At 43.4% G+C, this 72,089-nt stretch overlaps 1 protein-coding gene across 1 annotated transcript; it reads left to right on the plus strand.

The window, feature by feature from the left end:
• The first annotated feature begins 36,341 nt into the window (after positions 1–36,341).
• On the plus strand, positions 36,342–37,413 carry FOXB1 (forkhead box B1). The gene has a single exon (XM_040969674.1). It carries the CDS (start codon positions 36,399–36,401, stop codon positions 37,374–37,376), a length of 978 nt encoding a protein of 325 aa, XP_040825608.1. The 5' UTR covers positions 36,342–36,398; the 3' UTR covers positions 37,377–37,413.
• The last annotated feature ends 34,676 nt before the right edge of the window (positions 37,414–72,089 follow it).

The raw sequence follows: 72,089 nt of genomic DNA on the forward strand, positions 1-72,089 counted from the left end.
ATAAACAACAGGAAAAGTTTATGTAGCTTACAATGATAGAATCTGGGAAGTTCAAGAATGAAGGGTAACATCCAGTAAGAGCTTTCTTGCTGCATCCTGCTTTGGTGGCAGGCAAAAAAACCCAAACAAGGCACAGAGGAAAAACTCAGCTGGTCTCAGCCTTAATAGGGAAAATCCAGTCCATGACAACTAGCCACTCCAGGAATAACACCATGAATCCATTCACAAGCTCTGGGCCCTCCTGACCTAATGGCTTCTCCAAGGATCTGCCTGTTAATATCACCACAACAGCAACTGGATTTCAATGCAACTTTTAAAGGAACACACAAACTATAGTGTGCCCAGTGTGGACTCTGAAAGTGACATTAAAATTGTGATGAATCAATTTGGAGGAATCTACTATGATTTGAACAGATGAGCTCCAGTATCACTTCACAATGGGCTAAACTGCCATTTGTGGTGCTGTTATCCCATATCAGGGCACTGTTGATTCCTTGCTACTACACTCCCAGTCCAGCTCACTACTTAGGTGCATGGGCGGCAGCAGCAGACAAAGTACTTAGGATTGGATAGAACTCCTGGCTTCTGGCTTTTACCAGAATTAGTCTGCCATTCCAAAACCCATAACAAGCTAGAAACAGTTTGATCATTAATCTTCAACAACAAAACTTGGTTTCATTGGAATTCATTTCAAGGGGAAGCGTGCCCTCAACAGAATGAGACCATGAAAGATAGTTCTTAGTCCATTTACACTGAGCACTCATATTATACTGAGGAAACCATTATGTCTTTGATTACAGTGTGTTGCCTCTGCAGGCCCCAAGGAGTTTTAAATACTAACTGTTAAGAGAATAAGTATGAAAGGATGAGAGAGAACATATCTTTGCATATTAACTCTACTGAAACAGATTCGTCAGAAATCATCTAAGAAATTGTCCTAAAATTCAATAAAATTTTTATTTGGGGGACCCCAAAAACAGAATCTCTCCAGCATAGTAAGTAAACTGTCAAGAGTGAATTATCTTATGTGACCTGTGATTACATTTGCCTATATTTAATGGAGTCTTAATTTTTTGAGAGCTGATCCATGTTCTAAAGACATGAACATAATGTGAATTGAGGTCTCTGTCTTAGAGACCTTTGTCTTTCAGATGGAGACCCCAGCCCTGTAAAGTACACATGTTGATATAACCTTACCAGTTCTATCAACTACTGGAAAGCAGGAAGAATTCATCCTCCAGTCCAGTGTGTCCCTTGGCCATTCTACGACAAAGTATCTGGTATATAGAACACTAACCACAGAAGCAGAAAGCCTGGTTTCTGAGTCCTTAGTATTGCTGAGCAGAAGGAAAATCCATTGTGCTATAGAATCAAAAAGACTTACATTTACAAATTTACTATACTGTGAAGAGATACTCAAAGTCATCAGGAGGATGGGCAAGTCAGAATAACAAAGAGCTGGGCCTGGTGCCGTGGGATGGGGTTCCAATCCCGGCCGCTTCCCATCCAGCTCCCTGCTTGTGGCCTGGGAAAACAGTAAAGGACAGCCCAAAGCTTTGGGACCCTGCACCCGTGTGGCAGACCTGGAGGAAGTTCCTGGCTCCTGGCTTCGGATTGGCGCAGCACCAGTCATTGCTGGTGCACAATTCATCAGATGGAAGATCTTCCTCTCTGTCTCTCCTCCTCTCTGTATATCTGACTTTGCGATTAAAAATAAAATATATCCACAAAACAAAGAACACATCTGTTAAAAAAAAAAGAATAACAAAGAGCAGGCTTTTTATATACATTGTGTGGGTGGACATTGAAGTTTTGTAATGCCTTGTGCTCTGGGTAGTGTGTATCCTCATAGTGGAAAGATGGCTAGACAGGCCATTCTGGAAAGAGCATGGCAGTAAGTCTCAACAGACTACAATCACTGGGTTTTGGTTGGGGAAGGAGCAGAAGGAAGTGGCCTTGTATGCTCCAACAACAATTAGGCCAAGAGCACTCCTGAATCAAAAACTTTAGAAAAGAAGCAAAACATACAGAGTCAGAAGATTCAGGAAGCTGTCTTCATTTGTAAATTCAGAAGACTCAGAATATAAGCAAAGTGATGAAATAGTACAATCATTAGATACAGATGCTTCACTTGACTGGATTGATAAGAAAAGGAAAAATAACAACAAATACTACTCATATGAACTGGATTATCATTCTTAACTTCGAAAATGATCAATTCCTAAGCATAACAGTCCCAAAGGACTTAGAAAAGGGTATTTTGTAACTTTTTATTTCAAGTCAATGTAAAAAAAAAAAATAGCTTTTTAAAATTGTACTTTAAAAAAGGATCTATTGGGCCCGGCGCGGTGGCGCAAGTGGTTAAGGTCCTCGCCTTGCACGCCCGGGATCCCATATGGGCACCGGTTCCAATCCTGGCAGCTCCACTTCCCATCCAGCTCCCTGCTTGTGGCCTGGGAAAGCAGGATGGCCCAAAGCTTTGGGACCTTGCACTCACATGGGAGACCCAGAAGTTCCTGGATCCTGGCTCCGGATTGGCATTGCATCGGCCGTTGCGCTCACTTGGGGAGTGAATCATCGGACGGAAGATCTTCCTCTCTGTCTTTCCTCCTCTCTGTATATCCGCCTTTCCAATACATAAACAAATCTTAAAAAAACAAAAGTATTCAAGAATTGAAAGACACTGTTAAAAGGCCAAATATGAGTTATGGGAGTCCAAGAAGGTGCAGAAAGAAAAGCTGGATTTGCAAATGAATTTAATGAAATAATAAGGGAAATTCCCAGATCTAGAGAAAGAATTGGGAAACAACATCTAGAAGGGGCACAGAACTCCCAACAGAGTTGACCAAAAATGATCTTTTCCATGACACGTGATAATCAAGCTCTCTTCAATTGAACATAAGGAAAAGATCCTTAAATATGCACATGAAAATAAAATCAAATGACAATTGAATTCACAGAAGACCTCTCACAGGAAACTCCACAGGCAAGAAGAGAATGGAACGACATATTCCAGATTCTAAAAGCATAAAATTGTTGGCCCAGGATAACATACCCAGCAAAGCTTTTCTTTGTCTGTGAAAATTAAATAAAATTCTTCCACAGTAAAGTTAAAAGAATATGCCTCTTCCAAACCTGCCCTACAAATGATACTTAAGGATGTTCTCTTGGACCCGTCACAGTAGCCTAGCAGCTAAAGTCCTTGATTGCACCAGGATTCCATATGGGCACCAGTTCTAATCCTGGCGGCCCTGCTTTCCATGCAGCTCCCTGCTTGTAGCCTGAGAAAGAAGTTAGGGAATTCCCAAAGCCTTGGGATCCTGCACCCATGTGGGAAACCCAGAGGAAGCTCTTGGATTCTGGCTTCTGATTGGCACAGCTCTGGCCGTCATGGTTACTTGGGGAATGAACCAGCAGATCGAAGATCTTCCTCTCTGTCACTCCTCTTCTCTGTATATCTGACTTTCCAATAAAGATAAATAAATCTTAAAAAAAAAAAAATGTACTCTTGACAGAGAAGAGGAATAGCACCCACCAAAATCAAAGGCAAATGTGGGGAGCATCCCAGTAAAATAACAACAGAAGACTAAATAATGAATTACCCCTTTGATAAAATGACAGGACCAAATTAGCACCCATTTATATTAATCCTGAATGTAACTGGCTTAAACTCATCAATCAAATGCCATAGCGTAGTTGGCTGAATTAACAAATCCATTTGCAGGAGACATATCTTACCAACAAAGATCAGTGGAAACTGTATCTCATGGATTTTAATTTTTTTTGGTAGCTTCATCTCTTCAAAACACTTTCTCATTAAATTCACTGACTCAGATCATTCAGTAGCATCATTTTCTTCAAGAGATTTCTTGATTTTCTTTTTCATTTCTTCAGCGATACATTCAATAGAATGTTATTTAACTTCATGGAGTTTTTAGTTTCGTTTTCTTCCTGTTCATTTTGTTTTGTGGCTTTTCATTTAAGGGGATGTACAGTAACTGTGTAATGAAGATTATCATATCCAGTAGTATGTTATTTAACTTCATGACATTGTTAATTTCTGACTTTTTTCCTGTTGTTGATTTTGTATTGTGACTTTTCATTTAAGGGGATGTATATTTTATGTATACTGGAGACTATCATATCCAGATGTGAGGATATAATGCAGTACGCATCTCTACTTCCAGAACAAAGATGGACTTACAATGAAACTTTTTACTGTATCTTGACACTAGAACGCTGGAGTCTTTGCCATTGTCTATGCCCACAATGATGGACATATGACTGTCTGTGAAGAACTACACTATGGTAATGATATAGGGGAACTCAGGGGTGGGAGAGGGGACCTGGGAAAGAACTAAGGGAAATCCCAGGGCCTATGGAACTGTATCATAAAATGATAACAATAATTTTAAAAAGAAGTAAAATTTTAAAATTAAATTTTTAGAAGACAGGGAAAGAAGTAAATCAATTCAATTAAAAAAAATCATAATACAAAGGAAAATAACAAGAACAAAAAGACAGACAAAAGCATGGTAACATTAACAGCAAACAATTAACAAAGTAACAGCAGTAAATTAGTCCCTATCACTAATTTAAATGTAAATGGGCTAACCTCTACAATCAAAGAATACAGAATGACTAACTGAATTTAAAAATCCAGTTACAGGCTATCTTCAAGTTCCTCAGTTGAAATTATAGACTTGACACACAAGGAGATTTTTTTTTTAATTTTTATTTTTTTTAAAAGAAGATTTATTTTTATTATTGGAAAGGCGGATATACAGAGAGGAGAGACAGAGAGGAAGATCTTCCGTCTGATGATTCACTCCCCAAGTGAGCACAATGGCCCATGCTATGCCGATCCGAAGCCAGGAGCCTCTTCCGGGTCTCCCATGCGAGTGCAGGGTCCCAAAGCTTTGGGCCGTCCTTGACTGCTTTCCCGGGCCACAGGCAGGGAGCTGGAAGGGAAGCAGGGCTGCCGGGATTAGAACCGGCACCCATATGGGATCCCGGGCGTGCAAGGTGAGGACCCTTAACCACTTGCGCCACCACGCCGGGCCCAAGGAGATGTTTTATACAAATAAGCAAAAAAGCAGGGTTAGCTATACTTACATCAGATAAAATAGTTTTTAACTGAAGTTTTTTGTATGAGACAAGAAAGGACAAATGGTTAAAGCCACCACCTGCAGAAGTTCATTCCACCTTATGAACAAACAAATAAATGTTTAAATCAATAAAAGAAAAGGGAATAATGAATCACACGCGAGTGGTCTTATTGTATGTGATGTTAGAAATCAACAAGTTGCTTCACAGGACTCCACTGAACTTCTAATAAACTCTTTCCCTTCTTTACAAATCAATTCAACAAGTAAGAATTACTAGAAAACAAATGATATGTTTTAACTTAGCATTAAACATAAACCCAGTGCTGTATTATGTACTGTAGGATATATAAAAACAGCAGAAAAAGACTGAGTCTGAACCATAGGAAACCTACCACCTACTTGGGGACAAATGACTTAACACAAACAACAATAAATCTATATTAAAGGTTAGGGTCAGGATGATGGTTCAACTGACTCATCCTCCACCTTCAGACACATGAGTGCTGGTTCATGTCCCAGCTGCTCCACTTTCAGTTCAGTTCCTTGCTTGTGGCCTGGAAAAGCAGCAGAGGATGGCCCTAGGACCCTGCACCTGCCAGGGAGTTGGACTGACAATGCCAGTGTTGCGGCCATTTAGGGAGCAAACTGGCAGACAGGAGATTTTTCTCTCTGTCTCTTATACTCTCTAAATTTGCCTTTTCAAGAAAATAAACCTTTAAAAAACAAACTATACTAAAGAATACCTAATGAATAGCATCACTTGGTACACCCACACACCACATCAGGGAGCCCTGTGATCAAGTGTTCCCTCCACTTCCAATTCTTGCTAATGTATGCTCTGAGAGACGGCTGATGATGGCCCAAGGACCAGGGTCCCTGTCACCCATGTGGAGTTCCAGATGAAGTTTCTGGTCCCTGGCTTTGTCCTGATTCATCTACTGGCTGTTTTGGACATTTGAGGAATGAACCAGTAGATGAAAGGTCTCTTTATCCCTAAGTCTCTCAGCTGCTCTGTCTTTTCAATTAAAAAAAAAAAAAAAACTGAAAAAAAAGGAATACCCAATGGAATCCAAAAACTACTCTGGTGCTTCATTTTCTTCCTGTAAAAATAAATATGGCAATTCTGCAAAAATGACATTCAACCTGTTTACAAGTGTGAAAACTCATTAACTGATACTCATTTTCTAGCTTGAATCTATTTTATTAATTTGTGTGATAAAAATATACCAACTGCAGATATTGCTCAGGACATGACTAAGACACTCCCATTGATTTGTCTGCCTTATGCAATAGGCTATCTCACTGGAGATGTGACTACTCAGAAATCTAGGTTGAAAATAGAAGATTGGGCCCAGCGCGGTGGCGCAGTGGTTAAGGTCCTTGCCTTGAACGCCCGGGATCCCATATGGGCGCCAGTTCTAATCCTGGCAGCCCTGCTTCCCATCCAGCTCCCTGCCTGTGGCCTGGGAAAGCAGTTGAGGACAGCCCAAAACCTTTGGGACCCTGCACCCGCGCGGGAGACCTGGAAGTGGCTCTGGATCAGCATAGTATCGGCCCGTTGTGCTCACTTGGGGAGTGAATCATTGGATGGAAGATCTTCCTCTCTGTCTCTCCTCTCTGTATGTCTGCCTTTCCAATAAAAATAAAATAAATCTTTTTTAAAAAAAAGAAAAGAAAATAGAAGATTGCAGGGCCAGCATTGTGGTACAGTGGATAAAGCCATTGTCTGCTTCATCAACACCCCAAATAAGTGCTGGTTTGAGTCTCAGCTGCTCTACTTCCAATCCAGCTTCTTGCTAGTGTATTTGGAAAAGCAGCAGATGACCCAAATCTTTGAGCTGCTATATTCACACGGGAGACCAGGAAGAAGTTCTTGGCTGCTTTGTAGTCATTTGGGAAATGAACCAACAGATGGAAGACCTCTTCTCTTCTCTTCTCTTCTCTTCTCTTCTCTTCTCTTCTCTTCTCTTCTCTTCTCTTCTCTTCTCTTCTCTTCTCTTCTCTTTTCTCTTCTCTTCTCTTTATCTTCTTCCTCCTCCCCTCTCTCTTTCCCTTCATCTCTGTTTCTTCAACTCTGCTTTTCAAATAAATAAATGTTTAAAAATGGAAACAGAAGATTGCTTGGTAAACACTAACTCAGTCCCTACAAGTTATGTGCATGATGTAAAAGTTAAATGGTGTCAACCAAAACAATCTGCTGTGGTTTGCCTCAGTTTGGGTGTCCCTCAAAGAGTCATGTGTTGAAAACTTAGCCCCCAGGGTCTTAATGTTAATGGTTAATTGATTAATATCAACCATTACTAGATAAAAATGGAAATTATGGGCTGAAAGTGGGGCCTTTGGGAAGAGTTTAGACTTTGGGTCATTAGTATGGAGCCCTAAGAGTGGATGACAGAGACATAGCTGACAAGGAGTTTGCTGTCTCTCTCTACTTCCTAGGTCTCCATGCAATCTTTCCCTTGCATATGTTCCTCTATTGCCACTCTCCTGCCTCACTAGACATTTGAACCTACAAGAGTTGCTGGATCTTGGACTGTGAACCTCCAAAACTGGGAACCAAAATGAATCTCCCATCCTTCACATACAGTTTGTCTTGGGTATTTTTGTTTAGCAACAGTAAAAGCTGATGCTGTGTGGATGGTTTCCCTATAATCACATAACCAACAAAAATCACCTTTGTTCAAGCAGCACTCACTGCTAAAATCTGAGGAGCACATTTAAATCTGTACAGTATTGTCCTCTCAAGCCTCACTCAACATTTGCTAGCCATAGGCCATTATCCAATTGGAGTAGGTGCTGTCAAGATTCCACCTAAAATAGGCCACCCCCTACAATGTGATCTCACACTGCAGCTCCACAAAGAGGCATATTTGCTTATGACAATACCGGTCAGAAATAATTTTGTCAAGAAGCCTCTTCACTCTAGGCCTAAGTCAACTTCGCACCTAGCTTGTTGCCAGGACACTGAGCCTTCAAGGTGCAGGGCAATATGTATTTCTCGAGAACATGGCATTATTTATTGACCATGTGTCTCACTCCCATCTGTGAGACATGGAAACTCACCAATGGTTCACAAGACCATCAGTCTGAAACACCACCATCTATCACAAAGTGGGAAGGAGTGATCAACCTTCGCTCAGCTGCAATGTTTTCTACAAGGGTCAGCAAATGAAAGTCACAGTTGGTCAAACAGCGGCTGGCCTCAGGTAGCAAATGCATGTTTCCAGCTGTTATGATCCATATGTCTCCAATGAACTGTAGAGAGTGCAGGCCGCTTCCTGTTGCCAATATCTGCTGTAACTCCCTCATCTAAACCCCATCATACAACAACTGTAAGGTAAGTGAAGGCCATTTATCTAAACTTCATCTGGTAGCCAAGTGCTGACACAGGGAAACATGCACATTAGAGAACAGACAGATGTGATGAGGGAAATTAAGGTGTTCTTATCTTGAAGACACCAAAAGGTATAAACTGCAGGAAAAAGTAAATTATTGAGTCATTGAGCCAAAGCCAGATGGAAAGCCAGAAATATGGTTTAACCTGCTAAGTAAATTCTAGGGCTGTCCCCAGAGCCCCAGGGGCCCCAATATTCAATTTTTTACAACATTCAGTTATTAAAGTAATACCATGACCTTTCTATTAGCAAAATAGAGATTTTCCACTTTTTGTTGCCCCAGGAATTGATATTTGAATCACTGAAACATTCTGTTGATACATGACTTAAAGTCTCTTACAAACCATGAAGTTAAAGACAATGTGGCAGAAATCACTGCCGGTTTCCCTTAAGAGCCCTCATCTTCATTTTCTCCACCTTTAAAACGGGAATGACAATCACTGCATTCCCCTTCACATGGAGGTTTACCCCATGGGTGATTTCAGAGACATTTTTGGTTATCAGCCCTAGAGTGGGGGAGGTGAGTGCTACTGGCATCCAGAACACGAAGACTCAGATACTACTAAGCAACCTACAGCACAGTCATAGCCTATAACAAAGCACTGTCTAATGCAAACATCAGCAGGTGCTGAGGGGAAGAAATCCTGCCTAGACATGATGGCTGTGTCAAGACCAAAGCAGTTGCACTTGTAAAACATGGAATGAATAGCAGTAATACTGTTACAAATAGCAACATCTCAATTAGTAGCTCATCATTATTTTGCAACAAACTCTCACTGAGAATTATAAAATCTGAAGGACAAATAGTTACAAAAAAATACAAAAGGTGAAAAATTGTTAGCATAGACAGTGGAGGCCCAGAGGCTACCCTCACCACACCTCTGAAAGCTTGCAAGGTGGCGCAGGCCCAGTATCACAATGCTCTCTCCACTAAATTCAAGCAGATCATCCATCTGTTCTTGGTGGAGGATGAATTCTAGAGCAAGGTTCCAGTGGATTCACCTCTACCAGGCTGTGTCAGCAGCAAGCAACATATGCAAAGGCTGCCTGATTGCCTCACAAAAGGGTCTCTTAGGAACAAAAGATGCCAGGGAAGTCACACTGGAGTGGCAGAACTAGGCAGGGCAGTTGGCACGGAGGGACAAATTAGAGACAGAATACACAGAATCGGCATCATCCCAAATCATCTCCCTTGGTGGTGCATCAGATGGCAGCCTGGTTGCTCTTTGATGTAGTCCTTGTTCTTCCTTTCTCAGTTGGTATTGTTGGTGAGCCAGGGGACCACAGCTGCTTTCTCTATGAATCTCTGTCAGTGGGTGCATGGCAGGGTTTGGCCAAAGAGTGATCACAGGACAGAGGGAGAGAAGCTGCAGTGCTGCATCCCTCCTTCTCTGCCTTGCATTGCCCCTTGGCATCAGTGTGTATCATATATGCCCTCTGTGTTTCAGCTTCTATCAGACGCTCCCTGTCCCTGAGCTACAGTAAAGTCCCTTCTTCCTTTTGTTCCCCCCAGTCAAGGGGTGGGGCTCCCTGCTTGGCTAATAATCTTTAAGCAGCCACTCTAGCCTCTATCTTCTCGGCTCTTGTTTGCATTGTTTTGCCCTTTGAATTAAACAGACTGGTTTCTTCTTTCTGACTCAACCTTTATTAATATTTTTCAGAGTCAAAAGTGAGAAGTATAACAGTGTGACACCTGGAACTCACATAGATTCCCAGCTAGAACAAGGAAACAGCAGCAAAGGAATGCAGAGGCAGCTCATACTTCACAAGTGCTTGTTGAATTCCTACTACTGAAAAAACACATAGTGCTGGGTATAGGGATTTGTAAACAAAACCATACACCTTCTCTAAATTCTAGCAAATAATCATATAAGTAACTTTCAAGTTATAATAGAGACTTGTTCTACTTATGATTAAAAAAAAATAGAAGTCCATCCATCAAAACACAATTTGAGTTCAGGTTCAATATAACACAGAGAGAGAAATCAAAACTTTTTGGATCTACCATTTCTAACATGAAAATCACTAAGCTGGTTTCCCAAACCCAAAAAATCATAACTGGCCCTGCTACCTTCTATGCTTTATAGTGATGTTAGGAGTGGCCAGCATTAAGGTGCAGCAGGATAAGCCACAGCCTACATGGGCTGCATCCTTCATGGGAGCCATTTCAAGTCCTGCTGCTCCAATTCCAATCTATGAAAGCAGCAGACCTGTGTGGGAGATACAGGTAGCTTCCTGGCCTCGGCCTAGGCAGGGCAATGTCATTGTGACCATTTGGGGAGTGAGCCAACACAGGCAAAATCCCTTTGTCTCTCTTATCACACTGTCACTCCACCTCTCAATTAAATAAGTCTTTTAAAAATGATATATGTTGTTTTATATAAATACATTATCTTATACATATATTGGGAAGCAATATATTTTTAAAACATTTTTAAATTTTTAAAAAAGATTTTTTTAAAAAGATTTACGAGAGAAAGAGACACAGAGAGAAAGAGCTTCCATCTGCTGTTTCACTCCCCAAGTGGACGCAATGGCCGAAGCTGAGCCAATCTGAAGCCAGGAGCTTCCTTTGGGTCTCCCATATGAGTGCAGGGTCCCAAGGCTTTGGACCATCCCAGGCCACAAGCAGGGAGCTGGGAGGGAAGTGGAGCATCCAGGAAACAAACTGGCACCTATATGGGATCCTGGCACATGCAAGGTGAGGAGTTTAGCCACTAGGCTATCATGTCAGGTCCTAAACAGTGTATTTCTAAAGGATTATTTTCTAGTTTAAACTTACATGTGACAGCCAGGAAATGAATAAATCTTGGATTAGATGTTTTCAAGTGAGTTTATTAACCAACCAGCTACATGGGAATATTTCTATGGAGACAGGGAGAGTAACTGCAAGCTATCTGATGATTGGAGATGTGAACTACAATCATTTTAGGAGCTGCTGAGGGAGTGTATGAAACAGAAATAAAACTAAAACTCAAAACTGCTGTACCAACTGGAGAGACTCAGCGTCAGCTCTGTTTGCAGCACAGCTACATGGCCCCTTGAGATCAACAGCACTTTATGTACATATTTGTATATTTCACACATGCCTGATTTTTCTAAAATAATAATAGAAAATGACAAGATGAAATGGAATACAAAAAAGTTTATAGTTTAGTCATTGTTTTCAATGTAGTTTATTCTAATGTATGTCATTAAGGCCTTACCTGTCCCACAACAAGGAAATTAAGGTATTTGTTAAGTGAATTATTCCCAAATTGTTGCTTATATATCAGTGATTTAGCAACCTACCACTTTCCTTTGAAATTTCTCTGTGAAAGAATAACGATGTATTTAATCAATAAAAGTCTTATGAAGACTACATTTATAAATGTATAAATATATATTATGAAATTGTTTAAAAAGATTAAATAAAACCTCTGTTGCGGTACTGCTTTCGTTAAAAATATAACTCCTTTAAACAGAAACAGTTAACATCAGTAGCTAGTTAGTGGCTGAATAATTGCATTAAATATATTCATCTCAGTGAAGACTGTAAACAAAGAGATATTAAGTAATTTTTTTACAAGCACCCTGCTGTGATACCAGCTGATCAGGTTTAATAGCAACCAGCATGTCTACTAATTTTGCAAGAAAGATATGTTGGGCGTAATTTCCTCTTGTAGAGCAAGTGCAAATAATCTGTTCAGCAGTGAGCACACAATGACACCACGAAGCATAACCATCAGCGATTAAGTCAGAACTGCAGTATTTGCAAACTAAGGGATTAATGTTAACTGTAATCAATAGAGAAAATTAACTTGATTAGCAGAAAGCATTAATATCAAATCAGTGTCATAGATAACATGTTCTACGCAATCTATACCCCAAGGTGGCCGGCTGTGTCACTTTCCCAAGAGAACTCCAAAGGAAAACACTTTTCATTCTAATTGTATCATTTTAATATTCATCTTGTAAACAATGCAGCATCTTGGCATGAAGGTAAAAATCCAGGGTGCTTTTTAAAAATCAGTCCCCAAGGAACTGAAAAATTAGAAAATCTAGTTTATTTTCTAATTGATAACAAAGAATGCCAGAGGAGCACAGGCATCGTGACATTATGATTTTAAGTGCACAATTACAGAAAGGAGAAAAACTCTGTAGTTGTGAGTCATCATATATGAAACTGGAAATACATTTTTATATAATATAAACACAATAAAAATGAATATAACACAAATTTCAAAGAAAAAGAAAAGCCATGATTTTTCTAAGAAGTTAAGTCCTTCGTCTACAACATCAACTGCACTATTTGGATAATCAGGAAGCAAAAAAAAAAAAAAGTGTCAATATTTCTACAGTCTAAAATGTGATGGCAACCAGGAAAATCAACATTTTTGTTTTCAGAAGTAAGGATAATAACCCAAGGAGTTATGTGGCTATATTACAAGGAATTTGTTCCTATAAGAGATTTATAATTTCACGATCATGGTTCAGCTCTACTGATTAGTCACTACTGCTAATTGTCAGAAAATAAGAAATACCATATACTGGAGGATTTATCAAGTAATGGCATTTCCAAATGTTATTCTCTTCAAAGTTAAAGACATAACAGTAAGACATAACCAATACTTTAGAAAAAAACTTATTTCTCCTCAGGAATAATGTCAATATAAGGAAAAGTGTTTTTCTCTGGCAAATGAGAATGAAAATGTTTGCTAAGTATTTAACACGTAAGTGGAAGGAAATACTGGAAAACTTTTAATGTCTTTCTAATGTCTCAACTCCCTACTTCCTAAGTTAATCTTGAAAAATTCTACCTAACACTCAATTTATATGTTCTACCTAGACTCAATTTTTTATGCTGGACTAGAAAGAAAAGAAAAATATAAATATTTGTAACATGTTTAAGGAGTGTTACAAGAGAACAGAGACTGCTTTCTTAGAGGACTTGTATCTAATAAAGTAGCAAGCACATGCCTTCACCCCAGTCATATTGAGATATTTCTGCTCTCCGTCAAGCACTGAGTTTTTTTTTTTTTTTTAAGATTTATTTATTTATACAGAGAGGAGGAGAGATAGAGAGGAAGATCTTCTGTCCGATGATTCACTCCCCAAGTGAGCACAACGGCCGGTGCTGTGCTGATCTGAAGCCAGGATCCAGGAACTTCTTCCGGGTATCCCACACGGTGCAGGGTCCCAAGGCTTTGGGCTGTCCTTGACTGCTTTTCTCAGGCCACAAGCAGGGAGCTGGAAGGGAAGTGGAGCTGCCGGGATTAGAACCGGTGCCCACATGGGATCCTGGGCGTTCAAGGTGAGGACTTTAGCTGCTAGGCCACAGTGCCGGGCTCCACGCACTGAGTATTGATTCACACTTCCTCTTGAATCCCTGATCATACTTCATCTGCAGCTTCACTGACCTTCTATAATCTTTAATGTTCTAACTGAGCAAACACCTAGAATTCCACATAAATTTCCATTTGTACAATTGTTAAAGATCAACTGATAATTAGGAAGAAAACATAGTAAGTTTAATAAATACTAAGTGAGCACAAAGTTAGTACATTTTCTAGCAATGATATATTCAAATATCCCAAATCTACACATTTGCAACAAAGTTTTGGGAATATAAGAAATGATTTTTGAAACACAGTTTATCTTGCAAAAAGTGATTCCATGTAAGTAAAATTAAACACTGCTGCCTTCCCTGTTAGTCCAAAACTATTAAAAAATGAAATATCCTCAGTTTGTTTTAAATTTAAAGAAGCTCTGTGAGGCTTCAAAGTGGAGGAATCAAAATATTTTAATTACTTGTGTAGAAAAGGGATTTTTGATTCAAAAATTTGCATCAGACATTGCAATCATAGATAGACTTCTGCTTTCACACATGAAAAAATTAACTGCTGTCAGAATTGTCTTGCTACCATAAACAACTAAAAATCCATGCAAATATATTTAAAAACTGTCTCTGGCAAAGGAGGGCTGTGTTCCCTGAGCAATGCCAAACAAATGAGGCATACCCTATAATTAGCTAATATACTGCCTGGAGGGAGTTTCCAAGCATGCAAGGCAGGAGAAAGAATCTGAATCTAGCAATAGTATTGTGCTGAGGAGACAGCGATTAGAGTTTGAGAAAGATTCTGTGTCTAGCATGTGAAGGTGCAGTTTTCAAAAAGATCTGCAAAGGGGTCTTCTAGAGTCTTCCACTGGGTGCAGATCCATCCATGAGGTCAAAGAAACAAGCAAAGTTTTAGTAAGCAAAACAAGTACTGGCGCTCACAGTGCACTGGGATAGCTTTCCTCCCCACTGAGCAGAGATAAGCCATTGTGCAAGCAGAAGGCTACTGGTGGGGCTCTCTTGAAGGATCCCACTTTAGGAGCACAAGTACTTAGTGCTAGAGTGTTAAGGTGGAGATTCAAAAGGATCAAACCAATTTAAAGAACTTTGATACAAGAATAAAGTCTTTCTTTGTAATGACTTTCAGTGCTCAATCTCAGAGATGTTAAGTAAAATTCACAATGATCCCCATGCAATAAACCATATACTATGAAATGAGAATATTTTAGTAAAAATAGTAGCATTAAAATACTATGGACTATATTTTCTGACAAAAACAGATTTAAGCTAGAGATCAACTGAAATAAAAATCTAGCTTTCCAACTAATTAAACTTAATATGTTTGGAGAGGGTGAGGAAAGGGGAAATCCCTATGCGTAAGGAAATATATCATGAAAAAAAATTTTTTAAGTAATATGCTTCTTTTTAAATAAAGATTTATTTATTTTTATTGGAAAGTCAGATTTACAGAGAGAACGAAAGACAAAAAGAAAGATCTTCCATCCACTAGTTCATTCCCCTAGTGGCCACAACGGCCAGACCTGATCTAATCCCAACCAGGAGCCAGGAGCACATTCTAGGTCTCCCATGTTGGTGTAGAGTCCTAAGGCTTTAGGCTGTCCTCTACTACTTTCCCAAGCCACAAGCAGGCAGCTGGATGGAGGTGGAGCAGGCAGGATACAAACCAGCACCCATATTAGACCCCAACAAATGCAAAGTAAGGACTTTAGTCACTAGGCTATTGCGCCAAGCAACATGTTTCTAAATAACAAATGTGTCAAAGATGAAATCTTTAGGAAAGTTAAAAAATCATGAAACAAGAAAAAATCTAAAAACTGTATAATACTAAAAAATGTTTAAAACTAAGATGATAACATTAAATCTCCATATTAGTGGAAAGCTCTTAACTCAATAACCTAAGTGCCTGTGTTCAACAAAGACAATAAAAAGAAAAAGAGGAAGCTGGAAGAAGGGAATAAGGAAATTGGGCAGAAACCAGGGAAATAAAAGAGAGATCAATGAAACCAAAAGTTAGTTCTTGTAAAACGACAGTAAAATCTAACACTTTACACATTAACCAAGCAAAAATGATGAACTACTGAAGCCATAAAAAAGGAGATGTTGGGCAGGCTCTTGGCATACTGGTTAAGGTGCCACTTGGAATGCAGGCATCCCATATTAGAGTGTCTGATGTCATGTTCAGCCATCGTGCACTCTGAGAGGTAGTGGGCAATGGGTCAACAGCTTGAGTCCCTGCTTCCCATGTGAAAGGCTCACATGCACTTCTTGGCTTCTGGCTTTGGTCTGGCCCAATCTTGCCTATACTACCATTTAAGAAGTCAACAAGTAGGACAAAGGTCTCTCTTCCTTTTTTCTCTCTCCCAATCTCTCCCCCATTCTTTAACCTTTCCTCCCTCCCTTCACTTTAAAACATTATTATCTGAAAAATTCTCATCAAGAACACTCTAGGTCTGAAACCTACCAAATACTTAAGAACTAATATCAATTACATAAAAACTCTTCCATAAATAGAAACAAAACATCCCAAATTATCTTATCCCAAACCTGAATAGAACTACAAGTTTATTTTAAAAAAGTTTGAGGCGTACACACTCCTGATACCAAGATTTACTATAAAGGCACAGTAATTAAAACAATATAGCAGGGCCCAGCACCATGGCCTAGTGGCTAAAGTCCTTGCCTTGAACACACCAGGATCCCATATGGGCGCCAGTTCTAATCCTGGCTGCTCCACTTCCTATCCAGCTCCCTGCTTGTGGCCTGAGAAAGCAGTCGAGGACGGCCCAAAGCCTTGGGACCTGCACCTGCTTGGGAGACCTGGAAGAGTTCCTAGCTCCTGGCTTCAGATCAGCGCAGCACTGGCCATTGCAGCTGCCTGGGGAGTGAATCATCGGACGGAATATCTTCCTCTTTGTCTCTTCTCCTCTCTATATATCTGACTTTGCAATAAAAAATAAATAATTCTCTTAAAAAAATATATATATATAGAAGGGCCTGCCATGATAGCATAGTAGTTAAAATCCTTGCCTTGCATGCACTAGAATCCTACATAAGTGCTGGTACCTGTCCCAGTTGCTTCACTTCCCTTCCAGCTCCATGCCTGTGGCCTGGGAAAGCAGTAGAGGACGGCCCAAAGCCTTGGATCTCTGTACCCACATGGCAAACCTGGAGGAAGCTCGTGGCTATTGGCTTTGGATCAGTTCAGTTCTGGTCATTGTGGCCACTGGGGGAGTGAACCAGTGAATGGAAAATCTTTCTGTCTGACTCTCATCTCTGTAAATCTGACTTTGTAAAACAAATTGATAAATAATATATATATTTATGCATGTATGTGTGTGTATATATATATATAGAGAGAGAGAGAGATTGAAAGAGAGAAAGAAAGAGTACACAGTTATAAAGCCTGACATATGGGGCACAGAGAAGAGAATCAAGAAATAAACACCAGCAGGAGAGGATATTCCAAACAATGAAGGGACAATACGGTGTTCACACACCAAGAAGATGGAGAATACAGAAAGAGAATTATTTCCACAAAACCTAATTTAAAATAGATCACAGACCTAAATATTAAATGCAAAGCTGTAAGACTTCCAAAAGGCATCAGGAGTAAATACAGATAACCTCAAATTTGGTGACAGCCTCTCTATCATTCCAAAAGATACAGTTCATGAAAGAAAAAAAAAAAAAAAACTAAGAAATTGGACTTTACTATAACTCCTGTTCTGGAAATCACTCTTTAGAGAGTAATGGTCAAAACCCAGAAACAACTTAAGTGTCCATCCATGGAATGGAAACTGAATTATCACCTATCTATGCAATGCTGTTTTACTCAAAAACAAACAAACAAACCAACAAACAAAATAACCCAAAAATCTGAAGGGCAGCCTTTGCAACACAATGGGTTAAGAAACCGCTTTGGATGTCCATGTCCCATCTGAGAGGCAATTTGAGTTCTTGCTCTTCCTCCCAAACACCTGAGAAGGGAAGCAGATGATGGCACAAGAACTTGGATTCGTAGCACCTATGTGAAAGACCTGGTTGGAGTTCCTGGCTTTACTCTGGCCCAGTCCTCACTGCTGTACACATTTGGAAAATCAACTATTACACAGAAGATCTCTGACTCTTCTCTGTCACTCTGCCCGTCATAAAGAAACAAATCTTTAAAAACATGAACTATAGATATATGAAGCAACAAACAACATGGCTGAATCCCAAAGCAGTATCCCAAAGCAGTACACTAAGTAGAAAGAAGCTTGATATGAAAGATTCCGTACTTTCTGATTTCATTGATACAAAATTCCAAAAAGTAAAACTACAGAGAAAGCAATCAAAAGATGTTAAAGGTTGAGATTAAGGATGATGGCAGACTGAGCGCTAAGGTTCATGGGGAAAGTTTAAGAGCTTAAAAATGTTCCCTGAGAGCCAGCACTGTGGCATAGCTGGTGAAATCACCACCCACCTTGCAAGACCCAGTTCACCTGGCCTAAGTTCTTGGGGCCCTCCTGCACGGCAGGTGCTGGGTCTGGAAGTAGGTGGATCCAGTGGGACCTGGGTCCTTGGGGCCACCTGTACAGAGGGTTCCAGGTCCATGAGTCCTGGGAGAAAGGGGTATGGTAGGGCCTGAGTCACCAGGCCCGGGTCTTTGGGCCCACCTGTGAGGTAGCTACCAGGTCTGTGAGCCCTGGAGTTGGGGGTTCTGATGGAGTCAGGATTGCCTGGCCTGGGTCCTTGGACCTGCCTGTGTGGTGGGTGCCTGGTCTGTGAGCTCCAGGGACAAGGGGTCCAGCAGCACCCTGTTCACCTGACCCAGGTCCTTGGGCCTGCTTGCACAGTTGCTGCCAGGTCTGTGAGCCCCAGGGATGGGGGTTCCCGATGGGGTCCAAGTCTCCTGCTCTGGATCCTTGGTCCAACCTATGTGGTGGGCTCCAGGTCCTTGAGTCCAAGGGCAGAGAGTACAGTGGGTCTATGGTCATCTGATCTGAGCCCTTGGGTTCACCTGTGAGAACTGGTCTCCTCAGTGGAAAAGATGGAACAGTGGATGGCAGGTTCAGATGCACATGGAGTATTTAGCAGCCCATTGGGGCCTGCAGAGGACATCTAGTGCCATAGCAGCGGAAGGATAATAGAACAAATTGGATAACTACCATAGCCAAACAATGTCAGCAAAAATCTGGTTGAATGGAGACTATAGGGTTGACTGTCAGCCAATGGACACTGGAGGGTTTTCCTCATGCGTAGACTGGTGAGATCAACAGCATTTCAGAACTATTGAAACCACCTGAGCAGAACCCTCAGAGCATATGCCACATTGGAACCCTGGGTTGACACTGGTGGTTGTTCCCCATCCCTGAGTACTGGGGCAGTTGGGAGGCTGGGTATGGCTTTTCCCCTTATCTTCCCTCTTCTCCCAGAAACAGGAAGAAGTAATAGAAAATTTGCAAACAGTGTTCACAGCCACTTTTCCCTGGCCCTAATCAACTATAAAGTAAAATTTGAAAAATTAAATTAGGCCTGGCGTGATAGCGTAAATGATAAAGTCCTCGCCTTGAACGCACCAGGATCCCATATGGGTGCCAATTCTAATCCTTGCGGCCCTGCTTCCCATCCAGCTCCCTGCTTATAGCCTGGGAAAGCAGTCATAGGCAGCCCAAAGCTTTGGGACTCTGCACCTGCCTGGGAGACTGGGAAGAGGTTCCTGGCTTCGGATTGGCTCAGCTCCAGTGGTTGCGGCGGCTTGGGGAGCAAACCATTGGACAGAAGATCTTCCTCTCTGTCTCTCCTCCTCTCTGTATATCTGACTTTCCAATAAAAATAAATAAGTCTTTTTAAAAATTAAATTAAAAAGGAAAAAAAAGAAATCACCACACAGAATCAGCATGTTCCAGGAGTGGCTAGTTTGATTTCTAGATGCTTCATTTCCCACCCAGCACCCTGCTAATGTACCTGGAAAAGCAGTAAGCATAACCCAAGGGGTTGGGTGGGCTCCCACATCCATGTGGAAGAACCAGAAGAAGCTTCTGGCATCTGGCTTCAGACCAGCTCAACTCTGGCTATTGCAGCCATTTGGAGAGTAGACCAGTGCATGGAAGATTCTCTATCTCTCATCTTCCCTGCATAACTCATAAGTCTTTAGAAAATATTCCCTGTGGGGGAATCCCAGAGCCTATGAAACTGTGTCATAAAATTATATATATATTAATATATAATATATATGTTATATATTATATATTATATATTTAATGTAAATTAAATATACTAAATGTAATTTAAATATATTAAATTATATATTATATATATATTATATATTTAATGTAAAAATATTCTCTGAATTAACTGACTGACCTATTTGTTGAACTTCATTATGATATAGAGTGAAATGGAATGAATTTCATAACGAGAATACCTAAACAGGACAGTTTATTTTTAAATTCTCCTGAAGCAGTGTTCCCACCTCTGGTGGATAATGCTCTCTTGCCACTCCTTATAATGCCCAAATTTTCAGTTGTAGTTTTAAAGGTATCTCAAGTGGGTAGAGGAAGCCAGTTCTCTTTCATCCAGCCAATTAGTCAACCACCCAAAAGGGGGACATTTACAGGATATCTTAAATTTACTGATTTAATGTAAGTTAAATCTCCAATTGGAAGCAGAGAAATTTCAACTGCCGCCTTGTCTCACTTCCTATCAGAAACTCTGCCAGCTCTTTCCTTGCCTTTGTTAGCTTATCTGTCAAGCGAGGATGGTGGCACAGTCTATAGATATTCAGTGTATTAGATGTGAAAAGAAAATGTTATAATACATAGTAATCCATGTAAGATTTATTTATTTGGAGAGGCAGAGTGACAGGTTCCCATGCACTGGTTCAGTCCTCAAATGTCAACAATAGCCAGGGCTGAGCTGAAAGGAGACAAGGAGTCAGGCATGACCTCTGAGGCTCCCACTTGGGACACAGGGACTTAAGCACCGGGGATGTCATAACTCTCTCCCAGGCTCAAGAGCAGGAAGCTGGATTTCAACAGTGCAGACCAGTCAGGACAGAAATTGGGCCCCAAGAAACGAGATGCAGCAGGCCCAAGCAGCAGCTGAAGTCTCTGTACCACAATGCCTGCCCCTAGTCACATTTTAAAATAACACATACAGCCCATGTTCATACAAGTAACCTATTTTAAATAAAAATATCCATATTTTTCCAAAACAAATGAGCAAACAGATACTTAGTATGAAGAGTACCACTGATTTACATTTCTGCAAGTCTGTTTAATGCCTGGCCTCACAGAAGACACTGGATTCTTAAGCCTCTTTCTCCCATTCAATCTTTCAAAAACCACATGAAATGAAGCTTCTGGAAAATCCCACTGTACAAGGGTATAAAAGGTATTTATGAGCTTAGTAGTATTATGAAGACAGTTTTAACCTCATGGGGTCATGTCTCTAAGAAGACCACAGTCCCAGCATTACACATTCAGAACTGTTGGCCTACTACAAAGCACTGAATAGCAGTTAGCCATTTTCATTCATGAAGTCCATTCCCATGTAGGTCACCATGTGAGTCAAATAACGATGTAGTCACCTCTTGGTAACAGAATGGATTGGCTCCAGAACCCACACTGATATCAGAATCTAAAATATTCAAATCCCTATTCTGGGGACCTATGTTGTGGTACACTGGATTAAGCCATTGTGTCCAATGCCAGCATCATACACTGGAGTCTTGGCTGTTCTGCTTCCAATCTGGTTCCTGATTAAAGCACTGGGGAAGGACTGGAGATGGTCCAAGTGCCTGGGTCTCTGCCATCCAAGTAGGATGCTCAGATAGAGTTCCTGATTCCTGGCTTTTGGCATCAGCCTGGTTTAGCCCCAGCTGTTTTGGCTTTTTTGGGAGTAAGCTAACAGATGAAAAATCAATCTCTCTTTCCCCTTCTCTCTTGTCTCTCGGCCTCTGCCCCTTCTTCCTCTCAACTTTACCTTTCAAATATATATAGATAGATAGATATTTAATTGTCTCATGGGCCCAGCGTGGTGGCCTAGTGGCTAAAGTCCTTGCCTTGCACACACCAGGATCCCATATGAGAAACAGTTGTAAACTTGGTTGCTCCACTTTCCATCTAGCTCCCTGCTTGTGACCTGGGAAAGCAGTAAAGAACAGTAAAGCAGAAACAGAAACAGAAAGCAGTAAAGCTTTGGGACTCTGCACCCATGTGGGAGACCCAGAAGAGGCTTCTGGCTCCTGGCTTTGAATAGGCTCAGCTCTGGCAGTTGCAGCTACTTGGGGGAGTGAATCAACAGAAGGAAGATCTTTCCTCTTTTTCTCTCCTGCTCTCTGTAAATCTGCCTTTCCAATAAAAAAAAAAAAATCTTAAAAAATGTGCCACATGCCAGCAATTCTTAGTGTTCAAATAGAAATAAAAAAGAAATTTAAAATTGTCTCATATGTAACAATATGGTATTTATGTATAACCCACACCCACCTCTCATATCCTCTGTACTTTAAATCAAGCCTAGATTACACACATTATCCAATGTGTTGTAAACCCTGTGAAACTCATTGTTATATTATATTGTCTAGAGAATAATGCTAAAGAAGAAACGCTTAGATACATGCAGCACAGATGAAATTGTTTTCCAAATATTTTCAATCTGTAGTTAAAACAGAGAGGAAAGGCCCACTATTAGCAATTAAAATGACCTGGAAAATCATAGAGTTTATGACACAAAACCTCCAATCTCAGCAGCTGATGATGATCCTGGATTATTTATTTATTGCTAACTGAAATTTAAATTCCTGAAACGAATTTATCAGACCCTTGCTTTGTCCTTTAAAATCCTATAATTGAATTATTCCTCCTAAAAGTTTTGGGAAGAATAAGAAGGAAGTGAGTGAGAAGGAATGAGAATAGAGAAGCAGGCTGCCCAACTTCTCAGGTTACATAAATGCTTAGGGACATGCAGATGGAGACATCATTTTAGCTACTTCATCCTGATGTTTGCAGATTCTAGAAGCCCTAACAAGTATCCTCACAAATAGATAATCCCCAAAGCAATATCCAGTTTCAACCAGGAAAGGCAACTGAATGCCCTGGGGCCCTACCCTTGGGAGCCACCCAACTGGCCCTAGGAGGCTAAGGGACCAAGCTCAGTTGTTTCTCCTGATACAGACAGAATGAGCTGTCAAATTTTCCACAGAGAAGTTGTTCTGTCTCTCAGGTAAAAAGAAAAGCGCATTAGCCATAAGCCTTCAAAACTTAGTGCAAGAGACCCAAAGCAGAACTCAGGTTTCTTTGTACAATGCTAGCACTCTGTGTGTCTGTGTGTGTGCGTCTAATTCCCCACCAGACTGTTTGCTTTTACTCAGAAGCTCCTAGAGTGAGATGTTAAATTCAAGAATTCCCCCTACCCTTTCCTCAAGCTTTCTTCTAGCAGTCCAAGTAAGGCCTGGTTTGCATTTAATTCACCTGGCTTGTATTTCTGTATCCATCCTTAAAATAGGACACCAGCACTGAGTTTAATGGAATCATTAATGATCCAAAAATATTTCTAACTCCTTCCAGTTCACTGTTTTGAACTTCATTAGGCATTATATTAAAATATAAAGAATGCCCATTTATAGGCTGCTACAACTCAATGCATCCAAAGGAGTCATTCAAGGCAATCAACGCCTATGTCTGCACAAACAGTAGGACAACTTACCAGAAAGGCATTGGCCAAAAGGACAGAGTCCAAAAAGAACAGTCTTGAGTCCTTCTTCCTCAAGTCCGAAAGAACAGAAAAAAAGAAAACACACAAAACTCCAGAAAAGTAAAAAATCATTTATTGTATATAAACCCTATACTATGCCTGGAAAGAAAGACCTATCACTGTTCCATTAACATTTATGGTGTTGACTATTATGATATTTACCAGAATCTGGTCTTGCCATTTATTAGTGCCCTAGAAAGCAGAAATGCTCTCCTACAACCTCAAGTCTGACAGCGGCATTTAAAAGCCTTGTTTGACAGAATCAGTTTGGGCTTACCGTATCTGGCTCATTTTGACAAATATTTCACATTAAATGAGTTACCTTGTAAGAGGAGAATGAAGGGACAGGAGAAGAGTAGCCTTAGCAAAAGAAATGTAAAATTTAGCTAATCAGGAGGAAAGCAAAGGTTCCAAATCCAGCTCCATAAATTTGGCAATAAATTAAAAAAAAAAAATGCCCTCCCAAATGGACAGTAACAAAGCACATCAACCTCCCCAGCTGGCTGGGGCTTCAAGTTGCTGGCAGAGCCAGTCATTGGCCAACAAGTCCCAGACACACACAGTCCTCCTCCAAACTGGGATGGCAACTTTAGTGCTGTTGTCCTTTCTGCTCTCAATTAATCATGCCCAACCGTAAACAAAGTGACTGTTTTCATTGCAATGACAATTATCCACTTGTCAACATCTCCCCCCCCCCCCCCGTGTACCTACAGCATCTGCCCACTGGAGGCAGTCTCCACATTAAGACGAATGTCTCCATAAAGCTGGGCTCCATCCATTTCTTGGCGTAAAACTACTGCAAAGATTGTTACTGAGGCAGCCTGAAGAGTTTAAATCATCAATGAGTATTTCTTCAGGATACCCTTCCACTTTCTGTGTTTGCTTTTGGTACAAGAGAAAAAAAAAAGATTCCAACTTGGGAGTCTATGGAGAAGGGAGCTGGAGGAATGAGGTGGGGTGAGGAGTGAGAGATGGATTGGTGACTTCAGATATTTTTACAAACTATCAAGTTCCCGATGATGGCTCCTGCAGTTGCCAAGAAATTTGTCTCTCAACAGAACCAAACCACGCTGGACTTGGTGGCAATCTGTGTGAAGAGCCCAGAGTCAACTGTGCTAGGATTTCAGGAGGATTTCTTTTGTCCACTGCCCAATGGGAGGGCTTCTTATGGGGTCGAGCCCCAGCCCCACTTAAACTATGGAGAGAACATAGGGAAAAGCCGTAGCCAAAGATATTAATATATAGACAACCATAAACCTGTTTGAAAGGCAAAACAAGTGTTTGCATTGATGGTATGTGTGGGGGAGTGACTAAGGTGCTGCAGAAAAAAAAATCAAACAAATTGACCAAACTCCACTTACTCTGCTCTTTTGGCCCGAAGGAGAGACAGATGAGCCATGGCAGGAGAGATGGGCACTGGGGCAGACCAATCCTCCAAGGAAATGTATGGGTTATTGATTCAGGTCTTGCCACTTGGAGATAAGTTTACCTCAAATCCACTTGGCATTATGGAGGTTGGATTTCTGGGTAAGAATTAAAGTGATGGTGATCACATCAGGATGTGGATCACCAAGGGAAGCCATGTGCCCAGGACCTCCAGGACATAGTCCAAAGAGATAAGGAAGTGGTGTCAAACATGAAAACATTGACATCCTACTGAGTTAATGGGGGAAACTGAGGGAGGGAGGGGTCTCACCCAGGTACCAGTAAAAGCAGATGAGTCCATGGGAGATGCACCAAGCGGATAGCTCTGCCTAGCTTCTCTTTCTGACAAAAGCTAATCAATGTAATGGCACATAAATGATCTTAATGAGGGTGGGGGTGTCTGCATATTACCCACGGCCTGGGGTCATCAGCCTATCAGCTTGTTGATCCCAATGCCATCTCCTCCCGAGCCAGCTAGTTGTCACTCGTGCATCCTCCATATCTGATTTAGGGGCCCTAACGAAGAAGGTGGCTGGAAGACCTGATTCCTGGACGGACCAGTCAGTGCCCCATTTCACCTGATAATTTATGCACAATTAATTGAGATATCTTTTATACTTGATGTGTTGCAAAATTAATGCCTAATTTATGTAATTAGTCAATTAACTCTAATTCCAGCATATGCTCCCAATGCCCAGAAGGTGTGCTGCTTCCCAGGTACTTATTTTGATGTCACGAAATACAGCTAATTAATTTTACATGCATATTAATTTGGGTTGTCTTTAGCAGTTCCCTTTGTGCACGTAATTTTAATATTTGTCTTTCTAACCTTTGAGGGAAGGGCAACGGAGGTGGAGGTGGGTGTGAGCCTCACGTGGGTGGGTGACCAGAAGAGTGACTGGGGCACCGGTCCAGCAATGGAACTCTAGGTGGCCAGGGGCATAGGTGTCATACCTAGCTGGCCCTTAGGGGGCGATGCTGTAGCTGACCCCACGAGGCAGTGTGTTCTGCGGGCACCTTCGAGAAACCGCGAGCCCCCGGACGCACGGTTGCCTGGGCCGGCAGTAACCGGCGGACACGGCCTGGGTGTGGAATCAAGCGGTTCTCTCGCAGACATCCTCATTCCCAGGAGCCAGTGACAGGCTTTCTTATTTTTTTTTTCCATACTGCAGAACGACTCCGGTTTCCAAGCCTGTCTAGTGAGACTGAAAACGGACGGGCTGCGCGGCGGTCCGACCCTCTCATTCAGACTACCTGGCTGCTCCTGGAGATTCCCCGGAACCGAAGCGCCTAGGCTTCCCGAAGTCCCGGAGCCGCGGGGAAAAGGGTGCGCATCTCCGCTTCGGGGTGTGCGAATCGTCATCTGTCCTCCTCTCTGGCCAGGAGCGAAGCCTGAGAGGGCCGAAAGTTTACTTTCCAAGTTATTCGGTGGCAAATGAAAACTTTCATCCTTTTTGGACAAATTAATGAGCAATTTAATTAATAAAATCAGAGTGGTGTAAGTGCTATGATAATGAAGTTAAATGAGTGCACAGTAAAATATTCACTAATCCACTGCATTGCCAAATACCCCCTTAATTCCGCTTAACACTAAAAGGGTTTTGAGCACTATAATGAGATTCCTCTGTCTGCTAATTAATTGACACGCTCCTGAATATTCATACGAGCTAGCACCAATACGTTCCTAATTGCACCATGGAATAGATCTCAGAGGAAAGTAAATCGCCATAGACTTAATTAAAATAATGTATTCCAGATCTAGGACGGAGAAGGATGAGACGCTTGCCTCGGAGCGCGCTAAGAAAGTGGCACCTGGTTGGTGCAGGCGAGGCATCATCAGAAATAAGTGGTGTGGGACGCGCAGACCTAGACGAGACGTCAGGTTTCAGGAAGCGGCAGACAAGTCCGCCCGAAGCCCGCGGGCCACGGAGGCCAGGCCGCCGGGCTGCGTCAGCGTTCCAGCTGCCCTCGGTGGGGTTGCCCCTACCTACGCGAGCATTGCGGGCAGTCTCCGGCCCGACGCCCTCGCGTTCCTCTCTGCGGTCTCCCGCGGCTGTCTCCAACGGTCCGTGGGGAGGTAGCGTCCCCAGGCTTCAGAGGAGCCACCAGCTACCCAAGTCCCCCAATCCAGGTCGAGATTCGAAAGAAGTGGCTAGCGCTTGCTGCTGCCCTTCGCAGGAGCGGATGCCTAGGTATTGAGCATAGTGCTGGCCTCTGGTAGTCTGTCGGGATGTATCGCGCTCCCCAAAGCCACGCAGCCAAGGTCTGGGATGCAATCTCTGGACCTAGGCGCTCCAGCCCAGCTTGGCCCCGCAGGTAGGAGGGACGGCCAGACTTCACCTTTAGCTACGTTGGAGGGTACGGCCGAGCCATATTTAACTAAACCGCGTCGCTAAAATAACCTCCAGTTCTTTGGAAAGACAAGCTCCCCCTCCCTCCTTTTGGGGTGGAAGCAGGGTGGGAAAAATCACCACAGGTTAGAAACTCATGAGTTTATTTGAAGGCATACAAATGCATATTTATTATACACATGTAGGCATTAACAATGTAAATTACACCGCCAGCAGTTGCTGGTTGTTTATTCATTAGATCTTTAGAAAATCTACATTGCCTCCAGATAACGCGATGATAATGTGAAATACACTAGCAGTTTACATAACCAACTTCCACACGGAGCTCCGCGCCCGGGCTCTGCGAGTCATCAACAGGCGCCCGGGCTCTGCGAGTCATCAACAGGTCGCTGGCCAGCGGGCGTGAAGGGAAACCCGAGTTAGGAACCATCCACAGGATAGGGCAAGCTGGAAAGGCCCCAGGCTTCCTTGGTGCAATAGAGAAAAACGGATAACAGCCTCCAGAGAAAGGGACACAGCTGCCTCCCGGTGTTTGGTTCACTTATTTTACCTTGTTTGTGTAGTGATTCAACTAAGAAAATAATAATAAACTAAAAAAAAAAAAAAAAAAAAGATGGAGCAACCAGTCAGAAAGTTGAACACTCTTCCCCCGCCCCTCTGGGGTGTCCAGACGCGTCCCTTAAAGACTGGGGACGGAGACGGGGGTTTCGAGGTGACAGGAGAGGGTCTTTGCGGCTGGCAGAGGAGGAGAAGGCAAAGGACCTCACTACAGACAGGGACAACCTCGGCACCAAGTCACCAGCTGCCGGACTCACCTACAAGAGGAAGGATGGAGGGAACGGGGCAGGCACTTAACGGGGAAAGTGGCCGCGCAAACGGAACAATGCTCTAAAATCTACTAGGGCGAACACAAGCTTCCAATTTTTTACAAGCAAAAACATGAAAGGTAAATGCAGGGGGGTCAGTGTAAGGATGGGGGAAGGGAGCGGTGGCGCTTTTTGGAGTCGCAGGAGCTGGAGCAGTGAACACTGTCAGTCACCTTCGCGAGTGCCCAGGCCAGCTAAAAATCGCTCAGAATCCACGCCAGGTCGGGTTAGCGGATTCTGACTTGGTCTCCAGCTACCTCCCTTCGCTTGCGGTTTAGGCGCCCTAAGATGGCAGGGGACGCGGGCGAGAGAAGGACACTTGCCCGGGTTTTCTATCCCCCTGCACTCTCCCTCCTTCCCTTCTTCTGTTGGGTGAGGCCGGCTAGAAACTGTAGAAAATAGCCCCGCACTCCAGACTGGGCTGTGCACTCCTGGGACAGGTTTGTGCGCCTCCAAACCAGGGTCTCCTACGGCCACTGTGGGAAAGAAAACTGGAGGCTCCGAATAAAGTGGGAGAGGAGAGGGAGGGGGTGAGAAGGGGATGTGTATTTTGGGGGACAGACGGAGGAACTGGAACAGGGACTTCGGAAAGCCCGCGGGCCAACCTGGCTTCCCCCTCCCATCAGTTAACTGGGCCAACTGAACCCGGCCAGGCGAGGGCACGGACGAGGGTGCGGGTGCCAGGCGCGCCGCAGGAGGTCGGCACCTAGGGCGCGGGGACTGCAATGAAACCAGGGTCCCAGGTAAGCTCTGAATGAGCAGAAGGGCCCCGCTTTGGTGGGGCTGAAGGCTCCAAGAGCCACCCCCCCCAGGCTCCGCCCCGCTGCCATTCTTAGTCGGGGGAGGCCAGTAAGGATCAGCCGCTTTCTTTCTTTTCTTTTTCAAACCCGCTTTGTGGGTGGCAGCTCAACGGGGGAGGCATAGAGACAAAAAAAAAAAAAAAAAAGCGAAAAGAAAAAGCAAGAAGTAGCGACAGAGAGAAGGAGAGAGAGAGAGAGAGAGAGAGAGATTGGAGAGTCATCAAATAATTTTCAGCGTCCCAGGAATACGGCGAGTTAACACAAGTGAAGGCTCTTGCAGTCTTCCGGGAAACCTGTTTTGCCATTAAGAGAACACGCAGTGCACACATCCACCCGGTTGTTAGGCTGTCCTCCCGCGGTCAGCCTGAACAAAGCGAGAAGAAGCTGGGGCTTAGGGCTACAGACCTACAGGCTACGTGGTTTTAAAACAAACTCCAGCAGGGAGGTGGATGGATGACAGAACTCCACGCATCTACACAGATACGGGTAAATACTGAGGGTGCAAAATAGCCTTCATGTCAGAGGTTGCAGCCCCTCTCTGGAGAACCAATTTTATCACATGTATAAGCAAAGGAAATTTGAGCCTACTTCCTTGGATATTTGAGCCCATGACTTCCTTGGATATTGTGGTCAATATCTTATTTGTTTAAAACCATTGCCCCCACTCCTTGGAAACTTGTAAACACTTGACAAGGCTGAAAACACCCTCCTGTTTCTTGTTTCTGCTTTCCTAAAATTTCTCTCCCTCAAAAATAACAACTTAAGAGTAGGTGTCCAGATGGCAACGCTGCTTTAAAAAATATAAACAAACAATTTTGAGCAAGAACTGAGAGAAAAAAATATATAGGGTAATTTTTTTTTCTCTCCCTCCCTACTTAAAAAAAAAAAAGACCCTTTGCTCCACCCTGCTATTAAACAAAACACAATACCTTTTTCTGGGTGGTACTGCACAGAAGTTGATTCAGTTTTGACAATGTTGTTTAGCTATCATTTGCTATTTTGAATGAATGGGAGCAATTCCCCCTTTTACAACATTTGTTTCCTATTATGGAGAGGTGCAGCAGTTGAGGGCAGACATGTGAAAGTGGCTGTTTGATTCTCTTTTTCATCCCCCTGACCCTGCTTTTGTCCCTCCTCACCCTGGGAATGTCACGCCTCGCTACTTCACTTTGAGATGCTCGAGAAAGTGGCTTTGTTATTCCCTTTTAGACATACACGAAATTGTTCTCATTCCCCCTGCTGTAAAAGATACTTCACATCGGGACTCGGTTCACAAGTGCAATGCAATTTGGCTTAGTCCAACCTTTGTTCTGCTTGTACAAATGAGCGAACAGTGCACACATTATACAGTTGATCTACTGCTGTCTTAACCCCAGAGTTAGGGGCTGGGAGAAAAAGCAAGTTAATCCCTTCAGTACTAAGGTGGCTTTAGCAATATTTCCTCCAATAATAATAATAATAGATTTGAATTGCTGCTTCTATTTTACACCGTGTACAGCCAAACTCAGCAAGAGAAATCACAACAAAAAATCCTTGCACCAACGTTCTGTAAATACTTTTGAGACAAATGCATCTGTGGGCTTGGTAATGTCCAATATCAAGCTATGCAACTGTTTGTTGTGTAAAGGAGGGATTGGGTTTGGAAGCTAAAGTTGTAATGTCTTGAGAACCCCAGCAAAGCAAACACCAAATGGTATTTAGCAAACTGATTCCAAAGAGAGGGCAGGGTGCTGGGCAGGCAAAGGGGTTGTTTTCACAAGCATTGAAATCACCCTCTCCTTGGGAGCTGAGGCTTGGCACTTCTTGCTGAGGGGGGGGGGGGCCAAGTGGGCCCAGCACCTATCTCTGGCTGCAGTTTGTTTTGTGCCTGAGGTGGAGGGGAAACTGGGTCATCCAGAATTTCTGCAGGGGCTGCGGAAAGATTGAGACTCGCCTGAAGAGTGGTCATTCCCTTTCCCTTTCCCACAATCAAGACAACTGCAGGTGTCCTAGAACATAGCCAGGGACCCTACCTACACCTGGAGACTAGGGAAGGGGCACCCCTGGAGTGCGATCAGTCCTCCCCACCTTTGGATGGGAGTAAAGTGAGAAATGGAGACTCTTGCTTTTCTTAGACGTCAGCAAGACAGAACCAGGAGAAAGAACTCCTTTTAAGCAATGACCACTCATCCAAAGTTTCTTCTGAACCTCCCGGTTCTGAGCTAAAATTCCAATCCCCAGCTGGCCCAGTCACCAATCCCGCACGTGCTATTCCAGGCTTATCCGTAACCATGCGCCCTTAGGAAGCAGTTTTGCAACTCCTGGGACAGGGATTGGAGCGGAGGGGTATGCAGTCCTTCCCAGCCCACGGGTGGAACGTGTGCACCCCGACGCAAACTCTCACAACCAGTCTCGCTGCGAGTGGCCAGCAGAGTTCCCTGGGCGGTGGTGGGGAGCGTGGTGGAAAGGTTCCCCCTGACACGTGTCCTGCCCGGTGCAGGTGCCCAGCGCCCCACCTCCTCGACCCCTGCCAGACCAAGAGATCTGGGCCGGCAAGTTCCCTGTGGGCTTGGGATCCAGAACGTGAAGCCTGGCGGTGTGACTGGCACAGAGGAGCAGGCAGGAGTGGGGGGAGAAAAGGGGATGGAAGGTGAGGGGACTCAAGGCTTCCTAGGACAAGCAGCCTTGGAATATTCAGGACGCAGGACGGCCATTTTTTTTTAATTGACCGCTGACAGGCTGAGGGAGTTTGTTTTAGTGCTGAATAGCCCGGGAACAAAATCCTTTTGAAAAGAAAGCTAAGTCGTTTCACGCCACCAAAGTGCAGATTTGGGGAAGAGCGACTGATGGGACAAAGCGGCGCGCTGCTTTAACGCGCGTTCCCAGAGGGAGCCTAGCATTGGTCAAACGCGGGAGGCGCCTCGGGAAGCTGCGGCGGCCCAGACCCCCTAGGTCCTAAATCCTGAAAGTCGGCAAAGCGCCAGCTCTGGACCTTCGTCTCCCTCAAACTCCGTGGCATCATATTAGATTGTCAGTTTGGTGGGGAAAATGGGGGAGTGAGGGTGGAGAGGAGGGCAGGGCAGGGCAGGGCAGGGGTGACTGGAAGAGGAGAAAGCAGAAGGTAGGGGTCGCCTGGAGCGCTCCAGCAGCAAGTCCACTTTCCCAAGTGGGGATGGCGCAGATTGTTGTTGGCGCCTAGGAAACCCTCGGAAGCTGAGGCTACTTTCCCTCCCCTCTCACCCTCCTCCCCCGTCGGTGTTTGGTAAATATTAACAAACCAGCTTCTGGAGTGCGGACAGAGGCACTGGCGGAGGGCCCATCAACTGTTTTCCTACTTCAGGAGCTTCATTCCCCTCCCCCAGTCCCACCCTTCCTGCACATTCACTCAGCTCTCTCATACACACACACACACACCTGCTTGACAACACAAGGAATCAAAATCAATATTGTATGTCACTCCTCTGTCTCCTTTCTACTCCCCTAGCAGCCCGGGTGCCACTGAAGCGAATTGTGGATTTATGGTGGGAAATTAGCATAAATTATTACAAAATCCGTAGCCGTGTGTGGTCCAGCTTGTGGGAAAAGAGGCCATTGCGAACTCTCCAAGCAGAAAGGTGGCCGGTGGCCTCTGGGGAGGCGATGAATAGCTATTCCGCGAAGATTTCCATTTGGTTTGCACATGGGTATAATTGACTTATGTGTATTTTATACAGTTTTCCCAACAAGTCTGTAAGCGTCCGGGTCGGATTGCGTCCCCCACTCCACCCCATGCTTCTGTTTGCTTTGGATTCTGTACAATAGACTCTGATGCACTTTTCAAGATTTCTGGAAAGTGCTCCTCCCCCCCTCCTCTCCCGAACACCGGGTCTTAAAATGCAGTAAATAACATGCAAATCCTCCCTGCCCCAACAGTTCCCCACCCCCCTTTGCAGCTGGATCTCCAGCAGCAAGATAAAACTTTGTCGCAAAACCTAGGTTTTATAGGTTTTCCAACTTGGCTCTGCACCCAAGGGTGAACTGGTTCTCCCCAGGTTCCATTTACTTAATTCCCACTGGATGTTCTCAATGTGCCTCAACTCTGACTCCCAGGGTTGCCAAAGCTTGCTGCTGCCTCAAACACAGATACTTAAGGGTGACAACTGTCCTTGGGGAGATGGACAAAGCTTTATTCCAATTTTTTTTAATCTTTCATTTACTCAGAGCTACGATTTCAACAGCCAGGCAATGGCCCTTGGCAAGACAACAAAATGCCAGCTGTTGAAATAAGAAAACTCTCTCTCTACATTCCCCACCCTCCCTAGGCATCCAAACGTTTGATGTAGAAGAGACCCATCCTTGCTGTCACAGGAGCATTCCCGCGGTTCCAATCCCAAAGGTACCAACCCTACAGCTGAGTGTGCCCTGATGCATCTATTTGCTAAGTGGACCCTAAAAATTCCTGGCAGCTCCAAGGCAGCTCCTTTCCTAGCCCACGAGAACTCCTGCCTCTGCCATAGGAGCCCACCAAGGCCAGTTGCGGACTGGAGCAGAGAAGTGCTGGGCCACAACCTTCCATTCGGTAGACACAGACCTTCTCCAACAGGCTTCCCAGCTCCTCCAACGAATGCTGCAGCTCTTCCCACCCCATGACCCTTGAGCCCAACCAGGTCAGTGACATCTAAACGTCACACCTGGTTAGAAGCTGAAGTGTGCGCCACGCTGCTGGGGCGAGTTCTGCTGCTCCAGACCCAGGATCTCTGCCCCACGCCACCCCCTCCATGGGGCTGGTTCCACTTTGGAAAAGGGCAACTCCTTTATCTGTCCTTCCCTAGCCAGCCCATCCTCCCCCCACCCAGGACTGGTCAGCTTCCTTTCCCCATTCTCTCCCTCCTCCCGGTTATTTATTTATTTATTTGCGAATTAAGAAGGTGACATTATTCCTTTTCTTGAAGCACTTCTGTTAATATTGAAAAACGTGAGCTTGCATCTCAAGCGAGGCAACCCAGACACGAGAGCCATTTCAATATTCATGAAATTGTTTAATCTTCTAAATTCGTCGTGTTTGAGTTACGTTTTGGTGAGTTATTGACCGCCGCTGCAATGTGGTTAATGAAGTTTTGCGTGCTTGTTGTGTGCTCCCGCTACAAGATCTTTTTTTTTTTTTCATGCCAACCCCAAACAGTTCTCCTCACAATGCTCCAGTACCATTTAAAGTGTCAGAACACCATCCACCCCTCCTCCACTCCTCTTGTTAGGCAGCTGGAGTTGCGGGGGGGGGGGGGGGGGGGGGGGGAGGGTTGGAAAAAAAAGAGCTCTCACATTTCCGGACTCCACAGAGGTGATTTTGTGTCTACCCAGGGTACCGAGTTATGAACGTGATGAAAAAATGAGTTTTTTTTTTCTTCTAAAACCACAATAGGGGTTCGGAGAAGGCGCAGAAAGGCGTGGGAACCCCTGGAGTTGGCTGACGGCTGGCAGCATGCAGGCGGTGTCAACTCATTATTTAATTCATAGGAATCTGATGATGATGACGAGGAAGGCGATGATGATAATGATAATAATGATGATGCTTTTAACCCTCCCGATGCGCATCACAACCAAAAGGAGCCAGCAGCCTGCACCAGGCACCGTGACCCCCGGGCACCCCTTGCCCCTGCCCTCCCTACCCCACCTGCCTGCGCAGGAAAACTTGCTGGTTCTTTGCCAGCCTCAGGCCACTTTGTTGTTACAGTGGGACTGTAGGTAGCCCTCGCTGGGCTAAGCCCTAAATATATTCCCCCAGTGTGGGGAGGGGGATAGGGGAGGGTGTTCCGGCAGTAAAATGCAAATTTTCAGGAAACGCCTGGCTGCCAAAGTTTGAAAAGACCTGGAGAAAGCAAGAGACCCTGCGGTGTGTCTGGTGATCTGGTGTCAAACAAACTCAGGCCCTCCCCCAAGTCCACATCCCGCCTGTGCCCACCACGGCTGCCAGCCTAGGCGATTTGGAAAGCAAACATGTCAACTCCTTGCCTAGACACACCATCTTACTTTTTGCTGCTTTTTAATTGGGCCAATACCTGTAGTTTCAGAATGAGCTCTTACTTTATGTGGGGCTGTCCGATCGCTTCAGCCTCAACAGCTACACACCCAAATGAAGCCAACAGCCAGGAAGGTCAAACCAAAGGCCTATCACCTGCTGACTCGGCAGGGAGGGCAGTGGTTGGGAGAGAGGGGCAGAGAAAGGGAGGGCTTGTTTTCCTTCTAAGGATCCAAGCAACAAACTCCCGGCTAAGTACCGAGCTCAGGAAAAGGGTCAGATTCGGGGAAACGCCGGGCCTCAAGTTAGCTAACCATACAAACCCGAGAGAATGCGGAGGAAACAGAATATCCCAGACAAGCCATTTCCATGTCAAACATCAGCAGCAGCGCGACAGCTCCGTCTGCGGACTGGAGCGGTGGCCGGATTCCCCGCTCCGCAGCCGCCGCCTCCTCATACCTTCACCCGGCGCACACCGGCCGGCGCGTCCCGCTCCCCGCCACTGGCCGAACCTCTTCACCATCGCCCAGTCTTGAGTTGGAAGTGATTCCTATTGGCCGAGGTGTCCATGTAAATAGGTGTGCAAGAAACCAGAGCTGGCCAGGCTCTCCCTCCTGCTCAGTCCCCTCCCTCCGCAGCTCCCACCCTCCCCCTCCTCCTCCCAAGGCGATTGTCATATGATAGCTAAGAAGTGGCACATTAATGAAGCGCCGCTACAGGGGTCTTTTCTGCTTCTGTCACCGCTTAAAACTATCAGATGGTTCGAGGGAGGACATGGAGGCAGCCACCTAGTTCAGCGGAGCCGCGAAGCCACAGCAGCGCTCTCCGGAGCCCCCTAAGGTCTCTGCTGCCGAGCAGCGCGCCCAGACTCCGCAGCCGAGCTTGGCAGCGGGTGGGACGCACAGCCAGGAGCGCCGAGGAGGCCGCTGCGGGGCTCAGCTCCGGAGTCCAGGTTCGCGCGCAGTCTAGCCAAAGCCGGACACTGCTCTCCAGCTGCGCATACGGAGGGGGAGCGTGGTGTGCAGCGGCGCCATCCCGGATGCGGATGCACAACTTGGAGCAACTTTAAGGTGAGCAGATCTCCCTGGCGTTCCTGCCATCCCTCTCCCTGTCCACGTTACAGGCTCTGCTTAACTTTCGTGCTACTTTTGCGCGGCTCACCCGGTCTCCCTTCCCGCGTCTCTCAGGCCAGGTCGCGCGGCCAGCGAGAAAGTTGCGGGCGCCCACGAACCTGGCGCGCAGCCCTTACCCAAACCCAGAAGTCTGCTTCCGGGCTCGGCTAACCTTGCGTGGTGTCTCTATGCATCTTGTGCTCCTCCCATCCCTCCTTTCCCTCCCCGCTCTCCCAGATCGGAGCATTCCACCGGCCGGCGCCGATCCAGAGCCAGAAGGGGACCAGCAAGAAGATGCCTCGGCCGGGCCGAAACACGTACAGTGACCAGAAGCCACCCTACTCATACATCTCGCTGACCGCTATGGCCATTCAGAGCTCACCCGAAAAGATGCTGCCACTGAGTGAGATCTACAAGTTCATCATGGATCGCTTCCCCTACTACCGAGAGAACACGCAGCGCTGGCAGAACAGCCTGCGCCACAACCTCTCCTTCAACGACTGCTTCATCAAGATCCCGCGGCGGCCCGACCAGCCCGGCAAGGGCAGCTTCTGGGCGCTGCACCCCAGCTGCGGGGACATGTTCGAGAACGGCAGTTTCCTGAGGCGTCGAAAGCGCTTCAAGGTGCTCAAGTCCGACCACCTGGCCCCCAGCAAGCCGGCCGACGCAGCGCAGTACCTGCAACAGCAGGCCAAGTTGCGGCTCAGTGCACTGGCCGCCTCTGGCACGCACCTGCCGCAGATGCCAGCCGCTGCCTACAATCTGGGCGGCGTGGCGCAGCCCTCCGGCTTCAAGCACCCCTTCGCCATCGAGAACATCATCGCGAGGGAATACAAGATGCCCGGAGGCTTGGCCTTCTCCGCCATGCAGCCAGTGCCCGCTGCTTACCCGCTCCCCAACCAGTTGACTACCATGGGCAGCTCGCTGGGCACCGGCTGGCCGCACGTGTACGGCTCTGCGGGCATGATCGATTCGGCCACCCCCATCTCCATGGCGAGCGGCGACTACAGCGCCTACGGAGTGCCGCTGAAGCCACTGTGCCATGCGGCAGGCCAGACGCTGCCCGCCATCCCGGTGCCCATCAAGCCTACGCCGGCCGCCGTGCCCGCGCTGCCCGCACTGCCTGCGCCCATCCCTACCTTGCTATCGAACTCGCCGCCCTCGCTCAGCCCCACGTCCTCGCAAACAGCAACCAGCCAAAGCAGCCCCGCCACGCCCAGCGAAACGCTCACCAGCCCGGCCTCCACCCTGCACTCGGTAGCGGTGCACTGACCCGCAGGCGCTGCCTCGCTCACACCTCGCGAACTCCCGGTAATGCCCTTCTGGTCCGGGAGCCGCTGCCCTACCGGGGTCCACGTCACCCTTCGGTCTTCCCTTGTCCCCTGTCCCCTCCCTGCCACTCTACTCCGCTCCAGAACTTTGTTTTTGGATCCGGGAGACAAGACAAACTTGCAAGGCAGGCCAGGAGCCTTGCGTCCTGGGTGCTCCTCTCGCCCCCACGCCACGGGAAGGCATGGTCTACCCAGGCCCAGACACCTCTCTTTCCCGGGTTCCCGGAACCCCGTTCCGAGTAACAGGCGTCCTTCTTGAGCTCCAGCAAGCGGAGCCGAGCCCTGAACTCTGCACTGTTTCTGAAGCGTCGTGGAACCGATCGCCCCGGCGCAGGACCGTGGCGACACAGCCTAGGGGCCACCGGAGCTGCTAACGTCTCGGAATTCGGACGCGAAAAGCAGCCCGCTGGGTCTCTCCACCCAGTCGCCTCCGCCCATCCGGCAGAGGCTGGGCGCACCGCAGCTTCCCCGGCTGCTGCGGAGATGTTTGGGTTTTGTTTCCGGCGCTGGGAGTTAGGGGAAAGGCTGCCAAGCTGAGACAGGGACGCCTGTCTTCCACAAGGGAAAAACAAAAGTAAAAGTAGCCTTGCATTCTTTACAAAGAGCCCAGCAAAATGTAAACAGTGAACTTGAATGTGTTCTAGGCGGGCGAGCGGGCGAAGCCCACTTTGCAAGTACCTGTTGTAATGTGAATGTTTACCCTGCATTTCTGGCCAGGTTTGGGAGGGTGGGCGTGGGGAGGGGAGAGGGATGGGAAAGTTAATTGGGACGTTAACTTTCTGGTTACTTAGAGACCTTTTTAGCTATTTATTTTAAAGTCGACCAAAACGAAAAGAAGGAAAATAACAGAAGATAAAATTAAGCCCCCAAACGAGACAACATCAAGGGCCATCCCCCAGACGAACTGGGAATAAGAAGGGGTGGGGGAGTGTCATCAGCTGGTTCTCCCAGGGACAGTCTTTCTGGTAGCTGCAAGAAGTTTTCCAAGAAGCTAAAGGGCTGTGAAGAGCTGTAAATACTTGTGAATAGGGATGGTTATACACTGTGTAAAACGCACTTTGCTTTCCTATCTTTCTTTAGAAGCTTAGAAATTTTTCTGGAAAACAAACTGCTGTTCTGGTGTGACCTGCTTAAGTTAAAAAAAAAGACAGTATAATCAGAGTTGTACAATTTTGGCCCTTCATTTTTCTTCCTCCCTGTACAGAATGAGCATGACATTTTAAATATTGATTGGTGTTCTTGTTCCCAGCATGCCCGTTTTAAGACAAAAGAATTTTAAAAAGGTGTCTACATTAAATTATGACCTAGTACAAATAATATTTTCTCATTAAAATATGTAAATTCCAACTGTTAGCTTTGTGTGTTTTTGAAACAACAACTTTGCACAAAAGGATGCAGGCGGGGCTTCCCCCACCAGCATGCTTCCTGCCACACTAAGTCTGAGTTGTCTTTTCCTTCACATTGGGAACCCAGTCTGGGCACCTCCAAACTGAAGGAGACACTTCCTCCTCCGATGGACTCTTCAGGTTATTCGTGCAGAGGGGTGAAGGGTACAGGTTATTTCTATTTCCATCAGATGCACAGAGTGCTGAAAGATAAATTGCTACTGAAAATTACAGTACGTTATATGTGTCTTCATCTCTATTAACAACAGGTTTTGTCACATAGAGAGCACTTTTGTACTATGTGGGACATCAGGTAGAAATGACAGGGAGATTTAACACGTACAGAGGCATATTTACGTCCCGTCTCGGAGTGAGTGTTCATTTCCTTGCTCCTTTAAATCGTTGCAGTTGTTGGAATTTTCTGCTTTAGAAATTACTTCAAGGTTCACTTTACCTGTCAGGAAGCCTGTTTCCTTTCACTTGAACAGACTGCTTTCTTGAATGAAGTTGTGTTAAATGCCTGACTTTAAGCAGTTATTTTTCTTCAAAAAATTTTTTTTGAAGCAGAGAATGAAATTTTGCTAAGAATTTATGGCTTCAGGTTAATTGACACTTAAATGAAGGGGTCACAATATTTTCAGAGTGAGGTGTGTATTCAAGTAATGAAGTTACTAAACAAAGAGAAATTTAAATGGCGATTAACACTTTACTGTGTAAATGATTAAACAAGGGACTCTTGTGTAACAACAAAAACCTCACAGACTCTGATCATTATCCTACATGAGTAGAATCCTTGGCACCTGTGAGCCTCACGGATTCTGAGGGCTACCTGAAAAACAATTTAGGATTTAATGCAAAGGGCAATGCTGTTGTGACAATTTTTTAAAGGAAGGATCCCACACGCAGCCCCCGAAAAGGTGGAAAATAAATGAATCATTGGACTGATTAAAATGCATGAAGCTACTAAAGCTCGTCAGACAAGGGACAACTAAACTCATTCATCAAGGCCAATTCACAATTATATCAACAAGATCAGCTTAAGAAAGCCTGGAGAACTTCACCATCCTAGGCTGAAAAACTCTTGAAAGTTTGTATTCAACAGGAATCTGTCTACATTAAAAAAAAAAAAAATTAAATACAGTTCCACAGTTCCCTACAAAATAGAATTAAGGCCATCTCTGGACTATTCCAATGTCATTGAATTTGACAACACTGCATCTGAACTGGGAATAAGGGAAGTGTAAGTGGTTAACATAGGCCTCAGACATTGTAGAGATTAGCTTGGTCAGATAACACAGTCCTCTTACAATATGCAGTGGAACAGAAATAAGGGATGTGTTGATACACACCTTTAACATTCAGAGGGAAAGAACACTGATCCTCATTCTGATTTTTAGCCAAGCAGCAATTCCATGTCAGTATTTGGAAATGCTCTTTTCAACTGGTAAGTTTGTCATGGTATATTGCAAAAAATGAAATAATGTGTGAGTATTGTGAGCCTTTCTTTCATAACTGCAGCATCTTTTCTTGAAGTTGAATGTGCAAAGTAAAGGGAAAAAATCCACTGATGACATTTTGACCATGATCAGAGCCCAAAGGCAGCCCAAATACACAAGCCTCCCTCCTTCACCGCCCAGTTTTGAGACTTCTGCCCTACTTAGTTGAAGTGCCCTACAAATAAGGAAGTATATAATTATGATACCTTCAATGGCTCTCTTTGTCATGTTAAATCTTTTCACCTGGCTCAAGTCCAAAGTCAACACACAGAACTTTAAAATAAAATTGCAAGAGACAACACCATGCAGTGAGGTACATCACACCCTGAGAACCAGGACGCATTGCACTCTTCCTTTATACATTTGGACAGTATTGTCTTTTATAGATTTGGGGTTTTGGATTTGGAAACTTACTTATTCTTCTATTAGAGAGCTTTCAACGTGATTCTGCATTTAACTGTGATTTAAGGAAAGGCTTACACCATGGGTGAACTCTGTATGCTCTTCCCACTTCTCCCACCGCCAGTTGGGAAGCTTGAGCTGTAAGTGAGCCTCAAAGGGACTTCCAGAGGCTACGGCAGAGTTGCGGTCCTTCAAAAGAATGAGAAGGCTGAACGTCCTCGAAGCCTGACTTCGGTCTGGTGTTCAGCTGAGGCTAGGATACAGAGTGGGAGGAAGAGTCCTGCGCAAGCAGAACGGACTGCGGGAGCAGAGGGGCGGAGCGGGCTGCGGAGCAGGGTGGAAGGAAGAAGTTTGCTAAATGCAAACTGCCTTTGTCGAGGGTATTCACTTGAGAAACAAAAATGATCAGAATCCATTCTTAAATTCTTAGTATAAACTCCACTAATTTTTTTTCCCTAAAAATCCACCTATGTACAGGCACACCCAAACAAAAACAAAACAAGAAAAGACCCAACCGACCCAACCTACCAGCTGTGCAGCCTCAAAGGGGATGCATTTGTTTCGTTTAAACTAACAACAAATTATCTAATTAATATGTTTCAATTACAGCGTGAAAGGCACAGCCCCTGGACCGCCCGCAGTGGGGGCACAATAGCCTCAGAGTCCACTCTAGTCATTTACAATAACTTCACATCTGTTTCTTTATTTTCCACTTTTTGAGTCTAAAACTCCTCTCCAGATCAGTTCAAACTGCAGCCCAAGTTATGAAATATGTCCTGGTGTTAAAGAGGGGATGCAACTTGGCCCATGGATGCCTCATTTGCAAGCAAAAAGTGAAAGCCCATTGAAGAGCATTAAACAAATATATTAGAATTCTGTCACTTTATGCAATTGAGTAGATCAAATGAAGGGTCCAGGCCACTTCATTCACTCTCATTCACTCGAATAGAAAATGCAAAGAATAGCAACCCGAGACTGGGCCACCGATGTAGATTTAGCTCCTTTTTACTGGGAGACAAAAAGGCTGAATTTTCACAAACACATTGCTGACTCGGGGACTAGGAAACCAGCACTGGAACCCCTTTGGAATTTAAATTCATTTTATCTTCCTCTCTCTTTGCGGGGATCTGTTTGCACTACAGTGCAAGATGCAGCCGGCATCCTCACTCCCCCCCCCCCCCACGGCCCCTCAGCTTCTGCAATGGTGGGGGAGGGGAGGCAAGTGAGTCGGGGGTGGGCCAAGTGGCACTCAGGATTCTCAAAGAACTTGTGGTGATCAACTGAACTCTCAGCTCTGAAATAATACGTTTGATTTAAACAAATCTTTAGCTGCATCAATATAGGCATTATTAGATCACACACATCTTCAAGGCTCTGACCTATTTGCTCAGCTTAGAGCATATAAACAGAATGGACTGCACGTGGTCAAGAAGTTTTCTTTCCATTAATATCTAGTCGGTGGTGTCAAAACAGACCAGACAAACTGAGCTTGCAACTTCACCTGCCTTCCCTCTCCTCCTTCTCTTTTTTTTCTCTCTCTACTTTCTTGTAGCCATCTAAGCACTGTGATGGTTTAAATGTTACATTCAAATCAGGAAAGGAGATTTCTTTGGGTAGAATATCCAAGTCAGAATTCTCTTACATTTTCATTTCTTGTCCTCAGAGAGATTAAAACACACACACACACACACACACACACACACACACACATATGTGTCAGGGTAATTGGGCATAGTCTGTGGAAACACTTGAGCCCTGTGTCTCCAGTGTTTGACAATTTTTGCCTTGGTGAACTTAACAGTCTTTTATATGTCAACATCTTAGAAAGCTTGCAGGGACATTTAAGCTGTTTCTTCTGGTTTAATGGAAAATTATCAAAAAGGAATCTTCTTCGTGTCTGAAAGCATGGCTATAGAGGTATGAACCAATGTGTCTCAAATTCAAAATGTAAATGAGATCTTAACAGAAAGAGAAAATATTCGGAGGGTTTTCTAGAGGATTGTACAGTTTTGTCTGGTACCATTTCAAAGTCCATCAGAACCTTTCACACTTCTCATTGTAGCTGTAAGATTTATAAGGTCGTGATTACACCAGACTTCATTGAATGGGAGGATTGGGGGTGGGTGCCTGGAGTTAGAAAAGGAAGTCAAGAGGGAGAATACTAAGACCTACAGATCCAAAACAGAGGTGGAAGAAATAGTTGGGATGATTTATAACCATCAACTGTCAAACTCACTGGAACTGACAGGAAACTAACCAAATATTATCTTGAAAAATCGGTATTGGCTAAATAAAACCATCCTGGGAAGAACGTCTTCGAGAATGTTTGGACAAAAGACTCCCCTTTGAGGGCAGCCTCCTTTTGCTTGTGTGTGCAAATAACTGATGTCAAATCAGTTGCGAGCTTTTGAAGGAACAAACTCTGGGAGCATTAATTAGAACAGATTAAGCTCACAGATAAAAAGCATTCTTGATCTGTTGTTTGGAGACATTGAGATTTTAATTCATGCTTTGCAGCCTGATTGATATTTTTATTTACTGAGTTAATTTTGTCTCCAATGTTCCCCGCTAACTGGTTTACTGGTTTAAGGTATACATAAAGAAAGCATTGGTGGTAGGCAGAACTAATTATTTCCAAGCACGGCTTTTACGACAAATTTCTCTCTTCATAAGCTGAAACGTATAGCTCCACAGATTTTAGTACAGTGTAGCAGCTACAGAAACTGTTCAGTAAAGGATCTTCACTTTGTGCCACTTAGAAGCCGCTTAGTATTTATTAAGCAGTACCTAGAGTGTTCTGCATTAATTAGAGCAGCTCCTCGGAGAGACATTACAACTAACGATGGTTTGCACACAACAGGAAAACTCCTGAGCCCTTCTGAATCTCCCCCATTTGACCTGCCACAAATGCCTGGCTGGCTCAGAAATACCAACACAAAGTTTCCCGATTTCCATGTGTTTGATAGACTGAAGATCTACACCTAACAACAGAGTGCTCATTGACAAGTTCCACTGCAGCCTGGGAGCCATGATTATTATGTCAACTAACTAAAGCAGAAACAACAGTTTGCTTCAAGATGCCTAGTATGATTCAAGGCTCACATTGAAGAAAAATTGACAAAGAACTATGCAACCACAGCACATTCAATGCACAAGTTAGAAGGAAAATATTTCTGTGGCTATCTAGAAGATGCTAACCATTCTGATTCTCATGTAGCATCTTGATGAAAAAGGCATATAAAGGAAACTAGGATGAAATTATTTATTAGATTAATCCAGATCGTATATATGTAACCTTCTCTGTTCCCAGCACATAAGAATAACTGGTGATGGAATGATTCTTGGCAAGATAAAAATGTTGTGCCTTTGTTACAGGTGTCAGAAAACAGAACTGAGGCTAGGTTTCTGTTGTGATTGATATAAAGCCTATAACATTATAGCCAGCGAAATGCATTTACATTTACTTGCAGATGTTATTGGCTTTAATAAAAGGAGAACTCCTCACATAAGACAAGAAAATGAAAATGATTAACTCTGACATAGAAATATAAACAGCAATTTGATTAATTATATTGCTAATTATTCTTTGCTGTAGAGCCAAACATCATCCAATTCTTAAAATGACAGATGCTGAATAAATCATATAAAATGATTACTTGGAATTTCATTGCAATGAGAAATGGCATCATTTAGGGAGAGATGTATATTGATTTCTAAATAGGTAATTGGTTTTGTTCTATTTCACTTAGAAGTTTAGTTTTTACTGCAGAATATATGACAAGATTTTAAAAGCTTCTCCTATGCATATTTAAAAATAATTCATTTCTTTTTAATATTTTCCATAATTATAATCAGCACAATACATCTCTTATCTTACTTTTCTCCAACATTATATCATAAACATTTTCCTATGTAGCCGCATCATTTTCAAAACCCAACTGATTTAAAATCAGTGCTTTTCTTTTCATGTGTCTGAGGGGCAGAGCGGCAGAGTAAGAGAAACAGAGACAGTGAGAGAGATCTTCTTCCAATTGTTCATTTCCTAAATGCCCCAAAAGCCAGGGCTAGGCCACACTGAAGCCAGGAACCTAGAGACCCATTTGAGTATCCCACAGAAGTGACAATAATCCAGCTCTTCAGAAGCCCAGACAATGCCATAGGGGATATGAGGATCCTAAACAGCATCGTAACTGGTGCTCTAATTGCTGGCCCCAAAACTATTGGTTTAGATGGGCTGTACTAAAATCAATTAAGTTAAAATAAGCAAATTTCACCTCCCCATTTCATACAGTTAGGGCATTTAGTATGTTCTTTGGTTTTGTTGATTTGTGTTTACTAATACAAAGGTTGTTAAACATTTTATATCTAACCAAACACAATTTCCAATGATACAAAATATATTAGCTTTTACATGTTGAATTCTCTCACAGCTTTCTGCAAATTCAGTACTGCATTTAATTTAGGATCTCAACTTTGGCTCTTATATGTATCCATCATCAAAAAGTTCATGGTACATATGTTTTATGACAATAAAAACTGTGAATGGATCTCATATTTTTTCCACAAGAATAAGTTTGTCTTTTCAAAATAATATGTATTTAATTAAGAGGCAGAAAGAGGAGTGAGCACTGTGTTCTCACCCACTTTTTTCCCTCCAAATACCTACAACAGCTAGGAGTTGGAAACTCAATCCAGGTCTCCTAGGTGTGTTGCAGGGACCCAATTACCAGCACCATTACTGGTGCTTCCAAGGTCTGCATTAGCTGGCTGCAGCCAGACCCTGGAAAGAAACCCAAGCCCAGTGATGTTATATAACTTATCTTTTTTGTCCCCCTTGGAAAGGCAGAGAAGGAGAGACAGAGAGAAATATCATCCATCCTCTGGGTCACTCCCCAAGTGGCCACAGTGGCTAGAGCTGAGCCAATCTGAAGTCAGGAGCCAGGAGATTATTCTGGATCTTCCGCACAGGTGCAGGGTCCCAAGGCTTTGAGCCATCCTCTACTGCTTTCCCAGGGCAGGCAGGGATCTGGTTCAGAAGTGGAACAGCCAGGATACAAACCAATACTTATATGAGATCCTGGCACATGCAAGGCAAGGATTTAGTTATTGGCTCATCACACCAGTCCCATAACTTACTTTTAATTCCATTTCTTACTAGCCTTTTGGAGTAGCTTTACATTTCCAACGTTACCTAACCTGCATCTGGGCAACCTGAGCAATACTGTCTCATCTTAGAATCATGAAGACACTGAATGTTAGAGGTAGAAAACTCTTGGGAAGTTCCAGGAATACCAATAGCTTTCTTTTACTCACTATGTGAATTCTTCTGATGCATCCCTTTATCTGTATCACAGTAATACAACAACATGGACACCAGAATTGGGTTCTGAGAGGAGACCAAAAGTCCACTCCTATGACAGGTGGCCAACAAATCCAACTAAAGCTGAAAAGTCATAACTGACATGGTCAAAGTGAAATCTTTATTCCAGAGTAGAGTGCATTTTGTCTGCAGCATTACCAGTGTACCCACATGAAGGTAGCGATCTTGGGAAATGTGCATCACCTATATTGCTCAATTCCAGATTCTCCCCGACCCAAATAGGGAATACACCCTGAATCAGAACATCTACATCCCTGATACCATCCCCTAAACTGATTAAAAATATCTTTCAGATAGGTTGGCTCCAGTCGGGAGAGCCCAGCTCCATGGCTGGTGTTGGCTGGTTTACGGATACGGCTCCCTTGAGGTGGCTAATTCTGAAAGAATGCAAGGTGCTGAGCTGAGACGCTGTTTCCTTACTGTAGCATCCTGTTATGACCTTTCTTAGGTGATACTTTCATGCCTGACTTGCCCACTCCAGGTCCTTGAGATCTTGTTTGTTTTGAGCAAGTGGCCTAACAATGTTGAATGCATGAGCCGAGCATCCAGCAGGTGCTTGTGGATTAGAAGGATAAGCACGTAGTCTACCCCCAGAAAGTGTCCCTTATAGCTAGAGGCTAAGAGTAAAATAAATCCTTCCCCTGGATTGCCACCAATGTTTATTTGGAACACAAAATAAATCACCAGAAAGCCAGCTCAGCACACATTACTAAGTAACATCAGCCACCACACAAGGACTTCCAAGAAAACACGTGGGTGAGAAGACCCAAATTTGAATCTCTCTCTCATCTGAATTCAGTCAAGTGGTTTGAAGTAAGTTTTTTTGGTCCTCATTACCCATCTCTCACAAGAACAAGATAGAGGTTCCCCTCAAAGGCTTGTCCCATGATCAATTGCAGCACAGTGGAATAAACCACTTCAAGGTGTATTGCAAAATGAAGCTACTGTTATTATTAATGATGGAGAAAAGGAAAATGAGAACCATTCCCTCCCCAGAGGAAATTCACCCTTTTTAAAAATATTTCATTTATTTATTTATCTGAAACACAGAATGACAGAAAGAGGGAGAGGGATCTTCCAGCCTCTGGCTCACTTTCCAAATGGTTTCAACAGCAAGGGCTGGACCAGACAGAAGCAAGGAGCCTGGAACACCTTCTGGGTCTTCCACTTGGGTGACAGGGACACCAAGAACTTGGACCATCTTCTGTTACTTTCCCAGGTGCATTAGCAGAGAGCAGGATCAGAAAACAAACATGTAGAAGTTGAACTACATTCTGACATGGAATGTTGGCATTGAAAAGCAGCAGTGTAACCGAGCCCCAACACTGGCCTTAGGGATTTAGTCTTTGGCTCTTCAGCTGGAGAGCAGACTTGCAGATGGGACAGAAGCCCTGCCTTTTTTTTTTTTTTTTAACAACATCTATCATTTAACCTTCTGAGACTTCTACTGCCTGCCCTCTTGTTCCTACTTTGTGAGACCCTAGTAACTTGGTAGTGAAGGAGGCAATAAGATAAAGAAATGGTGGCTTCTGTTTTAATACCCTCCCAAAGTGTGTTTTTTCACAACGTTAGAGGAACGAGGTGGACAGCCAGTTATGAACATGGCTGAGGAGAAATGAGAGAGTGCAGGAAGACAGACATGCGACTCAAAAGCTGAGATTCTCACTACTGACCTATGGCCCAGAACTCAGATTCTCATTACTCCTCTCTATTCCTTACTTTACACACACACTGCTCCCCAAAACTGTAATTCATGATGGCATCCAGCTACTTCCCTACCCATTACAAAAATCTGATCGGTAGTTTTTATTATATCCATTTTACAGGTGGGAATGCTAAGCATAGGGAATTTAACTTGCTCAAAGTTACCCATCTAGTAAACACTCAATTTACTCTCAGTATAAATAGGCTTATACACTTCTATTACTGATCCTAGAAACATAATTTCCTAGTCTCAAGGAAAAGGAGAAGGAAGGATATTACCTGCTGATACAGAAATGCTAGCAGGTGCCAATCCAATCGCTCCTGTTATTTCTTTTACTTGTCCCAGCTTTGCCGTCAGATAGAATTTGTCAAGCTGTCTTTATTTCCTAACCTTTCTTTTCTTTTTTTTTTTTAAGGTTTTTTTTTTTTTTTTGGAAAGTCAGATATACAGAGAAGAGAAGAGACAGAGAAGAAGATCTTCCATCCAATGATTCACTCCCCAAGTGGCTGCAGCGGCCAGAGCAGAGCCAATCCAAAGCCAGGAGCCTCCTCCAACTTGCACGTTTTGGGGAGATTTTACTATAAAACAAAATACCTCTCTGTTCCAGCTCATAGCAACTTTCAGCCATTGATCTCACCCAGATCATATATTAAAAAAAATTCACAATGGAACCTCTCTCTCACACCACCCCCCCACATGAACCTCAGGCTATCCAATCAACCTGAATCCATGTACAACTCATTCCATTCCTGGTGGATCACCTACATGAGAGACCAGGAAGATCTTCCTGACTCCTGGCCTTGGCATGATCCAATCCCAGTTGTGAATATCTGTGGAGTAAACCAGAGAATTTCTGTGTAATTCTCTGTCTCCTTTCTTCTGATAAGCTGTCCTTATCATTTTTCTCCCAACAGAAGCCTGGCTTGCTAAGTCTTCTCAGGTGTGCCAGCCAGAGTCTGAGCACCAGCTGCTCAGGGCCCCTTTGCTGATTCCCAGAGATGCCCATTTCACCAGGGCAGTACTCTTTGCTCAAGGCTCTTCCTTCCCAAATCTCTACCTTTCTCTTTTGTAGCTTCTAGGATGCTGGTTGTTTCTTGTAGTTATACCTTTGTATTCCTTCCTGTTCCTTTTTTTGCCCTCTAAGCTGAATGACATCTATATAAATAATTCTTTGTATTGAAATAATATAATATGATCCTGGTCAGATTGTCTATAATGTGTATATATACAAGCAAGTATATATTCTTTTGTGTATCTCATGCTTGTTGAACAGTGGATATGAACAACTGCTAGGAGTTGGGCAATGCAGAATGGTTACAGAAATATGTCCATAAAGCCTGACCTCCAGGAATTTCCTATCTCCTACAGAACACCCACAAACAGCACACTTAGCTGAGAGAACAGGTTCTGCAAAGTGTCTGAGAAAACAGGAAGAGAAACAACAGAAGATCTTGAAAGGATTTGAGATTGAAGGCTAGGTAAGGCAAGCACCTTAAGTTCACTGGCAGAAGGGCATTAGGTGGTATATATGGAATATACAGAACTTAGTGCAAGAGGAAGCTTCCTTGTAGAGGCCAGGGGAAATCACACTGAGGAGATATGTAAGAAGGAAGCTTCTGGAGACCAGAGTGAAAAGTCCATGGAACCAGCTGAGACCTCTGGAGATTATGAGCAAAAAGAATGCATGTTGGAGTGGAAGAAAAGAAATGAGAGGGGCCAAAATGGTGGCTCTTCAGGCTAATCCTCTGCCTTTCAGTGCTGGTATCCTATACGGGCACTGGTTTGCATCTTAGCTGCTCTGCTTACAGTGCAGCTACCTTGCCTATAGCCTGGGAAAGTAGTAGAGGATAGCTCAAGACCTCAAGCCCCTGGACCCAGATGGGAGACCCATAAGAAGCTCTAGACTTTTGGCTTTGGATTGACTCAGCTCCATTCACTGGGGCCATATGGGGAGAGAAGCAATGGATGGAAGATCTTTCTCTCTGTCTCTTCTTCTCTCTGTAAATCTTCCTTTCAAAAAAAAATTTAATTAATTAATCTTTAAAAAAAAGTGAGTGGCTTTGGAAGAAAAATATTGAGACCGAGTAAGAACTCCAGCAGCTTCTACAAGTTCCAGCACAGAGGCAACGTAATTCTAAAGACATCCTGCGATAGCTTGAAGTCATATCCATAGTTCTTCAAATAGTGTGAATAATTTTAACTTTAAAGGGACAAGTGTGAATTCAAGGAATTTTGGAGCAATTGCTGACTTTAATAGAGTGATAAGGACAGAAAAAAAAGATGAAAGCACAAACCCTGATCAAGCATATTACCAGGAGATTTATGAAGAGTTAGATACAAATAGTATTTTCTGAACAAACATTGTGAATATTTACTTACAGAAATCACTCTACTTTGCATGAAGTTTCTATACATTGGAAGTAGGTTAAGTAAGCACAATTAAGTGGAATAAAGACAGCTGGTCTCCTTAGCAGCAGCTAACATCCTCTTTCTAAAACTTCCAATTTCACACTGGAAATGCATCAGATAAGGTTCTTTCTATCATAGCAAGGCTATTCCCATGCCTACCAACGGTCAGAGATAGGCATCAGTGATCTTCACTAGTTTTAGCAGAGATTCCCTGAAATGTGGTAGGACTGCCTCAATGATAGTCTCTCTTCTAGGATCGACTGAGAAGTGGCTCATAAGAGCTAGGTCTTGGGACTTCGGAGAAACTACCATAGACAAGAGTGGAGAGACTTACAGAAAGTCTTTGGGGCATTATTGAGTCACTCTATAAAGCACTTCCTGATGCTCATCCAGCTCTTCTGTCAGACTTCTGAGGTATTATCCGCCAGGAAACTGCACACACTATTGACACTAGCATGAATCAGTTTCAAGTATCAAAAATTTTATCACTTGCTTATTTATCCATTCTTACATAAAACATTGTGTGTGTGCACTCGCACATGTGCACACACGTGCACTTCTGATGCCACATAACCGAGTCTTTTCCAAACAACCACCACCACAGCAATTCTTTCATTTTTTAACCTTGTTTCTGGATTAAGTATACAGAATGAACATAGACCCACACACAAGACTGTTTCTACTTCAGACATAAATGAGGGGACCCAGCTCCCTTCAACTTCCTCCATGCCAACTACAAGCTCATGGGTTGCTCATCACCCTTTTCATGTTCTATAATTCACAATAACAGCTCATGGGATTATGACATTACAGAGCAGCCAAATAAAAGCAAAACACAGGGTAATTTATCTGGACTTCATGGCAGGGGTGCTGAGTTTCCAAGCTCTCATCTTCTCTGGGCCTGTTTTCACCGACCTGGATACTCCGTAGCACTGCCATTTGGAAGGTTTTTCTGGTGATCTTATTACAATTACATAGGTCCATTGATTAAACCATAGGCCACTAGTGACTAAACTCAGTACCTAGCTTTTCTCCTTTACTGAGTAGTGGTTGTGGTGGTGGTGGTGATGCTATTCTAAGAGTTATAATTCTGTAATCTCTCTGGGTTGGTTCTTCTGGTAACTGGTCCCCCATGAAGCACCTCATTAGCATACCAAAGACAGAAAACTCCAAGTGTTCTGTTCTTGTTCTTAGATTTTTAAAAATTTTATCACACTAATACAGAATGACTCTGGTCAGACATTATGCTCAACCCCTGAAAACATTCAGTTTTGCCACTGAGAAAGTCACTGGGTAGGGTGAGGGAAACAATACTAGGTCCGGAGCCTAGGGTCCAGATACAATTCATGATGATGAAATCAATGAGCTGTAAATAGCATCTGTCGGAAAAACTGGTATCCTAGGTATTTTTTAGTTATTCCAGTAATGAATTCACTAATACAGGAGAGAGTTTACTTGAAGACTAGATTACACGTTGCCTCCTTTTATCAACTGATCCAGAAAGTAATAACAAATTAATCAGCAATTTTATTCAAATAAAAATTTTTTACTTAAGGCTATGATAATCACACTATATACTCTGCATACTTTGAGATAAGCTCATGTTATATTTCCTAAGTGTTTCTAGGGATTTCTTCACAGGTATAATATAATATTTGTAAAAAAAATTCCCAATTTTCTCTTAATGCTGTTTTTTTTCTTTTTGTTTGAATATTTATTTACTAGACTACGTAGCTTTGTGTATTAAAAAAATCACTTCCAGAAAATCTTAAGTTTGATCCTTCAAAGAAGTTTCTTTTTTTCCTTTTTTATATATTTATTTTGGTTTAGGTCACACACACACACACAGTTCTTCCACCTGCTAGTTTACTCCTGATATGCCTGTGACATCTGGAGCTGGGTCAGCCTGAAGCCAGGAGCCAGGGACTCTATCCAGGTCTCCCCATGTTGATGACTTGAGTCATTCCTCTCTGCCTCGAAAGGTGCACATTAGCAGGAAGCTGAATCAGGAATGGAGCTAGGACTCAAACCACATGGCTTAATAGAGGGTACTGTGCTTCAACTGGTATCTTAACTACTACACCAAATGTTAGCTCCCCCAGAAGTTTCTTGAGTGACTTTGCCAACAGCCTTTGGATGTGTGGGATTTCTAATGATACCAGGTACTAGCCATCATGACTGGGCCATCTTAGATGTCAAACCACAAAACAGTCAAATTCCCAGGAGTATTTCACGTTGTTGACTGGGATATCCAGGAAACAAAGGAAGCCAGACGAACAGAATGTTCGTCTATGACTATGGCAAAAGACATATACTTAGTAAAGGAGCAGAGTCTAAGAGATGGACAGAAACAAATTTACTTCCTGACTCTGTCACTTTGACTCAATTAGGAATATTGCAGAGTCTCATTTTTTCCCTCTCAAAATGGGAGTCAGATTTCATGTTTGCTGAGATGAACACAGCATCTCAGCATTTGTCTGTACATGGTATTTCATCCATGATTGGTGCCAAATATGTCACGTTATTCTACATTTGCTTGTGGATTTCATGGCAGCATGGCTAGCACACTAGCTTGTTTGGGTGCTAGGCCTGTGTTCTACTTGAGCACCTATTACGCTCAAGCCCCACAGTCAGGATGGCAGACAGCTCCAAACATCAAGGAAACCACAGGCAGAGGTGTAGAACACTTACACCACAATGTGAAAGTGATCATTCAACACCACAAAGGAAAAGTTTCCAAATAAAAGCCAAGGGTGCAGGCATTATGATGGTCGCACCTCTGGGTAGGTCACCCACATCCCATCTTGGAATGCCAACTTGAGTCTCAGTTATTCCACTTCCGTTCAGGCTCACTGCTCATGCACCTGGAAGGCAGGAGATGAAGGCTCAGATGCTTGGCTCCCTGTCACCCATAGAGAGATCCCTTTCAAATCAATCAATCCAAGATGAATTAGCACACAAATGAAGCCAAGTGTCACAGAACCAAGAAGAAAGTCGAGCTATGTCAAACTACTTCAGGCGATTTTAGTTGTCATCCCAATTTGAAACTTGTAAAATTCTTTCTTTTTGTCAAGGTGGAAAAAAAGCTATTTGGATTTCCTGACACTCTGCTTCCTAATGATAGGTCTTCCTGAATCAGAAGTTCTATCAACACTCTTGTGTGAAGTCTCAGGCATGCAAAATCAAGGGGGAAATGTTCTGCAGAAAACAAACCTCCAGTGTCCTAGACCAACCCTTCTGTTCCAATTTGGTCCTTATTTTCAATTCCAAAAACAACACACAAGGCCTTAGAAGGTACACACTCCCTCATGTTTATGCATGCGGCCCTGGAGAAATTCAGCTTGCAGATGCTTTTGATTATGAACTGGGTGAAAAAACATCAACCTAAAGTAACTTAGGGAAGAACCATCTTTCCCTGCCCCCATCTCACCTCAAACCCAAACAAGTCTCCATCCCGCATCCATTTATTACAGAGTACTTGACATGACTTTATTGGTATATCTTTCTTATGCATTTGACCAATCAAAATGATAATTTAGACAAACTGGGGATGGCAAAGTGCATTATCCAGCCATATCTCATTATTATGCAAAAAATCAGATATTCACAGCAACTGTCTCATCTATTTATTGTTTGGTTACTCATCTGGAAATTTTAATACTTTCTTCAGGGGCAGGGACTGGCAATAAAAAAATAGACCTATATATCAAACCTTTAGCTTCCAGCCATCATTGTGTGCCATAATACAGATGGAGTGGCTATCAGCAAGCTTTACTGTGTTGGTTTATTTCCGTCAACCGAGAGTGTGGATTTAAATGAGCTAAAAAGCCACAAAGTTGACTTAACGCTGGAGAGTCCCTTAGAACTGTCCAGTTCCTTTACAAGTAGAGATAGATAGCTGGTTGTCCTTAGCCTCTCTAATCAATGACACCAGAGGAATATGTGAGATCGGAAAAGTGGGATGAAGAAAGCGACGAGAATTGTTTAGGATGCCAGAGGAGGCTTTGCAGCTCAGAAATGCCCTTATCCCCCTCTTTCGTTATCCTCTGCATAGCGAAGAGCCACTTTCCTGCTCTCAGAAGCACAAAACTTCCTGTACGCTGCTCACTCTGACCGCTTCACAGTTCCTTATTTAATCTTCAGCACAAGCCTGGGAGACATGCCTGTTGGTATCCTATTTTATAGGTAGGTAATGGGAGGCACAGGGAAGTATACAACTTGCTAACTAACAGGTGGTAAAAGCAGATGTTGACACACTGTACCATTACTTTCAATTGTACAGCAATACTCTAAGGATTCTACTTCTGGTTTTTACAGTCTGACCTCAATGAGTAAATCATGGAAAAATATACACCAGGCCATCTGGAGGAAAAGCACTGGAAATATTTCTCAAAGATCAGATTCTTAGACCCAGACCAACTGATTCGGAAATTCAGTTCAAGGGATTAAGAAACCTGCATTTTGGGCCCGGCGCCGTGGCTTAGTGGCTAAAGTCCTGTTGCATTCATTTGGGGAGCGAATCATCAGACGGAAGATGTTCTTCTCTGTCTCTCCTCCTCTCTGTATATCCGACTTTGTAATAAAAATAAATTAATCTTTTTTTAAAAAAGGAAACCTGCATTTTAAACAAATTTCCTAAGTCATTCTTTTTTTTAAATTTTTATTTTTGATGATAACATAGTTGATCAGCGTGGGAAGGATCAAGAGTTAGGGGAAAGTGTGTGAGACCACTGTTTCCATATTTCTTTTTCTTCTTCCTGTATCTGGGGGAAGGGGGAAGATAAGGGGAGAAGTTGCATCCAGCCTCCCAACTGCCCCAGTACCCAGGGATGGGGAACAGCCATCTGAAATCCCAGGAGCATGTTCGGACGGTTGTGCTTAAATGGTTTTGAAATGCTGTCAGTCTCACTAATCCAAGGATGGAGGAATCCTTCCAATATCCATTGGTTGACAGTTGATCTTACAGTCACCCAGATATTTGCTGTCATCATTTGGTTGGGGTAGTTGTCCGATTTCTTCTTCCCTCCTTCCTCTGCTATGGTACCAGATGTCCTGTGCAGTCCCCAGTGGGCTGCTATATGCTCCATGTGCATCTGGGCCTGCCATCCACTGCTCTGTCTTTTCCACTGAGGAGGGAGGCCTGGGCTGCCCAGCTCAGGCCCTGTAGACCTCCATACCCAGGGCTTATGGACCAAGCACCTACCATGTAGGCAGGACTAAGGACCCAGGCCAGGCAACATGGGCCCTGCCAGACCTCCCTGCTCCTGGGGTTTACCTAACACCCAACACACAGGTGGGCCTAAAGACCCAGGCCTGGTAACCTGGGACCCCCTGGACCTCCTGCCCCTAAGGTTCATGGATGTGGCACTCACTGTGCAGGCGGGTGTAAGGGACTGGGGTTCCAGGGGTTTCTAGGCGACCCAGGTCCTGCTGGACCCCCACCTCCAGGCTCACAGATGTAGCAACCCCTCCTACTCCTTAGTCTCTAGAAACCAGAAGAAGAGGAGGAAGAAAAAAGAGGAGGAGGAGGAGGAGACTACGACTATGCTGGCATACTTGTATGGTTAACACAGATTTAGCATTAACCAGGCTCAGGATGCCCACCAGCTACTAGCTGCTTTTCTCCCAGCAGTATAACACTAACCTAGGTACTGCCCACAGCTGGGAAAAGTGATTCTTAAATACATAAAAGTTTGAGAACTATAAGGATGGATTTTTCTGTACTAAGAATCAGAATATTATGTATTTAGGTCTGAACTAGAGCCTAGACTCCCAGATATGAGATGCACACATTCCAAGTGGTTTCTTAGCTACTACTCAATTCATTTTTAGAATATGAAAGCAGGTACACAGGTGAGAACTCTCTACTATTGGCAATCGTAACAACCAACATTTGTACACTGTACTTCAGTATCCATAAAATGCCATTATGCTCAGTCACATTGGATCTACTAGATCTTGCTGTTGATAAGTATACAGGGTGTTAGCTCGCTTCAACTCAGCTTCAAATGATTTGCCCAAAGTCATGTGATTGATTAGTAATCCACTTGTGCAGCATCTTTTGACATCATGCAGCACATTCCAATGACTGGCAGGTGGAGTTACCATGAGCGGTTGCTATGTCTCAGGTTGAGAATGTCAGTGCTGATGAGGAGTATTACCAGGAGAGGAAAATGCTGACAGTAGGGACTGGATAAGATGTTGTATTTACACATGGAATGCCATGATTTCTCTCCTTTTTTTTTTTTCTAAATTTAAGATGTTTTACGAGTTATTTAATTTTATTGTAAAGTCAGATATATAGAGAGGAGGAGAGACAGAGAGAAAGATCCAATGATTTACTCTCAAGCAGCCACAATGGCTGGAGCTGCACTGATCTGAAGCCAGGAACCAGGAGCTTCTTCTGGGTCTCCCACATGGGGGCAGGCTCCCAAGGCTTTGGGCCATTCTCAATTGCTTTCCCAGGTCACAACCTGGGAGCTGGATGGGAAATGGAGCAGCCAGGATTAGAACTGGTGCCCATATGGGATCCCAGTGCATGCAAGGCAGGGATGTAGCTACTAGGTTACCGTGCTGGACCCAGATTTACTTGCTTCGATTGTAAAGGCAAATTTATAGAGTAAAGGAGAGACAGTAAAAGATCTTCCATCTGCTGGTTCACTCCCAAAGTTGTCATGACAGCTGGAGCTGAGCTGATGCGAATCAGGAATCAGGAACCAGGAGCTATATAAAAGTAATGTTTGAGCTTGAAAATATTTATATTCATTAATTTTTATTTTTAATTCCAATTTTCATAAACTTTCATGATTTCAGCCCATGAATGAGGCTGAAGGACATTACATTAAGTGAAAAAGTCAGGGAGTGCATTTTAGTGAAGCAGCTGAAGTTGCCACGTGTGATACCCACATTCCATGACAGGAACTTGGTTCCTGGCTGCTTCTCTTCTTGTCTCATTCCTGATCATTTGCATCCTGGAATGCAGCAGAGGATGGCTCAAGTACTTGAGTTCCTATCACCAGTGTGGAAGACAAGAACAAAATTCCAGGATACTGGCTTTTGCCTGGCTCAACCCTGGCTACGGTGAGCATTTGAGAAGTTAACCAGCAGAGAAGAGCTCTCTTGCTTGCTTGCTTGCTCTCTTTCTTCCTCCTCTCTCTCTGGCTCTGCCTTTCAAATCACATGAAAATACATATTTTTTAAAAAAGAAAAAGTTGGACAAGAAGTGACCAACATTCCATGTTCTTGCTTATATTTGGAAGCTAAGATAATGAATCTCACAAGCAAAGAACACAGCGGTGGCTGTTAGAGGGTGGGGATGAAGGCTGGGGGTGAGAAGGGATCACAGGTACAGCTAGACAGGAGCAACTTCTCTTTTCAAAACGTTATATTAATTATATTCATCATAATAATCTGTAATATTCCACATTACCAGCAATAGTTGTCAATAACAAATTGTAGAATTCAAAATAGCAGATAGAAACAAAACAAAATGAAATGAAATAGCAGGTAGAGGGGATGCTGAATGTTACCAGTGCAAAGAAATAATAAGTTTAACATGGTGGACTGCAGGCACCTTGATCTAATCATTACACACAATATGTATTTATATCTTAACATTTCATACAGCAACCCATAAATACATTAAATTACTGTGTTTATTCAAAATAAATACATAAACTGGTGAATTTTATTGTATGCAAATGATACCTCATTCACGTTGATTTTTAAAAAATCCTCCCACTGGTTCTCACTTCCCCACGAGGAAGTGCTTCTGTGCAGGCAGGTCGTCCAGGACCTGACCTCACCCCTGCTGGGATCACCCTTCTCCGCCATCACTCCCTTTCCCTCTCTCCTTTGCTCTCAGCTCAGCTACAACAGCCTGTCCTGGAAGAGCACACCCTATTTGTGGTTAAAGTCACCATTGACAGAGACTCAATCTCTCTATGAATGCTTTTTGGAGGGGTTCAGCTTGCTCTTCTGTCAATGGAGGAAATGGAATTGAGGATCTTTCTGAGAGTTTTCTAGTTGCCTTTTAGGATGCACAGCTCCCAACAGATGAATATATGATGCCACAAGGCATCTGCAGTGCCCTAAAGCATGGAAGGATTTCTTTGCACATAACTAATCAACTGGGCAGCTGGAGTCCGGAATCTGGTTCAAATTCTCTTTAGATTCTCTAGATTAACTTGGAGGAACTGAACATGTTTCTGCCTTGAAAACATCCTAGGAAACAACAGACCAGTAAACATTCACAACTCTTTCTGCACACGTGGTGCAGTTACAGGCAATGAACTGGCCAAAGTTCACGCTGCATAGCACGGTGTCAGTCATCAGGAATACTGATAAAATCTCTCCCTTGCTGTGGTCATAAATGCCCTCATATCTTTTTACACTACATCTGCTTGTGTACAGGGGCAGCTTTTGCCCATGCATCAGCTTGGGATCCTCGGCTATATAACTCAGTAAATTCAAAGAATGAATGTTCCTGAGGATTTTGAGCACTCTGCCTGCCTTAATGTGCACATCAGGGAAGAACAATTAGCAAGGTCATTAATCATGGCTCTCTCGCCACTTAATTGTAAAAGCTAATTGCCTATTAAGGTAAGGCAGGCCTTATTTTCTTAATCAGGGGGGTTACAACCTGATCATGTTGGTGAAATTTGAGACCCTGATGTGAAAGACAAAATGGATGAAGTTCAAACACAAAGCTGAAATCCCAAGGTCTCTCATTTACTTCTGTTTACTATGGTGTCTAATCAAGGTAGAATCTTTACACAGACGAGTTTCATGGGGGAAACACAGACATTACTCTATGGTTTGCATCACTTTCTGTAACAGCTGTTCACTCTTATTACAGGTTTAATGTTTGCACTCTCTCAATTCACATCTTGAAGTCCTATCCCCTAGAGTGGCTATATTTGGAGATGGAATCTTTAAGGAAGTAATTAAAGTTAAATGAAGCCTTAAGTGGGACCCTTGATCTTAGCATTCTTATTAGAAAAGACATCAGAATGCGCTCATGGTGTGTGCATGTGCATGTGCGCTCTCACTCTGGCTCTTTCATTTCCTCTCTTCCTCCACAGACACACACCAAGGAGTGGTCATGTCAGAAGTGGTCATGTAAGACTTCTAAGCTGGCCAGAAGTCGTCACTGGAAGCTGAAGAGATTGTCACTTTGATCATGGATAACACATTTCTAGTGCTTAAGTCACCCTGTCAAGGGTGTTTCGTAACTGTAAGTTGAAGACAACTTTAGCACATTTTGTCCTAAGTCGGTCCAGTGTTGAATCCTCAGCAACACTGATTCAGAACTCCTGGGCTTCACTCAAGGCTTTCCAGAAATATATTATTCTCAAGTTGACCGACTCTCTCTTAGTTCTTTCTCCATTATGTTTCAAGTAATAACAAAGTTGAATTTTTCTCTTTTTGCACTGTATTATCTAGTTAGTAATGACTTTCATTTCCTATAGCCATCTTCTTTTTAGGTTTGAAATTATGTTCTAGCAATTCCAGATGATGAAAATTTTTAGGGTAACCCAGAGAAGATTATAGGCATTAAATATCTCACAGATGTATGTCTAAGAAGGAGTGCAAAAACCAATAAAAGGCCTTCCAATCTGCCTTTCCTGACATACGCAATACTATATTATAATGGGATCACCAAGAAATACAACCTTTGGAAGATAAATTAGATGATAGAGAAATGGAGAGATAGATAAACAGATGTAAACAGATTGATAGAAAGAGAGATCTTTATTGTGAGGAATTAGTTCACGTGGTCATAGAGGCTCAGAATTTTTGGAATTTATCTCCTGCTGCCTGTGGAGACCCAGGTCTGAAAGCACAAGAACCCAGGGAGTCTCTGATTCAGATCCTAGTCCTGTGAAGAACATGAATTTTCCAGCAGCCACAAACAGGAAGAAAGAGGGATGAATTTATTTCCTCCACTCCTTGTGATGCCTGCCCACACTGGGGGGGACTATCTACTTTACTGAGGGCTTTGATTCCATTGCTCCTCTTGGCTGATGTTGTGGTGCCGCAGCTTGCCACACTGGCATCCCCTATGAGCTCTACTTCTGATTCAGTTCCCTGCTCAGAGCCTATGAAAGCATCAGAAAATGGCTGTGTGTGATATATTCACATACAGTTCCAGGCTCCTGGTCTCAGCCTAGTCAAGCACTGGCTGTTGTGGCTATTCGGGGAGTGAGCCTGAAGAAGGAAGATTTTTCTCTCTCTTTTCCACTTCTCATCTGGAAACATTCTCAAAGACACACCCGGAAATAATGCTTAATCTGAGCACCCCAATAGCTAGTGAAGTTAAAACATTACAATCTTAGTCAATCTCTGGGAATATAACAAAACTTTATGGTATCCCATAGAATGAACCTAAATCCCTCAGTTCACAGTATTTTATGTCATATGATTAATTGTCACTCTTCATCATTAAAAATAGCTAAATTGTAAAGTTAATTGTATCTACCTTCTCAAATCCTGAATACTCAAAGAAATTTTATTCTCTGCATTGCCATGTTGTGTCACATTGCAAATCCGTCTTGAGCCCCAGTGCTTTGTTAGGAGCTGAGGTTCCTTTTTCATTTAGCCTGAGCCTAATTTCCCCCTTGCTGTGATAGTGTTGTTCTCTATTATGAAGCTGAAGCAAGACAATATGACCAAAAAAAGGATGGGTTTTGTAGTTGTTATATTAGTTTTCTTTCTAAAAACAGCTTCCTTACTGGCAATGTGGAGACAGTGGTGCCTAGGTTTGCTACTATGCACTTAATGGCAATGGTGAAGATATGTCTGGATATTGGGGGTTGGATACCAGTCAGAGAGCAATCATAGGAACAGAAATATGATGAGAGCTGTTGAATAAGGCATTGATAGGATCAGAACTTACACAAGCAGATCTATTTGAGGCTGTGTCCCCTATGTCTGGTGTTGGGTCTGAGGTTAACATCCTCAGCTGGGTTGGCAGTTGGAAGAGAAGAGCTGACATGAAAAGGAGGAGTAAAGCACACAGTGGAACCCAGGAGAATGTGAGAGAATGAGCACCTGTTGCTTTAGGCCTTCATCTTCCATGATGTGGGTGATTTGCAGGAAAAGCTACAATGTTTTACCTTGGAGCTGCACACACACGTGGCACACAGCTTGAAAAACAGGAGGGAGGAAATATTGTGGGAGGGCTTGGTGCAGTAGTCTAGTGGCTGAATCCTCACCTTTCATGCGCCGGGGTTCCATACGGGCACTGGTTCATGTCCTGGCTGTTCCACTTCCTGTACACAGCTCTCTGCTTGTCGCCTGGGAAAACAGTGAAGGATGGCCCAAGTTGTTGAGACCCTGCACCCAAGTGGGAAACCTGGAAGAAGCTTCTGGCTCTTGGCTTCAGATTGGCTCAGCTTCAGCTCTTGTAGTCACTTGGGGATTGAACCAGCAGACAGAAGATTTTTCTTTCTGTCTCTGCTTCTCTCCATAAATTTCATCTGCCTTTCTAATAAAAATGAATAAATCTTTTAAAAGTGTTCAGACACAATTAAAAGAGATGATCATTTAAAACAGAAAAGAACTATAGTGGAAACCAGAAAAGTTGTGAGCCCCAGTGCAACCCATTGACACACCCCATCTAGAAAGCACACAGGAAAATCCTGATCATCTTTCTGAGTTCTTACACAAATTAAAAAATTTTTCAAAAGCTTCAATGTGCACGCTCCAATGGATATTCATTTTGGACAAACTAGCCACATCAGAAATCTTTCAGAAAAGTTCCTAAACTAGACCCATTCCTGTATGGATAGATCATGTATCATGCTATGCTATACAGAATCGCACAATGAAAATGGTGGAGTGTATAGTAAACTGTCAATAGCACATCACACTTGTTCAAGAAATTCAAGTTTAAAAACAAAGGAAGGGTCCGGCGTGGTGGCGCAAGTGGTTAAGGTCCTCGCCTTCCACGCCCGGGATCCCATATGGGCACCAGTTCTATCCCAGCAGTTCCTCTTCCCTTCTAGCTCCCTGCCTGTGGCCCGGGAAAGCAGTCAAGGACAGCCCAAGGCTTTGGGACCCTGCACCCGCGTGGGAGACCCAGAAGAGGCTCCTGGCTTCAGATCGACATAGCATCGGCCGTTGCGCTCACTTAGGGAGTGAATCATTGTACGGAAGATCTTCCTCTCTGTCTCTCCTCTCTGCATATCCGCCTTTCCAATAAAAAAATAATAAAAATAAATCTTAGGAAAATTATAAATATTTAGTGCTACATTCTACTTATCAGTATGGAATCATATTCAAACCCCAAACTTGCTAACCAATGCAATGTACGTTTACTTTTTGTTTTGTGCAAAATATGCACTGCATAAGTTACTTCATCACATGATAATCAGCAATGGCAGATAATTGTTGGAAGTCAAATTGCCTGAATCATTCCCCCAGCCAGGGATGCCAGCAAGCACAGCCAAAGGAATGGCACAAACTCACAGGAGCATATTTATAAAGTCCACTAGTACACAATCTCTTCCAGCCTATCAATATTTTATAGTTACATTCAATGCTTTTAAATACATCTAAATTTATTTAATGTCATGCAAAAACAGGACATTAAAATTAGGTTAAAATATGTAAAAGTATACAGTAGAAATCCCCATGCAATCTCCCCTCTGCTCAGGCTCCTCTTGCTCTCTCTCTGTTTAAAGGGAAGCAGCACAAACGAACCTGACCCCTGGATTGGAGTAGTCTGGCCTTCTCCCCATTTCATTAGGAGCATCATGAGCAAGCTACTGCCTCTCCCCTGAGCCAGGGATGTCAGCAAGCACAACCAATCCTCCACTCACAGAACTGGAGCTTTCAATCAATGCAACACCTTGCCCAGTTGTACATCAGTGTGCTAAGCCCACTGGCTCTTGCACTTGCCCTCAAAGCCTGAGGCTGAGCCCATACCAAGTAGATTCTTTTTCAAGATAAAGCTGCCTTCATGGTCTTCATATGGATGTGCTTGGTCTATCACATCATAATGACACCCATTAATATTGAAAAGCACTCTGAGAAAGAGACCAAAGGAATGGCAGGCACTTGTAGCTGCCAGACAGACAGGTTTTGATACTGTGGCCACCAAAGGGACACACACAAGGCAAGATGGAACATCACAGCATATGTTCCTGACAAGGACAGCCCAATGTGGAAAGCCTGGGGCAAAAAACTCCACCTGGGAAAACGGGACACACAAAGGGATCAAAGCAGAGTGCACTGGCTCTGAGTCCTGGGGGTGCGTCTGTGGGTTGAGGGCAGTCCCCCAGGTGGGCCTCTCTAAGCACAGGTGCTCTGGCCTTGGGAGTCAGCCCTCTTCTCCTGGGCTCATAACAATAGGCATCCACTCATTCTCTGTGTGGAGTCCTAGCTGAGGAATCCCATGGGTGTCTAGAAAACCTGATGCTTGCCTTTCAACTTATAAATGAATCCATGAAAGCAGCCTTGGGGATGTTTAGGAATTCATCCCAGATCTTTCACCTGAGTCCTTAGGAATAGTAATTTGGTTTCTAAAATTACATGAATGCATGCATGTGTGTGTGTGCATGTTTGCATTTTGTAACTTGGCATGTGAATGTGAAAATGTGGTTTTGTGTTAACTTAAATTCTTTCAATTTTACCAGTTTTGAAAGACTCTTAAAGTCATTCTGATAATGTGACAGCCAAATGCTCTTGCTTAAAAGCCCCATACAGGCTTACCTTACTCACACTAATTATAATAGCCAGCACTTACTGATTACTCACTAGGCACTTGTCACTTTGCTAAATGTCACTTTACACCCATTATCCTATGTAATCTCCATCAAGATCTCTGTGACCAGGTCCTAATATAATCCAAGTTCTACAGATGAAGGAGCTGACAGAGAGGCTAAGTAATATCTCCAGTGTCACAGAGCACATCCAAAAGAGAACGAGGTTTTCCGTCTTAAAGCCACAGTTACTAAAAAAAAAAAAAAAAAAAAAAAAAGTCACTCAGGAGCCTGGTTTTGTCAAGGCTCAGTTAACAAACCTTGGGACTTGTTTAGTGAGAATGTCAGGGGAGAGACAAACTTGCCTTTGGGTTTGGCCTTCTACTGCTTCTAGAACTTTATGCGTTTACATTATAGTCTCCCCACATGTCCGCCTGTTTCCTGCTTCTTTGGTCAAAAATATAGAACGTCAGTTAAGCATTTAAGAGGATATGTCATTCCCAAGCGACACTTGCCTTATTCCCCTGGCCTTTTGACCCTGCCTGAAGTTCTTACAGCCTCACTGGGCAGCATCCCAGATCCTGGCTTTGAGTCAGCTCTGGCTGGACGATACACTCCCTATATGGCCACGGAGCCATGATCCTCTGGTTCTTGTGAACTACTGGAGAGTACAGCCATGTGCCATTCATCCTCATATGCCTTGCATCTGTACAGTACTGGTTCTACAAACAACTGAAAGGCATTAGCCAGACCAGCACCAGGGAAGCGAGGGAGTGAACAAGGTTGCCTCTCTTCCTTGTTACAGTATTTGTAAGAGGCATTTTCTAAAGAAGCCAACTTGGCATTGCCAACTTCTAGCAAATTTCTCATCTAGGATGTGCTGTTCTGTAGTGGAGAAAGCAGAATTACTGGGTCTGCTTCAGGATCACCCAACCTATACGACAGCTGCTTAGTAGCCTCAGAAGAAAATTCAGTGCCTCAAAGAACTCCATTAATGGTAAGATACAGACTGTCAGTCCAACATGGCCTCCCTGTGTTGTGACCATAAGAGAGAGTTATGAAGGTCTGGGAACTCAGTTTCTAAAGGCAATGATATGGTATTAAGAACTATCTTTGATAGTTTGATACAACTGCCATACATTCTTTACCTTCCTAGAAAAACAAAGATCTGTTGCATTCTCCAGGACAGTTGCTTTTATATAAATCTCAGGTGAAATTAGGACTTTATAATTTTTTTTTTCAGGTACTGGACTAAGTCTGAAGTTAGAATTTCAAGCTTACCCCACAGTTTTCCAGAGTGAGAAATTTTTCTTTAGGACATTTTTAATGCATCACTCTGCCACTGTATTGTTTGAAATCAAAAGGATTCAAAGATTGGTCTCCACAGATCAGTAGAAGAGCCTCATGTTAGCATGTCAGCGGAATCTGCAGAGGACAACATGAAGGCAGATACAATCATCTCTTGCTGCCATCCTCTTCCTATTACTCAGTAGCTAATGCTTAAGTTAACCTTCATATCTATGCTTCAAGAAGTCTCTTAGGTACCACCTCCTCAGAGAAGCCTTCCCTGCCTCCAACAGTCACAGTTGGATACCATCTCCTCTGTGCTTACAGAACAATCTGCAACCTCATCAAAGCACTGCCACAGGCCATTGTGACCTATCTCTCCCATGAATTTCCTGGCTGTTTTTCACCATTCTCATCTTTTGAGTGGAAAAGTATTGCAAGCCCAATACAGAAAAAGAAGGAAGAGGAGGAGGAAGGTGATGGGAAAGAGAATGGCAAAGAGATGCAGGCTATCAATATACACTTTTCTCTCCCAATTCAGATCTCTCACACTTTGCGGAAACAGACTTTCTGCATTTTGTGCATCTTCCTGAATTCATGGATGCAAGAACAAATGTGCATATGCACATCACTTTCTGTTCCATTATTGAAGACTGTGCTATTCTGGCACTAGACTCAGTGTGGGGAATAGAATAGATGCTCAGGTAATTGGAGTTGAGTGAGTCAAAGTTATCACAGCCCTTGGTACATGCAAGTGCTTCCTCACCCAGCAAGTAGAAGAGTGAAAGGTTCTAGAGTCTAGACAGTCCCTTATCTGTGTGATGTCCTTCTGTCCTCTCCTCCCCATAGCAGGCAGATAAAATCCAAGGCAGTGAATTTACTACCTGGAGGCATGAGCTTTGTAAAAGAATCATAGAAGATTAATTTGCATGGTTAAAATATATACTGGTTTCAATTTTCTTTACTGAAGCACCCACGAACAGTGGCTGGACTTGTGGTAAGTCTTCCTTACTGTAAACTCAGGAATATAAAGATGATAAAGTGAAGGATGCCCCTGGGTTGGCAGGACATAGTCATAGGAACATGATTAATAGGACTTTTATTATCGATATTTTAAAGACTGCAGTGCTTCACAGGGTGATCCTGTCATTTCTATTTTGCTGTTTTGCCTTCTTTTTCCACCTGAGTATCCCCAACAGAATCATAACTTTTCACAGAGGCATCTAATTTCTTAACCTCAAAGCAGAAGAGAAACATTTTTCAAATTCTCCTCGATTGTCAAGGGGCAGTGGGTGGGTGGGTTTCAGAATATGTATACTTAGGTGGATTAAACTCAGACCTTCTCTGGCTGGACGTGTGAGCTGCCCAGAGAAAGATGAAGGTTAACGTAGCTTAAGAAATGAAATATAGACCATCCTGTGCAAAACCACTGTGTTGCAGTTTAATTAAAAGAATTCATTAAAGTGGTGCCCCATCCAGGGTAATTAGTATGCGTAATTTATGCATTGCCTAATACACAAGGGCAGTAGCCTGAATAATAAACTCAAGTTAACCTTAAGTGGAAGAGATTGAATGGTCAGATGTTTATTTAGCTCAGGTTTGCTCCAGAGTTAAGGTTAAAGAGGTGAAATTCTGTTACAGCTAATTAATTAATTTCTCAGGTTTTCTTCATGAAGACCCAGCCTGTTCCTTAGAGTAAAAATTTTGTCAACAGCATAAAACACTGTTTTCACCCATCAACTGTTTTCTGACATGTTAGCTAACAAGTTAAAAAAAATTTAAGGGCATTAGAAAGAGAGGAAAACATAAGCCAGAAACCAAAACAAAGCCTAAGACGGGAGCAAATCTGGGGTCTGCGTCCACAAAGAAACCAAACCAAGGCAGATTTAATGTGGGTGTCCCTGGCAAAACCAATGTGTTGGGATTAAGATAAGAGTGTCCAGTATTCTTCAATCCACAAGTTTAGGAATTCCTTCATGTATTTGAGTTGCATTAAGTTTTTATGCTTGCACACATTCTGTTTATTCCTTTAGTTCCAAGGACTTTGTTAGAAGGTAGGCATTTGGTACAGTAGATAGGACACTACCATAAGGGTCACCCATAATCAGAGTGCCTGAATTCGAGTCTTGCCTCTACTCTTCATTGCATTCTGGGAGGCAAGCAGTAATGGCTCAAGTAGTTGAAGCTCTGCCACCCACATAAGAGATTTGGGTTAAGATCTTGGCTTCTGCCTTCAGCCTGGCCCAATCCTTGCTGTTGTGGGTATTCGAACAGTGAACCAACCAGAGCATGGAAAATTGCTCTTTGTGTTTGTAAGTCTGACTCTCTTTCAAATGAAGAAAATAAATCAATAAAACTTTAAAAAAAACTTTATTATACCCAATTTTGGATGTCATTTTTGTAGAATGAAATTTGAAGAGTTCAAATCATTCAATTAATTGTATTCAGCTTCAATTATAATGACTTATTAATCAAGTGCTTTGGCAGGACACCTGAATCTTACCCAAGCGTCATGAGATAAAGTGACAAGACCAGAGAAACCTATTGTTTCATGTAAGCAAGCTAATTAGGTGAATTGTTATTGATTGACTGCTTTATTGGTAGCTGAATGGAGGTAGGAAGGCTGAGGTTTGGGAGCTGGGATAAGTCAGAAAAGGTCTAAATTAATTTTGGGAAGGGATCTCAGAAAGACTGGGAACTATAACAAGATCAACAAAATCTGTCAGTCATCTGAATTTTACTAAGTACCAATTATGCGCAAGGCACTGGATCAGTCTCTGGGCTCATACAGACCTGAGCATAAGAAAGAAACTGCTCTTCCTTCACTCCTTGCTTGACCCTCAAGAACAGATGATTTAGATGAATGGAATGACAATAGCACAAGTGAACACAACAGGTCACACAGGAAAGCTGGCTACAGAGTCACATGAAACTAAGCAGGGGCCGTCACTCACTTGACATCACTTCAAACTCTGCATAGCAGTCTCTCCTCCAGTACAGATCTTTCCAGGGATTTCTAACTATTCCTGCCCCTTTGTGTACATGGTGGGCACATGGGCCAAGGCAAGGGCATTCTGGTCCTCTGGAAATTTGGATGTTGGTTGGAGAGAGGCATACCAAATGGGAGGCATTTGGCACTGAGCTGGCCAGTGACTGCCCTTCCCCTACCAGCACCAAGGAACTGCTGAGATTCCAGGGGGCTGCTATAGCGCCTTCCAAAGAAGCGATTCTTTCATTTTTGTGAACATAACAGTGTCTGAGCAAAATCTTATTTGATGTTTGTTAGCCAGAGTTAGCTTCTGAGGTGTCAAGTCAAAACTGCTAATAAAGACAAAGTTCCCACAGGTCTGAGAAGGAGGAATCCAACTTTCCGTTGGAGTGGCATTGAAGACCAGAGAGGTAACAGGTGCACTGGATATAAAAATATGCAACACTATAAAACACATGAAAATATCCCAATTTTACAGATGGGCAACTGTGGACAAGGAAAATCATAAGACCTACCTGAGCCATGATGTTAGCCAGTGGCAAAGGTGAAATTTGAGTCTAAGACTTGCAGACCTTAAAAACTGGTTCTCCAATTGCTTTAACTTCTGGCTAAATCACTTAGTTTCTATCATTCTGGGTTCATTCATGGTAAATTTTGGATGATAACAGCTAGCCAGTCACAGCTGCCCTGTGACTGTTGTGATGGTCAAAGGAGAGAGTATGAAAGTACCCACCAAATGCTTATAAAGGTGTCCTAATGTTAGCTGGAGCTCCAGCCAGATTGCACAAGCTTTTGAGAGGTGGACTAGTTTAGGGCTGATTCAGGGTATGAGGTCAAGAGCAGGACACTGGGGAGAACTGGGACACAAAGGAGAGGTTGGGAGCATCAGGTGAAGACTGACTCTAAGGTGGACTGTGTCAACCAGTGGATTCTGGACAGATTTCATCATGCTTGGAGTGGTGAGATCAGCAGCAATTCAGAACCGTTGAACTAACAAAACCACTTAAGCAGGACCCTCAGAGCAAGTCCCACACTGGGAACCCTGGGATGATTGGGAGGCTGGGTGTGGCTTCTCCCATTGTCTCCCTCCTTCCCCCAGACACAAGAAGCAAAAAAGAGAATGTGAAGACAATGGTCTTATCCACTTTCCTCTAGCACTTGACCCTTTGCGCCCTAATCAACTATGTAAAGATCATCAAAAAAGAAGGAGGAAAAGGAGAAGAAGAAGAAGAATGTGGATAATAGTACACAGGGCTGTTCTGAAGAGTAATGGAATTCACATCTTCAAAACTACTTAACAAGGGGCAGGCATTTTATTGAACACTTGAGAAGCTCTTTAGGAAATTCACATCCCATAAGGTCTTTTTTTTTTTTTTAAGATTTATTTTATTTTTTTTTTTATTGGAAAGGCAGGTATACAGAGAGCAGAGACAGAGAGGAAGATCTTCTGTCCGATGATTCACTCCCCAAGTGAGCTGCAATGGTCGATGCTATGCAGATCCGAAGCCAGGAGCCTCTTCCGGGTCTCCCACATGGGCGCCGGGATTAGAACCGGGATTAGCTCATATGGGATCCCAGGCGTGCAAGGCGAGGACCTTAACCACTGAGCCACCGCGCTGGGCCCTATAAGGTCTTACATAGATTTGATTCTCAGCTCTGGCTCCTGGCTCCAGCTTCCTGATAATGCAGACCCTGGGAGGCAGTAGTGATGGCTCCAGTTGAGAGATCTGGATTGAGTTACTGGCTCCCAGCTTCAACCTGGCCCAGTCTGGGCAGTTGTGTACATCTGAGGAGTGACCTAAGAGGTAGGAGCTGTCTCCTTGTCTCTCCACCTTTTAAATACATGAATAAATAAATAACCTAACAAAATGCCTGGTATTCTAAAAATAGGTCCTCATTCTCTTACTGCTCAAAGTTGTAATGTTTAATAAAGTAGTCACTAGATACATGTGGCTGTGAAGCATTGCCGTTATGGCTGAGGACATGCAGTTTTTATTGTATTCAAGCTTAACTTGCTTAAATTTAAAACCTGAAGAATTTAAAAGCAGTACAAAATCTTCTCTTAGCAATAACTTCATCTCCTTGGTAATGGGACAGTTTACTTGAACCAATACACAGAACAAGTAGCGTGAGTTTCAGACTCCAGTATCATATCTAGAATCACACATGAATACATTACTGATTCAGTTGGAGGACAGATGGATTCAGTTCAAGTAATTTTTTTCTATGCACTAATGTAACATTATAAATGTGCTTATTTGCATATTTTATGCGGAAGTTCAAGTTACAAGGATTCTTAAGTAAACGGTAACTGGTAATTAAGTTGAAATGGCTGTTTTAATTATAGTCAAATAATGCCTCTCATTTAAAAAGTAAGAATGAACACATTTTAGAATTGAAAGTATGGGTATGCTACTGATATAGATCTAAGTAGTGCTGTAGCAGACTGTGCTGTGAGCAGAATCAGAAGAGGAAACAAGAAAAGAGGGTAGGAGGAGAAGAACTGTTCCAGATTTCAAAAACACGGGGCAACTGTAGTTTGCTGATAGGGCCTAACGAAAGTCTGTAATGTTTAAATACAATGAAAATAAAGCAAGCAATACTAACAATAATTTAAGACAGATGTATGTTGATGTGATAAAAAGTTTTCCCTCAATATCTAAAAAAAGAATTTAAAAAATAATTCAGGGTCCGGCGCGATGGTGCAGTGGTTAAGGTCCTCGCCTTGCATGCCTGGGATCCCATATGGGCGCTGGTTCTAATCCCGGCAGCCCCGCTTCCCTTCCAGCTCCCTGCCTGTGGCCTGGGAAAGCAGTTGAGGACGGCCCAAGGCTTTGGGACCCTGCACCCACGTGGGAGACCCGGAAGAGGCTCCTGGCTTCAGATCGGCATAGCATCTGCCGTTGTGCTCACTTGGGGAGTGAATCATTGGACGGAAGATCTTCTTCTCTGTCTCTCCTCTCTGTATATCCGCCTTTCCAATAAAAATAAAATAAATCTTAAAAAAAAAAAATTCAGAATTAAAAATCCAAGCAGACATTCTTGCACCTTGGATTAGATATAGATTGACTTGATATCTTCCACAAGAAAAAAAAAAAAGAAAGAAAATCACATTTAGATGGAGATAGTGAAAGAAATAATCTCAGACATTTTGTTGGCAAATGATAAGGAAAAATTAAAATATATTTTACAAGTAGTAAAAAAGTGCAACAAAGTCATCAAATAAGTAATTGTGGAATGTAAGGTTAACAATGCCAAAAATCAATTGGTAAAAGTGAAAATTTGATCTTTTTATGTATTTATATAATCAGATTTCACATATTTCAAAATACCGATTTGGTAGCATAGTGACACTTCTGACCCTCCCCCTCCCCCTACAAAAATGCCCACAACAGCAGGGGCTGAAAATGGGATTGCGATTGAAGAACTCTCTCCAGATCTTCCAACTGATTACCTGAGCCACCACCACAGCACCCAGTTGCCCATTAGCAGGAAATTGGAATCTGGAGCAGAGGCAGGCCTTGTAGTTGGATTTAAGAGGTGTCTTCCATAGCTTGAATGTTTTTGTTCCCCCCCCCCCCAAACTCTCATGTATACCGAATCCCTAAGGCAACAGTGTTGGGAGGTAAGACCCAACGGAGGATGTTTAGGTCATGAAGGCATTGAACTAAGACTGTGCTACAAGAATGTGTGGAGGGTTAGCTGTTTCCTCTTACGTAAGAAACAGCATTTTTTTTTCCCCTTCAGAGGATTCTGCAGTCAAGGTGCCATCCTGGAGGTGAAGATTAAAATCTTATCACACACCAATCTTCCAGTGCCTTAATCTCAACAGCATTTAGCTTTCTATTTTCTGCTGTATTAACCCTTTTATGGACCAATTGCCTATTTAGGGTAC

This window comes from Ochotona curzoniae, unplaced genomic scaffold (assembly GCF_017591425.1).
Source record: "Ochotona curzoniae isolate NIBS_2020 unplaced genomic scaffold, NIBS_Ocur_1.0 scaffold_4701, whole genome shotgun sequence".
In the NCBI taxonomy this organism is placed as follows: domain Eukaryota; kingdom Metazoa; phylum Chordata; class Mammalia; order Lagomorpha; family Ochotonidae; genus Ochotona; species Ochotona curzoniae.

Bases quoted from the DNA above. Each gene is read 5' to 3' on its own strand.
- FOXB1 (XM_040969674.1), top strand. From the start codon at position 36,399: ATGCCTCGGCCGGGCCGAAACACGTACAGTGACCAGAAGCCACCCTAC.